The sequence below is a fragment of the Triticum urartu genome, chromosome 3A (assembly GCF_056163025.1).
Source record: "Triticum urartu cultivar PI428250 chromosome 3A, HENAU_Tu73, whole genome shotgun sequence".
Lineage (NCBI taxonomy): Eukaryota > Viridiplantae > Streptophyta > Magnoliopsida > Poales > Poaceae > Triticum > Triticum urartu.
In genome coordinates this window covers 77,131,830-77,200,312 of record NC_141875.1, presented here as the reverse complement: position 1 = coordinate 77,200,312, position 68,483 = coordinate 77,131,830, and the positions used below count along the sequence as shown (strand labels likewise).

Sequence of the window (68,483 nt, the reverse complement as noted above, 5' to 3'; positions counted from 1 at the left end):
AATTGCAAACAAAGACATGGATGGATAGAGCATAACATGATTAACAAAACTACTCTACTGATCATCCTCAAAAGAGGCACGGATCACTAGGAAACAAGCTGAACATATGGCATCATGAACTAAATAATCCCAGACTTAGTGAAAACTACTAAGTCCCTGAAAACAGATTTACCGGGTGCCTCACTTTGCAAGCTTGCACAAGCCACCACACACATCCTAAAAATGCATGGGTTTCACCTCTGGAAAGAAGATAAAATCCTTAACAAAACATATGAAGGACTCATAGGCATAGCATGCACACATTAATCATGGCAAAAATGACAAAAGTCTAAGATGAACTAGCAGATCTGACAATTTACTCACGAAGCCTCCTAACAGCATTTTGGGCATCAAGATGAGCTCAAATGAAAATGATGCAATGGAATGAAATGATGTACTCGTAGAGGCAAACATTTTGATATACTATATGTCCAAATCGGAGCTACGGATGCAAAGTTACGGGGCCTCGAACAAGAGCATATGAAGTGAAAATTCCTGGGACTTGGCAAAAAAACAACCTCTCGGATTAGATCTAGGGTTTCGCACGGAAACCGAGGCACGGCCGACACTGTTCACCGAAGCTCTCCGGCGAGGAAGCAGGGCTCCGGCGAGGAGGGAGTCGGCGCCGGCGAGGGCTGCCGGACGACGGGGTCGGCGGCGGCCGGAGCAGGGCCTGCCGGCGACGGGCTTGGCGGCGGGGCGGCGAGCTTGGCGAGGCGGGGTCCGGCGCGTGGCGGCGAGGCGGCCGGCGAGTCGGCGGCGAGAGGAGGCGGTGTCGGCGCCAGAGAAGAAGGGCGGCGCGGGCGGCGGAGGATGACCCGGGCGGCGGCGTGGCTACGGGCCTCGGGGGCCCGACTCGGGCCTCCCGGGCCGCGGCCGCGGCGGAGTGGCGAGGGCCACGTGGCAACGCCCGGTTGGGCGCGGGCGGCGGCAGGCGCTGTCCGTCCGGGGGCGGACACGTCCGTCGGTGCGGGGATCTATTTTTTTTAGACTAGGGTTTCGGGGAGGAAGAAAAGATCCGAAAACGGGGGGCTATTTATAGGCATAAGTGGAGCTAGGAGAGTCCAAATGAGGTGCGGTTTTCGGCCACGCGATCGTGATCGAACGCTCTAGGACATGTAGCAGAGTTTGGTGGGTTTTGGGCCAAATTGGAGGGGTGTTGGGCTGTAACACACACGAGGCCTTTTCGGTCCCTCGGTTAACCGTTGGAGTATCAAACGAAGTCCAAATGATACGAAACTTGACAGGCGGTCTACCGGTGGTAAACCAAGGCCGCTTGGCAAGTCTCGGTCCAATCCGGAAATGTTTAATCCCCACACACGAAATAAAGCTAGAAATGACCACCGGAGGAGAACGAAGCGCCGGAATGCAAAACGGACAACGGGGAAAATGCTCGAATGCATGAGATGAACACGTATGCAAATGCAATGCACATGATGACATGATATGAGATGCATGACAACGAAAAAAACACACAAAGACAAAGACCCGAACCCGAGGAATAAATATAACTTAACGCCGGAAATGGCAAGAGTTGGAGTACAAATAGGGAAAGTTACATCCGGGGTGTTACATGCCGCCTTGGTCACATTGGTGTCAAACGCATGAAGAAGCTCCATACATATGGACTTTTAGAGTCTCTTGATTTCGAATCATTTGACACGTGCGAACCATGCCTCATGGGTAAAATGACCAAGACTCCATTCTCCGGAACAATGGAGCGAGCAACCAACTTATTGGAAATTATACATACTGATGTGTGTGGTCCAATGAGCGTTGAGGCTCGCGGTGGCTATCGTTATGTTCTCACTCTCACTGATGACTTAAGTAGATATGGGTATGTCTATTTGATGAAACACAAGTCTGAGACCTTTGAAAAGTTCAAGGAATTTCAGAATGAGGTAGAGAATCAACGTGACCGAAAGATAAAATTCTTACGATCAGATCGTGGGGGAGAATAGTTAAGTCACGAATTTGGTACGCACTTAAGGAAATGTGGAATCGTTTCACAACTCACGCCGCCTGGAACACCTCAGCATAACGGTGTGTCCAAACATCGTAATCGCACTCTATTGGATATGGTGCGATCTATGATGTCACTCACTGATTTACCACTATCATTTTGAGGATACGCTCTAGAGACAACTACATTCACTTTAAATAGGGCACCGTCTAAATCCGTTGAGATGACACCGTATGAATTATGGTTTGGGAAGAAACCTAAGCTGTCGTTTCTAAAAGTTTGGGGATGCGATGCTTATGTCAAGAAATTTAACCTGAAAAGCTCGAACCCAAGTCGGAAAAATGCGTCTTCATAGGATACCCTAAGGAAACCATTGGGTATACCTTCTACCTCAGATCCGAAGGCAAGATCTTTGTTGCCAAGAACGGGTCCTTTCTGGAGAAAGAGTTTCTCTCAAGAGAAGTAAGTGGGAGGAAAGTAGAACTCGATGAAGTACTTGATTATACTTTGCCCTTTCGTTGGTGTTAGAAATATGCCCTAGAGGCAATAATAAAATGGTTATTATTATATTTCCTTGTTCATGGTAATTGTCTATTGTTCATGCTATAATTGTGTTATCCGGAAATCGTAATACATGTGTGAATACATAGACCACAACATGTCCCTAGTGAGCCTCTAGTTAACTAGCTCGTTGATCAATAGATAGTCATGGTTTCCTGACTATGGACATTGGATGTCATTGATAACGGGATCACATCATTAGGAGAATGATGTGATGGACAAGACCCAATCCTAAGCATGGCACAAGATCGTGTAGTTCGTTTGCTAGAGCTTTTCCAATGTCAAGTATCATTTCCTTAGACCATGAGATCGTGTAACTCCCGGATGCCGTAGGAGTGCTTTGGGTGTACCAAACGTCACAGCGTAACTGGGTGACTATAAAGGTATACTACAGGTATCCCCGAAAGTATCTGTTGGGTTGACACGGATCGAGACTGGGATTTGTCACTCCGTATGACGGAGAGGTATCTCTGGGCCCACTCGGCAATGCATCATCATAATGAGCTCAATGTGACCAAGTGTTTGTGTTGGGTTTCGTAGTAATTTCAAAAAATTTCCTACGCACACGCAAGATCATGGTGATGCATAGCAACAAGGGGAGAGTGTGATCTACGTACCCTTTGTAGATTGAAAACGGAAGCGTTTGGTTGATGTAGTCGTACGTCTTCACGATCCGACCGATCCAAGCACCGTTACTCCGGCACCTCCGAGTTCTTGGCACACGTTCAGCTCGATGACGATCCCTGGGCTCCGATCCAGCAAAGCGTCGGGGAGGAGTTCCGTCAGCACGACGGCGTGGTGATGATCTTGATGTTCTATCGTCGCAGGGCTTCGCCTAAGCACTGCTACAATATGACCGAGGTGGAATATGGTGGAGGGGGGCACCGCACACGGCTAAGGAACGATCACGAAGATCAACTTGTGTGTCTATGGGGTGCCCCCTGCCCCCGTATATAAAGGAGTGGAGGAGGGGAGGGCCGGCCCTCTCTATGGCGCGCCCTAGGGGAGTCCTACTCCCACCGGGAGTAGGATTCCCCCTTTCCTACTCCAACTAGGAGTCCTTCCATGTATTAGGAGTAGGAGTCAAGGGAAGGGAAAAGAGGAGAGAAGGAAGGAGGGGGCGCAGCCCTTCCCCCTAGTCCAATTCGGACTAGGCCTTGGGGGGGCGCCCAACCTCTCCTATCTCTTTCCCCTAAAGCCCAATAAGGCCCATATACTCCCCGGCGAATTCCTGTAACTCTCCGGTACTCTGAAAAATACTCGGATCACTCGGAACCTTTCCGATGTCCGAATATAGTCGTCCAATATATCGATTTTTACGTCTCGACCATTTCGAGACTCCTCGTCATGTCCCCGATCTCATCTGGGACTCCGAACTCCTTCGGTACATCAAAACTCATAAACTCATAATATAACTGTCATCGAAACCTTAAGCGTGCGGACCCTACGGTTCGAGAACAATGTAGACATGACCGAGACACGTCTCCGGTCAATAACCAATAGCGGGACCTGGATGCCCATATTGGCTCCTACATATTCTACGAAGATCTTTATCGGTCAGACCGCATAACAACATACGTTGTTCCCTTTGTCATCGGTATGTTACTTGCCCGAGATTCGATCGTCGGTATCCAATACCTAGTTCAATCTCGTTACCGGAAAGTCTCTTTACTCGTTCCGTAATACATCATTTCGCAACTAACTCATTAGTTGCAATGCTTGCAAGGCTTATGTGATGTGCATTACCGAGAGGGCCCAGAGATACCTCTCCGACAATCGGAGTGACAAATCCTAATCTCGAAATACGCCAACCCAACATCTACCTTTGGAGACACCTGTAATGCTCCTTTATAATCACCCAGTTACGTTGTGACGTTTGGTAGCACCCAAAGTGTTCCTCCGGCAAACGGGAGTTGCATAATCTCATAGTCATAGGAACATGTATAAGTCATGAAGAAAGCAATAGCAACATACTAAACGATCGGGTGCTAAGCTAATGGAATGGGTCATGTCAATCAGATCATTCAACTAATGATGTGACCTCGTTAATCAAATAACAACTCTTTGTCTATGGTTAGGAAACATAACCATCTTTGATTAACGAGCTAGTCAAGTAGAGGCATACTAGTGACACTCTGTTTGTCTATGTATTCACACATGTATTATGTTTCCAGTTAATACAATTCTAGCATGAATAATAAACATTTATCATGAAATAAGGAAATAAATAATAACTTTATTATTGCCTCTAGGGCATATTTCCTTCAGTTTGGTCACGGGATCATGCATTACGGTACGAGTAAAGTGACTTGCCGGTAACGAGATTGAACGAGGTATTGGGATACCGACGATCGAATCTCGGGCAAGTAACGTACCGATTGACAAAGGGAATTGAATATAGGATTGATTGAATCCTCGACATCGTGGTTCATCCGATGAGATCATCGTGGAACATGTGGGAGCCAACATGGGTATCCAGATCCCGCTGTTGGTTATTGACCGGAGAGTCATCTCGGTCATGTCTGCATGTCTCCCGAACCCGTAGGGTCTACACACTTAAGGTTCGGTGATGCTAGGGTTGTAGAGATATTAGTATGCGGTAACCCAAAAGTTGTTCGGAGTCCTGGATGAGATCCCGGACATCACGAGGAGTTCTAGAATGGTCCGGAGGTGAAGATTTATATATAGGAAGTCCAGTTTCGGCCATCGGGAAAGTTTCGGGGGTAATCGGTATTGTACCGGGACCACCGGAAGGGTCCCGGGGGTCCACCGGGTGAGGCCACCTATCCCGGAGGGCCCCATGGGCTGAAGTGGGAGGGGAACCAGCCCCTGATGGGCTGGTGCGCCCCCCATGGGCCTCCCCCCGCGCCTAGGATTGGAAACCCTAGGGGTGGGGGCGCCCCACTTGGCTTGGGGGGCAAGTCCCCTTGGCCACCGCCCCCCTTGGAGATCCCATCTCCTAGGGCCGGCGCCCCCCTAGGGGCCCTATATATAGTGGGGGGAGGGAGGGCAGCCGTACCCAAGTCCCTGGTGCCTCCCTCTCCCCTCGTAACACCTCTCTCTCTCGTTGGAGCTTGGCGAAGCCCTGCCGAGATCACCGCTGCTTCCACCACCACGCCGTCGTGCTGCTGGATCTCCATCAACCTCTCCTTCCCCTTGCTGGATCAAGAAGGAGGAGACGTCTTCCCAACCGTACGTGTGTTGAACGCGGAGGTGCCGTCCGTTCGGCGCTCGGTCATCGGTGATTTGGATCACGACGAGTACGACTCCATCTACCCCGTTCTCTTGAACGCTTCCGCTCGCGATCTACAAGGGTATGTAGATGCACTCCCCTCTCCCTCGTTGCTAGATGACTCCATAGATTGATCTTGGTGATGCGTAGAAAATTTTAAAATTCTGCTACGTTCCCCAACAGTTGGGCCCACAAGAATGAACAAGACTATTGGAGTGGGGAAAGGGATCGCTGATTTGCTACTATGGCTGAAGACAGCTCATCGAAAATGCACTCTACCATTTGTGAAGTCCAGAGACCAATCATAAGTTGCAACACACCAGTTCTCGATTCCAAGGAAACAAAGTTCATGCCTCACAGGTACTCACCGTGGGCATGGTGAACATGGTGGCAACAGTCAGGATGACGGTGAGCCGAGAATCTGGAGGGGGATTCGCCGGTCCAGGTTGGATTAGCGCCGAGTTAAAGGGATCTCGCGTATGGGGAGTAGGGAAGCGGGGAAGGACGAGATGGGATTCAGGCAGGGTTTATGGACTGGCGATGGAAGAGGCACATAAGAGCAAGTCCAGCAGTTCTCCTAATTTTTCTCCCCTATATCTCAAAATAGGGGATTTCCTTAAAAAGATACCCCCTAAAAATTGCTCAGCTCTAGCAGTTCCCCTAACTTCTCCCTTATTCTATACTTTAAGAATATTTCATAACTACCAACAACTAGTTTTTAAAGAGGCGAAGGCGTTGTGGCGGGAAGGAGCTTTTCAGAGGCAGCGGTTGCATCGGCCACCGAGTCGGGGAGGGGATCGGGGAGGTCGTCGTTCCTTAGATAGAGAGGAGAGAGAGGGCGATGTCAGGGAGGCCAAAAAAACGGGGAGAGGATCGGGGAACTGCTGGAAGCAGTTTTTTTTGCTCTTTTCCCCTAAAATAGCGTTGAGGGATGGTTTGGGCGTGCTGCTGGACTTACTCTAAGACAAGAGCAAGCAGAGTTTCTACCTAGAGTGACTGCAGCGTGTTTTAATTTTGGCTGATTATTAATGTGAGCTTACATTTCACGCTTTCAAAATTTGTCGTCTACGCTTTCACGTGGTTTACTCTCTCCGTATCAAATTGCTTAAATTTTTGCAAAGTTAACTACATAGGTAGTGCTCCTCCAGCACCGGGAGTACTACTGTACTAGTGTAGAGTAGCCATAGACACTGTAGCATCACCAGTTCACTGCGCACCGACGCCAAACCAAGCACCGGGATCCGAGGCAGACGCCCATGGCCGACGACGAGGTGGTCGCCGCGTCCGCGGAGGAGTCGCTGACCACTCCGCTACTCGAGCCAGCCGCGAGCCCCGGCGACCCGTCGGTGGAGGTGAGTCTGTACCGGCGGGGCGCCGGCCCGCCCAAGGTCTTCCGGTCGGGCCTGAGGGGTCCTCGCCGCGACCGCCTCGACGTGCGCGGCATCCAGGCAGAGCACGGGCTCCGCGCCCTCTTCGCCTTCAAGCCCGGGGTCTCCCGCCGCGGCCTCCGGATCCGGCCAGACCCGGCGACCGGCGACTCCGCCGTGCCCTTCCGCGACGGCGCCGCCATCGCCCTCGACGGCGAGCCCAAGGTAAAGGAGCTGATCCCTGCCCGTTTTGCGTTTCGCACCCCGCGGTGTGGGGATTTCGCAGAAGGGCTTGACGGACTGGATTTTCCTCGTCGCGCAGGTGCAGGTGTCGTGGACCAAGCCTGTGTTGATGATCGCCACCGGCCTGCTGGTGCCGGCGGTGATGGCGGTGGTGGCTTTCAACGGGGTGCCTGAGTCGCTACTGTCGTCGAGCGTAGTCAACGCCCTCTTCTCGCCGTGGATCCTCGCCAGCGCGGTCATCGTCTTCGTCCGTCTCAGGATGCGGCCACAAGCTCCTCCTCCATGGAGCCGAGCTACTGTAATGTAATAGCCCTCCTTTGTACTCCTATCAAGAAGAAGCTCCTGTTATCTCTTTTCTCTTCAGAAATTATGTGCAATGGAGACAAAATTCCAGAATAAATGTGTGCGCAGTTTGCTTCAACGCAAATAATCATCTCCGCTGAAGAAATTTTCCATTTGAGTATGCAAGTTCCATATTCCATAATCATCTCTCAGAACCAGAACACAAAGATACATTACCACCACGTGTATCACATAAGTTACTGAAACAAAGTTTATACAGAACCTCCTCAAAACAGCTTTCAGATTTTTCACACACAGACAACCAAATAAGATCAGGAAAGCCAAGACTATCCGTGGATCCAAATGTTATCACTGAACCAAACCAAAACTAGCAGAAAGGAGTAAGTTTTAGTCGCTATCATCTTCGCCTTCTCGCGTTTCAAGCTCGGAGACAACCTTTTCTATGAACTTCCTGCGAACGCCTTCCATGACATTGTTACCACCTTGCCCATCATTCAGTACTGGGTCTGAGTGGCAAAGCGCCAATGCAACAGCTGAAATAAACAGAATGAAAGTTTAGCATAAAGAGTGGAAGACCGTCTGTGACACTTAAAGATTCCGTGTGCTCACATCGGTCGGTGCAATTTAAATGATGAAGAAAAATCCTTTGTCGTTTCTTATTCACACGACACACTCAGTTTAGTGGTAACAGCAGCATAACTGTGAACTAGGTATGTCACTGTGTTAGGCACTCATCTAAAAATTTGTTCCCTCATTTTTTTTCTCTCTTTTGCCATACATTAGGACCATATATCCACTGTAGACATGCCTGTCGTAATGAACATGTTTTCCTCTTAGTACGAAAAGAAAAAGACCTCATCCTAAGGTCAAAGATTATATGTTAAGGCATCTAGATTGTAATATCCACAGAACTTGTGTATTGTATCCTGCGACTGGCTAATTGCAACTTTAAGCAGCCATACACACAAACTGTTCACTAGTGTATACTAACAATGTTTTTGTCCAACCAACTAAATAAAGAAGAGTAACTTGAACTAACCTCACAAAAAGAGAACTTGAACTAAGATAATGAAAACTGATTGTGTGGTATTTCTTACATTCAGGTGTGCATTTCTTTCCACCGAACTTCTGTAGACCAACATAAGTCCCTTTGACAGCACTGTTGTTGTACACCAGTATTGTAGGAACATTCCTGTCTGGGTAGTTGGGAATACAGTCCGTGGAAATAATTTTAACAAACTTGGTTTCTGCATATTTTGTCGCCAGTTCCTCCAGGCAAGTCTCAAGCAGCCCACATTCTGGTATCCTGCAATAAGATCCATAGAAGTCTCAGACAATGAACAGCTCGAGATAGAATTTCTTCCTAAAGTCATTTATGTATTATGAGCACCTTTAGGAAGCAGTTAAACAGTATATAAAACAGAAGCACTGCAAATGTTTTATAGAAGCACAGGGCATAATGGCCTAAAATCCTACAATTTCCAGTCAAAATGAGTATAAATCAAAATATGAGTAAAGGAATTATGAAAAGTGGAGAGCATGTGGAGTAAATCGAAGTAGAAAAGAAGTGGAAAAATATCGTGGTGTGGTGTGGTGTGGTATGGTTTGCTAAGCTAAGTTATCTTGTTTATCTGGTTTGACATGGTAGTGGATTTTTTTGTGTGCCAGAACACTGTTTCAACACAATTGAATCTCTGGATAAAAAGATTCCAAGAACCATAGTGGACAGTACTCATTTTCAAGCTGCCATAGTTATTTTTCCTACTTCTAATCAACACGACCAAATATGTATAGTTAGATAGTTAGTCACGAATAAAGTTCTACACGCCCATAAAAAAATTAGCTGTTTCTTGGTGTAGTTTCTGACACAAGAAGATCATCATATTGTAAACTGGATGGATTTCGCCTTACGCATCCTTGTAGAGGAAGACCACAACCCAGACGTCCGGTGGAGCCTGCGAAACCTCACGCACAAAATCAGAGCCTGTGATGGGCTGTATTGTGCCGAATCTCGCAGTTTTTGCTGCCTCCTTGAGCTCTGCAAGCCTCATCCTCCTGTAAGCACACCACAACATCAAAAAATTCGTGGACATGTATTTTTGGCTGCATGGATCAGAATGAGACTTCTCCCAAGTGGATCAAAAATAACTGAAACAGACCAGACTTCTACGGAAATCACACGAATTACCCCCATCCTACTGTGCAATTCGGGTCAAATCAATCACGAAAAGCACTAGTGGGACACATCTCATGGATCGCCAGACGCGCGGGAGACCAGATCGAGGCCGAGGGGAACAGAGAGCGGGCGTTACCTGTACTGCTCGAGGAAGCGGTCGTCGTCGAGGTCGTCCTCGAGCTCCTCGAGCTCGTCGGGGTCGCGCGCGTCGAGCCACTCCTTGGACCTGGGCTGCTCGTCGGCGTCGGCCCTGGGGGCGAAGGGCGCCGGCTTGAAGGGCGCCGGCTTCTCGGGCAGGTTCCCGAGCTTGCGCTGGATGTCGTCCCACTGCGTCGTCGCCCCCTCCACGTCCTTGTACACGAAGTGGTAGTCCGCCATGGCCGAGCCTCGAAGGAGCGAGCGAGCGAGAGAGAGATCGGGACAGGAGGAGAAGCGGAAGGGGAACGGGGAGAATGGGAGGGCTCGGCTGACAGGTGGGCCCCACGCACTCGCGATGGACGCCGTCGCGCGTGGGATCGGAGCGGACGGACCCGCGTGTCCCGGGCAGGCTGGGCCCGCTGGTCATTCAGACAGAGGCTTTTCGCTGGACGAGACATATCGAGTGTCACTGCGGCGCGGCCGGCTCTCTGATCGCGAAACCAAAACCGAGGAGGAGCGGCGAGATCGTCTTCGGGGCGGCGGAGATGACGGTCGGCCATCTCGCCAACGACGCCACGACGGCACGGTGAGCTCCTCCTCCTCCGATTTGCTCGATGCAATGTGTGACGTGTCAATGTGTGTGGGGTTGGAGGTTAGGGTTCTTCGCGGTGCGGCTGCCGCAGCGGACGGACTGGGAGGAAATGTAGTGGGGTAGTGTTTGGTTGTGGAGAAAAAGTGTGACACTAACTGTATATAACTGTTAGGAAATACACCATGACTGTAATCAATGGAACGAGTAAAGACTGATTTTCTATGGTTCATCAAGGTAATATAAGACATTTTTGCAGTTCAAATTAAACTGCAAAAACGTCTTATATTTAGTTACAGAGAGAGTATATGATATGCGCGCTTGTGCGTATTCTAGAAAAATATTCTGACTAAAAGATGGCTTGCACATGATTGTTCAAGATCAGATTGGATGGAATATTGAGAATGAATTTTTTAGAGTAACGGATCTAGCAAAGCCGCGCCATCGCCTGTTGCCACCTCCTCCCAGCCCTGAGCCGGCCGCCCCGACCATGGAAGGAGGGGATGTTGTACGCAGGTACTCCTCCCTTTGCGTTCTGGTTGTGGCGGACAGGGAGTAATAGCAATTCTCCTGGACAAATTCGGAAGGGGAATAAAGTTGAACAGTCATTAGAGACTGATATATTGACTAGACCAAACTACTCTGACAGTGCCAACAAGCATGATAGTAATAACAATACTACTGTAAGTCTGTAACTACTCTGAGAGGGTCACCTCGGAACAACATTAAACATTCTTGTCATCTTCATGGCTAAGGTAGTTATCCGTTTGTTGGAGATGAGATTCTCTCTTCAGCCCAGGTGACATGCCATGAAACATGCAGCGCATTGAATTTATTCTAACTACGGTGATGTCTTCTAAATTTTTATTTTCCCTTTTTGTAGTGGGAGACAATATTGAAATATTCTTCTGAAGCCGCAGTTGACACCTATGAAGAAATAGCTATTATCATACCAAGGTTGGAAATATGGACCATTCATGTTATACCATCTTCTTTTTGTTTACCTCTCCCCCCAAAGTTAACAAGTCTTTGGCTATGCAGAGGACGACGTACTGTTGAGCTTCATCTTTCATTTCTGCGACTCCATGGACAAGCTGATGATATTAAAATCCAATATAGCAGCATCATTCGCCTTTTTGTTTTACCAAAGGTTATGTGTGTACTGTAATTATTGTGATATTGTATTGGTTGATCCTAGATATGTAAATAATTCGATTGCATGGTTGTGCTTTCCAGCCAAACAGTCCCCATACCTTTGCGGTTGTCACTCTTGATCCGCCAATCCGTAAAGGCAGAACATTGTACCCTCACATTGTCATTCAGGTTATGTGCGGCAAAATTTGCTCGTAATGTTTAGGTGTTATATGTAATTTTTGATTTGGCAACTTGGTTACAGTGTTTGTTTTGCTGGACAATATAGCAATTGTTTAACTCTTTCCCTTATTCTTTGACAGTTTATGACAGAGGTAATAGTCGAAACAGATTTGAATTTAAGCAGAGATCTTCTGGCCGGAAAATACAAAGATAAGTTGGAGGAATCTTATATGGTGAACATTTTGCTTGTTAGTACTTATGTTGATGTGCTCAAAATGGAACCGAATATCATGTTGAAATCATAAAATATATTCCCTCTGTTATCTATTATATGATGTTTTAGATATTTCAATAAGGACTGCATACGGGCTGAGATGCGTGAACAAACACACTAAAATGCGTCTATATACATCTGAATCAGAAAAAAGTTAGAACATCTTATAATTTGGAACCGAGGGAATACATGGCAATGTGCAGAGACAAGTTTGTTAGTACAGAAAACTCCACCAGGAGTGTTCTGTATGGTCGAGATACAAAGAGATTCTTCGAGCCACCAATGACTTTTTTCTGTTAGAAAATTGAATCCCCCTTTTGTGGTTTGTTAATAATCACATTCAACCTTTTATCAAACTTGAATTGGATTTGAACAAGAAGCTTAAGTTAGGCCAAACAATTTCATTCGTTTTCAAAAGAACACCACATGGTTTTTGAGATGGATAATACTCATTTATTCCCAAATACTCCCTCCTTTCCTATATAGAAGGCCTACGTGTTCCCAAGATCGACAATTCAAGCACTGTAATTTAAATTGTTTGTCACAAAAGTTATACCATTAGAAAATATAACATTTGAAGTTTCTAATGGTGAAATTTTTGTGATCTATAACCCATCTTACGTTGGTGAGATTATCTATCTAGGCATACACGTGGGCCTTTTAAACCGGAAAGGAGGTAGTATGCCTCTACCGACTACCCCATTACAGGAAAGGGTAAATTTGGTGGATATTTATGGGAAGGCTTATAACCAAATAATTCTGTTACTCTCAAGTCTGAACCTGTACACTGTACGAGGTTCTGTTATAAAACTGGCGCTTGCCCTTTTGAACTAGTTTGTAATTCTTACTTAACTTATTCCTCTCTACTGACAGTTCCTTGGGTCTGGTAAATCCTATTGTGTTAAATCAACTAACTTACACAAGGGTTCGATTCATCCTTAGGGTCCAATACATGAGGTATTCACCAAAGTCCTTTGTGGCCTATCTGGTGCCAAAGTCACAAGGCCGGGTTCTTACAGAACTTGCCAAGGTGAATATGCAGTTAAAACATCTCTGAAATCTGAACATGGACTGCTGTATCCACTTGAAAAAGGTTTCTTCTTTCTGCCAGAGCCCCCTATGCTCATCCTTTATGAAGAGGTATTAGTTTTTCCTTATGCTAGAAATTGATACCGTCCCTCCGTGCATTGCTGAAATGATATATCATTTACTACTATTTGATGTAGGTTGAGTTTGTTGGGTTTGGAAGTTACCGCCGTGAGGGCGCCGGTAAATCAGATTGCTAGTTGGACCTCCTTGTCAAGCGAAAAAATGGCCAAGAGCATATCTTCAGAAATATTCAAAGGAATGAATACTTTAACCTTTTCAACTTCATCAAGTATGTGCCCGTCTGTTGGCTTCAACATCCTTCTTTCTATATATATACTTAAGCGCTATGAGTATCTTCATTTTTATATGGGAAATTTGCAGTGGAAAGCAGTTGAAAACAATGAACCTTGGGGACGAGCAAAGTGATGAGGTAGATTGCCTCGTGTTGGCATGTTTGCTTGATGCTGACATTTTAATCTTGTTATTAAGTCCCTCCATATACTTGTGTTGTTCATTGCTTCACGCCAGGATGAAGATTTTGGTTCCTTTATGGGTGGCGGAGGATCTTCTACTGATGATGATTCTAGCGGGGACGAATCAGAATCTAGTGAAAGTGGGGGTGAAAAGGAGGTAATTATATTTATTGCTTGCTCTCGTAAGCCTTAAATGTTAAGCTACTATGCCAATGATCTCTTGCTCATTGTTTCTCTTTTCCTTTCTATAAATCACCCGAGAAGGGAGCCAGTAGTGGCGACGGAGGTTCGAAGAAAAGGAAGTGGAAGAAGAAACACGCGACGTACCGTTGGCACAGGATGAGCTGGCGAGGGTTCCGCGTCCGATGACGAGTCACACTAGGCTCTTGTCCTCTGGGCACGATGGAGGTATATGTCTGTTGGTCACTGACGCAGAGTTTGGCCTTTGAAATCATGCATCCCAGCTTGCACTGGAGCTGATCATTGATTTTCCGATATGTTTTTTTGTAACCAAGAGCAGATGAGAGGGGGGGATTCAGTATCATGCTCGAAACTAAACAGTAGGCGGAACAATTACAACAAAGCACCTTTCAGATTTTATTTACTTTCACAATGAAACATAAGATTGTTAGTTGTCATATAAGTATGGTATATCTGAGTGAGATTGGATTATGGCATATGCCATTCCCATTTCAGCTATGGAACAGAACATCATTATTATTGTACAACAGCACTACAGGAAAGGAGTTTCGTGAAATCAAAGTATTGGCCATATGACTGAAAATTTGTCCACCAGCTCGAAGAATACTAATAAAACTATGATTGTTTGGGAGTTTATTTAGACGCGCTGTTGCACTATGTGCCCGTGCGCGGCGACTGGGAGCAACCGAGCAACTCGTGGCCACGGCCATGGCCAGCGCTGAGCAGGGCGGCAAGCTGGAGTGCTGGGCGTCCTCGTCAAGGAGTCGACAATGTCGAGCAGAGCTTCTTCAGACGCCCCCCAGCTCGCGCACGACGGCAAGGTGGTGAACGCCTCACCTGTACCTGGTGTTCGGTGTACTCGGCGACCAAGGCGGCCGTGAACCAGCTCGCCTGTAACTGTAATTAACCTCGCAGTCGAGTTACCAAGCAGAAGCAGCAGTATACAAGCGAGACAATTAATCTCCCCGGTGGTGTTGGCTCGTTTCATCCGTGGCCGGTGATATATAATGTAACCTTCTCGCCGGCCCGATGGGACGTACAGTGCGTACGTAGAAATCGCTACGGTTAGGAACGAGCCGTGGACCCGTTTTTCTTAGAGGTACAGCTTCGCTGGCTTCATATGCGCGGCCGTGGCCTACGGCGCTGGAAAGGAGCCGTCGTTTCTTATCTTCCAAACGATGCACCGCGATCTCTTTCCTTCTTTGCAACGGGGACGTACGTAGACGGTTGCTTCAGTGATTTCATGCGTGGCCTACGACTAGGGGTCGAAACGGATCGGATGCGGATTAGATAGTGTTTCTTACCACTTCCATTTTCATATTTCAAAATGGATACGGATCTGAATACGGATGTTCTCAAATACGGATGCGGCTTGGATATTATTTGAATACGGATACACATCAGATATTTTCTTGATTCGGAACGGATACGAATAATATCAACATATTGCTTAAGTAAATTAGTCGATAGCTATGTGACCTAAAATAATCAATTTGTGACATACAATAAGTCAATGATAAATAGGTTTATGAATAAATACTATTGTAATGCATAATAATTTATAAGTTTAATCATATAAAGAGTAAAATTTGACCATTTATTTGGCTTTTATGTTGGATAATTGGAATATTGGGGCTAGAATTTTAAAAAATACCTCCCATAATCTTATTCGGATACGGATATATCCACTTCCATATCCATATTTGTGTCAAAATCTCCTACCATATTTTATTTTGTATTTGTTTAATAAATTCGGATACGGACAATTTTCATTTTCATTTTGGTTCGGATACGGATGTTTCGGATACGAATAGGCATTTTCTCGAATATGAATATTGGACATTTCGAATTATCCGCTACCACTTTCCACCCCTACCTACGACTCAAAGGAGCAGTCCTTTCGTATCTCTCCCACGGTGCATCGCGATCTCTTTCCTTCCTTGAGAGACCGCTACGGTCACGCTTGATCGCCATGGTTTCGTACCTACGGCTGCAAATACTCATCATTTCCCCCTGTGTCCAGTGAGACCAATGATTGAACCGCCTGTATATACGTGCCCCGTCCCACTCGCATTTTCATCTCACCATCCCCATTCCTGAACTGCAAAGCAAGAAGGCAGAGCTCTGGGAGTCTGGGTATAGTCATGGCTGCCACAGTGGTCGTGGCGTGCCACGCTTCGAGGAGCGGCGGTGTGGCCAGGTGCTTTCGTCGGAGCACTGGCTTCCGGTCAGAGTGGCCGAGCAGCTGCGCCTGCACGGTACTCTCCACCAAAGGCGGCCTCGCTTCTCTTCCACTCTACCAGCAGCCACGCCTCGCCCACGACCATGGCGTGGTCGTTGGTAGAGTAGGAGACGAGCATGGCCACCTGTTCGACGCCCGGCAATCAAGGCGTGCCAGCGTACTGCCAGAAGGCCTACCCGGCGGGCTGTCCAGCTCCACGCCGTGCTCCTCATGAGAGTTAATTGCAAAAAATCACCATATTTGAGGCATTGATTGCAGAAAACCATCTAGTCCTTAATTTTATACAAAAATCATCGCGTTTCTAGTAAACTTTTTGTAAATTGCACTGATCAGATGATTTAGCCTGATTGATCACTTTCTGACAAATGGGACCGGATTGCAAGGAGATGATTTGATAAAAGATTGACATACACCTCCCTGGATTTCACAAAGACACCCTTATTCAAAAAATGAAAAAGCAATCAGCCCCCTCCCACCCCCGTCGCCTTCCTCCTCTGGGGTGGTGGCTGGCCACAGCGAGGCGGCCTCCGGCGGGACGGCCTCCCTCCTCCCTGGCCTTGCTCGTGGGCGGGGTGGCCTCCCTCCTCCCTGGTTGTGTCGCGGGAGCTTCGACGCTCGGCGAGTGATCCGCCCCGCGCGCTGCTGTGTGCTACTGCTCGGCACCGCAGCTCCCCGCCGGTGCTGCTCCGGGCTGCCGTGCAGCAGGACGCCGTGAACGAGGCCGCGTGCTGCTCCGGGCGGCCGCGGACGAGGGCGTCGTGCTGCTCCAAGAAGTCGTGGATAAGGCCGCCGTGCGCTGGACACCGCGGACGAGGCCGCTGTGCTGCACCAGGATACCACGGACGAGGCCGTCGTGTTTCTCTAGGCCGCCGCCGACGAGGCCGTCGTGCTGCACCAGGACGCCGCGCAGCGGGACGTCGAGGACGAGGCCGCCGTGCCTGTGGGCAGCAGCAACACCACTGCGGGGACCTGCGACCCGGACGGACTGCTCAACAGCTTCGAACTCCGGCGAGGACGAGCTCCTGCGCGCCGTGACCCTTCCGCTCCGGCGAGGCGCGGCGCAGAGATGAGGAGAGGCGGGGCCGACGGTGGGCTTCCGGCGGTTGCGACGTGAGCCGGTCGGGCTGGCGTGGTTGGCTATCGTTCCGGCTCGAAGCGTGGTGGGCGGCGGCAGCAGGGAAAGCCTACGGCCATGGCGGGGCGGAAGGCGTTGCCCTCACCGGCACCTCGTCCGGCCCTCCGCCCGAGCCGCTGCCGTCCACCACCGGTCAAGCCAAGAAGGACCGGCACCACGTCCACCAGGGGCTGTGCAGTGAGGATGGATAGGTGGGACGGAGTAGGGAGGCCATGGCCGCGATGGTTTGTGACCGTCCACTTGCGCGGCGAGCACCGGCCGTGGTCAACGCGAGGTCGGGGATGAGAGACCACGGGATTGGATCGGGGCAGGAGTTGATTGCTTTTTATTTTTAGATCAAGGGGGGTGTGTGTAAAAAAATTACTCTTATAATTTGGCCCCACTTGTCAGAAAGTGGTTAAATGAGACAAATCATCTGATCAGTGCAATTTGCAAAAAGTTTACTAGAAACGCGGTGATTTTTGCACAAAATTAAGGACTAGGTGGTTTTCTGCAATCGATGCCCCAAATATCATGGTTTTTTGCAATTAACTCTCCTCATGGAGAAGCTTGTCCTGTGGTACGATCCACATCCACATGAACTACGACATGGCCGCCCTGTCTTAGTTTATCGATCAGGTAGAGTGTCTGTGGTATGGTGCCGTGTGTGCGTGGCCCGTACAGGAGTGGCCATATATGAGTGCGTGTGTAATAACTCTCCGAATAATGGAGTGAGAAGTGATTTGAACCTCCCCCTGTTCTCTCTGCTCTCGCCTAACCTCTCCTCCTCTCCCCTCTGAATCCCTACCAAACTCTCGTCTCCTGCGCCGATCCCAAAATTTTTTGCTGCCCGTATTCTCATGTCCTCATGACGATCCGTAACATCCAGTGGTTAGGGTGCAAATTTGCCTTGGTGAATTCGCACGAAATCCCGTTGCTCAGCTGGATCCTTTCCGAGCGAGTTTTTTTTTTTTGAGAGTGCAACATGGTGCAAATATGATTGCGCGCTCAGGTCTTCTATAATGCAAGATGCTTAGGGAGATGATTAGATAAATGAACCGGGTATTTTTAAAGCGGCGGTGCCTATTTCTAAAGAAGAGACGACTAATTAAGCATCTACCCTATACAAATAAGCACAGGCACTTAGAAAAAGCCTGGTTTATTTTTCTAAGCACCTTGCATTGTACAAGGCCTCATACTCGCCCTCTGTCTCGGTCTAGCATACGAAGCGAAGCAACCTAACATTCAGGCTGAAATACGCGAGAAATATTGCTGTAGAAAATATTTGGGTCGGGTTAGAAAATATGTTTGATATTTCTATCCATAATTTTGAGTCTGTTGCGAAGCTATGGCTTTGTGAAAAAAGATTCCTGCATTTGAGTGTGATTACATCTGCAATTTTATGGGGGTCTGGAACTTAGGAATTCGGTGGTGTTTAATAGATGTACCTGGATTTCTTTGGTGCTAGGCCTAATCTCGTGTTATCTGAGAGATTGAACAATACAGTTCAAGGATCTTCAGGGGGTAAAGTGTTGAATATTCAGAACCTGCTGTGGAAGAGACCGAAAGACCCTTTTGCCTCAGAGGCAGACTAATTGAACGCGAGAGATGGTTTGACTCTGTTTCCTGTGGAGCTACACTTGGCGAAAATGATGTACCTGGAGGAGTCAATTGATCATTTGCCCCACATTTTGCTCTGCCTCGGCCAATATGCCCCATCTACATTGCAATTGCTAAAATGCCCCATTTTTGCTATGGCACTTGACAAAAATAACCCACACTGCAAGTAAACACATATTTTTAGTTAACTACTTAGTGTCATTTTCATCAATTTTTCACCATTAATTACATGCCTAACTAACAACTAAGAAAAAATAACTAAGTAATCCTAGCTCATAGTTAAGTGTTTAAATATGCCATCTTAGTTAGATCAATGCATAGATCATTACTTTGTCGTATTCATGCATGTTTGCATCGACTAAAATGGTATGGCTTACACCTTAGTTAACCTTTCTTTTGTTATGGAATAATTGGAAATGTCTATATGATGTTGAGTAAATAGGCAATTTTTGATTAGTTTAATCAAAGAATAAATCAATAGCATGGCATTGACAGAAATAAACACATGCTGATATTCGATCGTGCAAGTACACACTACACTAATCGGTTGGTCAAAAGCAATTAAATTTCCCTGAATGATAGTCATATTAGTTTTTATTTTTGAGATTTTTAAACAATTTTGGCCAAAATTTAACTAAAAATTAAAAAATCTATAAATCTCTACTCCAAATTTGATGACAATTTACGAGATTACTAGAAACAATACGGTTGCCGTTGTGTAAAAAATCATAAATTTCTGGACACTTTTTTTGGGTCAATTTTTTTGGCTAAAAATGAAAAATCGGCTTTAGATTGAGAGGATTGAGAGATTCATCGATTTTTCATTTTCAACCAAAATTTGGAACCAAACAAAAGTGTAGAAAAAAAATGAAAAATCTCTCTAAAATGAACACCAATATGATGATCAGTCTGGGAAAGTTTCACTTTTTTTGACAACCCAACTAAAAATTACAACAAAAATACAAATTCAACCCCTACTTGGCATGCCCAGTCAGCGCCCAGCTAGCATTGACTCTAATCAAATCCAGTTTACTTGGTCCAAACCGAGACCTGGGTTGTGTTTTTGAAAACCTTGTGGTAAGCCGAGGGTGTATTTTATCCGGTTTCGAAGTTGAAGATTGTATCTGAACCAAGTGATCAGTTTGAGGTTGAAATGTGCACTTTTATCTTTCTTTTAGAGCGATGGGTTGCTGAGCCTTAGCAAAATGGATTAGCTCTCCCATCCAACAAAAATACTCATGTTCCACGCTCAACGCCCGGAAAAAGCGAGGTAACATACACGTTGTTAATACATAAAGCCCGATAAGCAAGTCATGGGTTGATACACAAACAAGATCCCAATAGCGGGAGATTAGAGATTCATACGAGAAAACATAAGTAAACGGCCTTCTGCCAGAGCTTCCAAGATAAAGATAGATGAACAACCATTTGATCTCCATCAAAGTCTGCATTGAAACCCTTACTCACTAATGGGTGTAAAGAAATTGTACACCCCTCTACTAAAGTGGGTTGAAGGATCTGTATGCTTAATCTATGCAGCATAGGTGCTCTATTTAACTGAACAAGATGTCCCCGCATCATTTCTTGAATTATTTCCCGTACAATGGCCCACTACTAGTTTGGGTGTAAAAAAGAAAAGAAAATATCCACACGAATCTCAACATAAGATCAATGATATGGACTTAGATGTGCAATACTTATGGCACATCTAGATGTGCTTTAGCAAAACTGAATTTTATATTAAACCACACGCAGTAGGCAATTCCTATTTCGCGTTTCAGTATAAACTGCAAACGGGCGCACAACCCCTGCTTCGCTCTCGGCTGTCCCATTTTTGTTATATTATTTTTCCCGTTTAAACTCCCAAAAAGGTGCTGGCTGGCGATGGGATCGAACTACCGATCACATCGTTCGAAGGGAAGTGCAGCAACCACAAGGCCACTCACCCTCTTACGAACATGTACTTTGTTTTTTTCTTCAGTTTGGTTTGTTCTTTTTCTTTTTTTCTTGTCCTTTTTTTGTTTACTTTAATAATGCATGTTCTTTTTTAAATTACTGTTTTTTCTTCAAAATTGATGATTTTTAAAATTAGATGATCTTTTTTTCAAAATGCATGTTTTTTAAAAAATTTATGAAACCTATCAATATGGGATCTAGTTTTGAAGATCTCGACGCGAGGAATCTAACGGTAAAAGCGGTTCGAGATTTGGACGCACGATTTAATAGATAAAACGTTTTAAATAAATGAATCGATGAAAAAAGGGAAAATTCTCAGGTTGCGACAAGTGGCGGCTGTATATGCGCCACTTATCGCAACCAAGGAAATTGGAGTGTTCTTTGCAACGAATACACCTCAATTACTGATTTCTGGATCAAACAGCTTGAGCGAGCGACCAGACGAGGCGAACGGTGAAGCGATCGAGCCCTTGCCACATGGGCCGGCCCACAAGCAGGCGGCTGCAAGCGTCATGGGAGTTATTTCCTGCTTCCGTCTCACCCTAGGAGCAATTCGGGTTCCGCGGGAGCCGTTTTCTTCCGTTTTCTTTTATTCTTTTATTATGCGTGTTTCCTGTCTTGGTTTTTTTATTTTTTTTCTTGCCAATTTTTTTTTGTGTTTCTTTATAGTTTTCTTCGTTTTATCCTTTTATTTTTATTTTTTAGTTTTCCTTTTTATTTTCATCTTTTTCAACATATGTCTATTTTTCAGTACACGTTGTACAATTTTCTTAAACACATGTAGCATTTTTTATACACGTTAAACTTTTCTCAAAGACATGCTTTAGATTTTTTTATGAATACAAGTTATTTTTTTCAAATCTACATTGAACTTTTATTAATGTCACACAACATTTTTTTAATCAACATGAACTTTTTTGTACATTGTATTAACATTTTAGAAAAATTCACAAACTCTTTTTTGGGAACGGGTGAAGATTTTTTTAAATATCATGTTAATTTTTCTGAATGTTAGGATATTTTTTTGAATTACTTCAGCATTTTATTTACATTGTGTAACATGTTTCGAAAATTCCACAACTTTTTTTCTTTAAATATCATACATTTTTTAATTATACTGTTTTTACATCGTATAATTTTTTTTCAAAGATGCCACATACATTTTCTTGAACTCGTGAACATCTTTCAATTGTCATGAGCAGTTTTTTTAATGCAATCAACATTTTTTTGACAATTACGCAATATTTTTAAGAATATGTCCAAATTTATGGTGGAAATTTTAATTTTTTTAATTCAATCAGGTTTTGGGAATATATAAAATAAATAAAAAATGAACGAAAACTAGTGCAGGTGCCTATGTCCATGCCTATGTGAGCATGTGTGATCATGGACTAACCCATTTTGATTTTTTTCTGAATTACAAAATATTTCCAAATTTAAAATAATTTCTTAAATATTAAAAACAGCATATTTTTCAAATGCATGATTAAAAAAACGAATTAAAACATATTTACTCAAATATTGTAGGCGGTTATAAACGCGGAAGCCAAAATTTGAAAACAAGCTTCTCTGCAACAACCACAATGCATGTGGGGAGAGGATGCGAGGGAGGCGTGTAATGCGCAGTGAAGCACATTTCGATGGTTTGGATGCAGCGCATCATACGGCTGGCGAGCCGACCGAATCTTCCCCCAACTCGCTCGATTACAAAAAAAGATGTTTTCATCTAAAAAAGTACGTAATTGGAAACCGTTAACGGATGTGCTTTTTTCTCCCTCGGTGATAATCATCAACTCATCAATCTTGCGACTGCCTCAAAAAAAAAAAAACCCAATCTAGCGAGTAAGCTCAATTTTAGTCTTTATTATGCTCATTTTCGGCAGACGGATGCACGGCACAACTGCACTGACATCCAGGGCCCGCAGGCCGATTGTGAGCGATGATCTCCCAATAGAGCGAGTGCCACTGCGCCGCGGCCGCGCGCTTAAGATCAATCACCTCTCCGTCCGTAGAGCCGATCGAAGCAAGCGAGCGAGGCACCCGTGTTCGCTTCGCCGAGGAAGGGCGGAGCGGGAGAGGCGGGCGGGCCGGAGGGGCGCGCGCGCGGCGGCGGGGGCGGAGATGGCGGACGGCCACCTCTTCAACAACATTCTCCTCGGGGGCCGCACCGGCACGGTGAGCGCCTCCCTCCGTTCCCCCTTCCCTCTTCCTCCCGCGCGCCCCTGCTTCAATGCCCTAGGGTTTCGCGAGATTCCGTCGCCGCTGGCAGAGTTCTGAGGAGCCGGAGGTCGCGGCCGAGCGGATGGCCTTGTAGCTTGCTGCGGTGATTGATCGCGGGCGCGCATTGTGCGGATTCTAGGGTTTTCGTGTCGTACGGGGATGCATTTGCGCTCTGTTTTGTTGCGCTGCTAAGTTGGGTTGTTGAGGCGAGTGCTTGGTAGGAGACGCCTTCTCCTCTGAATTGCTTGGTTTCCTGATCCTGCCCGATCTCTGTCGAGGGTTTTAGGGAAATCTCAGGTTTCTGTCGGCGCTGCTGCTGCTGCAGCGAATTGGGACTTTTAGTACCATCGGGAGTTGGCAGGATTGCTCCCAAACCTGAGACCCTGTTGTGGGATTTGTCGAATTAGGCATGAGCTTCTGATCTGCAAATGATTTAGCATGTCGTGTACTTACTGCAAATTAGAAAGTGTGTTTCACTTTTTTCATGCTTCAGACTTTCAGAGTCGATGTTTGCCATGGCTGCAAATGTTTCTTCTGATGTACAGCGTACTTATCTGAACTATGTACACTTAAGTTTTCTCTGACCCTTGACTTTCAATGCTTGCACCAGTCATCACTCTTCAATGCGTCTTTGATAATCTTCATGTAGAGTTATGTCGTACCACCTTTAGTACTTAATGACTTTGAGGCTGCAAGTTATGACTTCCTTCTTTTACTCTTTGAAGATGTTCACTGGTGTTTATGACTATTATTTGATTAATTATTGTTTCAGTACATCGAGAATCTTGTCATGTTTCATTACTCTTGCTCCTGTACAGAATCTTGGTCAGTTTAAAGTGCACTCTGGAGGGCTCGCATGGAAGAGACAAGGTGGAGGAAAGACAATTGAGATCGATAAAGCTGATTTAACTTCTGTGACATGGATGAAAGTCCCCAGGGCATATCAGCTTGGAGTCAGAATCAAAGATGGCCTGTCCTACACATTTATTGGCTTCCGCGAACAGGTTATTAATTGCCGTATCACTCTTTCCCCCTTTTTTAATAACTGAGTAATGACATGCTAGATCTGATGTGAAGAGGCTGCTTGAAACGTGATAAATGTTGCGGTATGATCTATGACTATCTGAGCACAATATTAGGAATTGTTTTAGCAGAATTTTGGATCCTGATGCTCACTACTTTGCTAAACCTACAAGATTAAAAGTAGAACTAACATTTGTAGCACCATCAACACTCATGAAGACATGGATTTTCCCTTCTTGATTTGCTGTATTGCAGTCATGTTATTGTAACATACATTGTATATGTTTGTATGGCTGAAAATTATGTTCATGATGAACATGTTGGTTTTCCCAAACCAGGTATATGTAACATTAGTAATCTATATTCTGCTATTTGATATGTTTATTGTATGAACTCGCCATATGTTTCTTACCAGACCTGCGGTTGAGACATCCTAGTCTGTATCATGTGATCTGTATTTGAATCAGGATGAAGTTGCAAACTGGTTGCTATGTTCCTTTGTATCATATATGGTGTAACTGAATTTGTCTCGCAGAATTGATTATCTTCTGTGTGAAGGATACATTATGTGTATGTGAACCTTCAGGAAATATTGAAGGAACAGTTTACGCAATAGCACTTGTGTAATCTATGCAAGACGCTGTCTTAATCATGCTATCACCATGAAAAGTGTCTGGATACTCTATTGAGATGTATCTCACTCGAGCCTTCCAGTTTTTCACTACTATTCTATAGTGGATTCGCACGTTGTTATTGTTCTCTGGTGGAATTACCATAAGATGCGTCTCAACATTAGACTAACCATCCAGTTTGCCTTAGACAAGCGGGATTTTCCCCCCAGAATATTGGCAGTCAACTCTATGAGTATGAACTTGCTAGCAACAATGAGTGCTGAGGTCAGTGTATTCTGCTGATGCAATGTTCATCATGAACTTCCTTTCATAGGATGTAAGCAGCCTGATCAATTTCATGCAAAAGAATTTGGGCATCTCACCAGATGAAAAGCAGTTATCTGTTGGTGGTCACAACTGGGGAGGGATTGGCATAGTTGGTAAGCTCCTTGACCTTTAATTTCTGTAAATAATATTCAGTTTTAATTATATTTTGAGCCACACTTTCTATTATAGGAAGCATGCTTACCTTTATGGTTGAATCGAAGCAAGCATTTGAAGTTTCTCTAGCAGACGTCTCACAGACCCAGATACAAGGCAAAACAGATGTTCTCTTGGAGTTCCATGTTGATGATACTACTGGTGCTAATGAGGTTTGTAGCGTATCCACTCACTCTTTCTATCATGTGTTGTTTATGGTATTAGTTAGCACTTATTCCTCATGCACAAGTTGGAATTTGATTTTGAATTATAATCTCCTGTGGTTGTAGAAAGACTCGCTCATGGATATGAGTTTTCATGTACCCACGTCAAATACTCAATTTCCTGGAAACGAGAATCGTACTTCGGCTCAGGTGACGCGATATGCAACATGAAGCACGTTGAAATGTGAAATGCTGACTATTGTGGAATCTTCTTATTTTGATTTTCCTTTTTGTAGGTACTGTGGGAGGCAATACTTGCTAGGGCTGATAATGGTTCCGGCTCTTCTGGAGAGGCAGTTGTCACCTTTGAAGGAATAGCTATTCTTACACCAAGGTGGGATATATGGATAATTGATCGTATTGGAAACTCAAGCTGACCTCTTTATGATTATCTTCTCTATGTTTACCTCCCAAAACTAACAGATCTTTGGCAATGCAGAGGACGATACGCCGTTGAGCTTCATCTTCCATTTCTGCGCCTTCAAGGACAAGCTAATGATTTTAAAATCCAATATAGCAGCATTCTTCGCCTCTTTGTTTTGCCAAAGGTTATGTTTGTTCTCTATTTTATGGCGTGCACAGCTTTGATGTTGTTCATATTGTTGATGCTAGACATGAAAATAGTTGTCTCGTGCGATTGTGATTTGCAGTCAAACAACCCTCATACAATTGTGGTTGTCACTCTTGATCCGCCAATCCGTAAAGGACAAACGCTATATCCTCACATTGTCATTCAGGTGATGTGCTGCAAATTTTGTTTGTGATGTTTGGATGTTATGCTATGTTATGTTTTGGCTACTTGATTGTTTGACTGTTTCTCTTATTCTCTGACAGTTTGAGACGGATACAGTAGTTCAAAAAAACATGAAATTAAGCAGAGAGTTGCTTGATGAAAAATACAAGGATAGGCTAGTGGAATCTTATCAGGTGAAAGTTTTGTTACTTTGATAAAATATACTCTTTTGCTTTTGTTTGTTCAGTTAAAATGGAATCGCTAATCTGTCTTCTAAGATGAAATCATAAACTATGCATGAGAACTGCTCATGGCAAGTATGTTGTTTTAGTACTAAAAACTCCACCTAGATGTATGCTGAGATAGAAAGAGCTGCTTCAATAATCCGACCTTGAATTGAAGCTGAGGCTTAAATTAGTCCAAGCAGGCAACTCTTTTGTTTCGAAAAGAATGTCATTTGAGTAACAAATTATATACTCCCTCCGCCCGGAAATACTTGTCATCAAGATGAATAAAAGGGGATGTATCTAGACATATTTTAGTTCTAGATACATCCCTTTTTATCCATTTTGATGACAAGTATTTTCGGACGGAGGGAGTATAAAATTAACACTACATGGTTTTCGGACAGATCATATGGTCATATCTTCCTAATGGTGCTCCCACCAACTACCAAGTTAGATGTAGAGACAAATTTGGTGGGCATGGATGTCACACAATATTAGGTCTCAGTGGGAGGGTTATTTGCACATAATTGCATTACTTTCAATTCAACCTGTACATTTTATAGAAGGTTCTGTTATAGAGTGATGTTTGATTTTCAAAACTAATTTGCAGTTCTTACTTCACGTATTCTCCTTTATTAGCAGTTATGACATATTCTCCTTTATTAGTAGTTATGCTGTTCTGTTAATTACCTGTCATGACAAATTAACTTACACGGAGTGTTCAATCTATCCATAGGGTCTAGTACATGAGGTATTCGTCAAAGTCCTCCGCGGTCTTTCTGGTGCTAAAGTCACAAGGCTGGGTTCTTTCAGAAATTACAAAAATGGATATGCAGTTAAATCATCACTCAAAGCTGAAGATGGACTGTTGTATCCACTTGAAAAGGGTTTCTTCTTTCTGCCAAAGCCCCCTACACTCATTTTAGATGAAGAGGTGTTACTTTTTCCATAGACTATAAACTAATTTTCATCCGTTCATGCATTACTGAAACAGTGTATCATAGTCTAACCGTTGGAATTTTAATCACAATGCCCATTTACTACTATACTATTTATTGTAGATTGAGTTTGTTGAATTTGAACGGCATGGTGCTGGTGGCGCCAGTATGTCATCTCAGTATTTTGACCTCCTGGTCAAGCTAAAAAATGACCAAGAGCATCTCTTCAGAAATATTCAGAGGAGTGAATACCGTAACCTCTTCAACTTTATCAAGTACGTGCCTTTCTGTTGGCTTCATCACCCCTCTTGCTAAATTTATACATAAGACTTATGGGTGTTTTTCACTTTCTTCTGGTAAATTTCAAGTGGAAAGGGCTTGAAACTAATGAACCTTGGAGATGGTCAAGGTACAAGTGGTGTCACAGATGTTCTACAGGACACTGATGATGTTGCTCCTGATCCACACCTAGAGAGAATAAAAAATCAGGCCGCGAGTAGTGAGGACAGTGATGAAGAGGTACGTTGCCTTTTGTTGGCTTGTTCCTTGGTGCTGACTTGTGAATCTTATTACTAAGCCATTGTATATACTTGTCCTTTACCATTTCATGCCAGGATGAAGATTTTGTTCTGCATAAGGATGATGGCGGATCTCCTACTGATGATTCTGGTGGTGAGGAATCAGATGCTAGTGAAAGTGGTGGCGGAAAACAGGTTGTTAGATTTCTTATTTTCTGTAGCAAGTCTGAAGTGTGAAGTCAACTCTGCTAATGATCTCTTGGTGTTTATTTATTTTTCCTAATCTCCAGAAGTCATCCAAAATGGAAGCCCGTAGTTCAAAGCCACCTGTGAAAAGGAAGCCTAAGGGCAAGGATGGCGAAGGTTCAGGGAAAAGGAAGCCTAAGGGCATGGATGGCGAAGGTTCAGAGAAGAGGAAACCAAAGAAGAAGAAAGATCCTAACGCCCCCAAAAGACCAATAATGCCATTCATGTATTTCTCAATGGCTGAGCGGGCAGTAAGTTACTATGACCAGTTATCCGAAACATAGCTGCTAACTAGCTACTCTAGCACTACCTCCGTCCCATAATATAAGAAAACTTTTCAAGCTATGTTTAGCTTGAAAAACGTTCTTATATTATGGGACGGAGGGAGTAATTCATAAGTTAATAAGTATACCTGAATAAATCTAGAGTTATTTCGCGTAAAGAATCCTGAACTTCTCGGGATCGGAGATTTTTTTGTAGTACTCCCTCTGTAAAGAAATATTAGAGTGTTTATAGATAACTAAAGTAGTGATCTAAACGCTCTTATATTTCTTTACGGAGGGAGTAATTCGGTAGCACAAAAGACTATTTAGTAAAGAAACGCATATCATTGGTCATGAATTTTCGAAGTATTGAAGAAAAGAGGTTGTCCTTCAGTGACATAGAAGAACTAAAGCTTATTGTCACAATAAATTATGGCACTAGGGAGGGGACGACAAATGAACCATGTACACAAAGAGTTTAATGTTTAACCGCACTTTCTCAGTTATGAGGCAGTATATATAGCTTCCTCCTTTTTGGTTAAGCATTATTCCTTGATGGGTAACTGAATTCTTTCTGGAGCATATATACCTGCTAGTATGAGATCTTGAACAAAGGCTTATCTGCTGTTTCCTTGGCTCAGGGTGTGAAGGGCAGCAATCCAGATTTGGCTCCAACCGATATTGCAAAGAAGCTTGGCGAGATTTGGCAAAAGATGTCAAGTACTCCCTCCGTTCCTAAATACTTGTCTTTCTAGGCATTTCAACAAGTGACTACATACGAAGCAAAATGAGTGAATCTACACTCTAAAATATGTCTACATACATCCGTATGTAGTAGTCATTTGAAATGTCTAGAAAGACAAGTATTTAGGAACGGAGGGAGTAATATTCTAAACTACAGTATATATTACTCCGTTATGTGCCCTAATGCATTTTCCTCCCGCACGTGTAACATATATCAGTTGCGTTCACAAACACAAGAAAATCCTCGTGCTCATGATTTCCTTGCTCTCCCTGTCATGACCAGCCGAAGACAAGCAACCTTACATTCTGCAGTCTCAAGCCGACAAGAAGCGGTACGAGAAGGAATCTGCTGCCTACCGCGCTGCTGCCCCAGTGGACGTGGACGCCGGGTCCGGCAATGGCTCTGACTAGAAGAATCTCACACTTGTGCACTCAGCAGTCGACACGATCGATGAATCTGTAAATCACCGTAGGGCAGTTTGAACAAGATGACCGAGCATCTGTAGATCGCCACAGTGCAGTTTGAACAAGAACACACATGCTAACATGAACCTGCATACCGTGAGGGGGCTACTTATGGGTCTTTTCTTTTGAGAGGTAAAGGGAGGCTGTACTTATGGGTCTTTGTGTACGCGTTCGTTTTTTTTTTTTGGAGACAAGTGAACGCGTTCGGTGATAACCTACCTTTGGTCATGGGCTCGGGGATCTTGTCCACTCGTTGGGTAAACCTTGGGCCAAGTATTATACTAGAATGAAATGAAATAAAACAAATATCCCAAAAACATATGCAACTGCCAAAAAGTGAAAAAACACTACCCAAATGTTATCTATCTCACGTTCGCTAGGCCCGTTTTCGGTGCGACGCTCTCCAGACAGTCGAATGACGGGCATGAATCATGACGAGACGTAGGAAACCGTTTGCTCCCTATACGAACCACATGAACATGTCTCTAATACCCACCACCCCTCACCCTGATCGTTTCCTCTCGTTCCCCTATCCATTCCCCGAGAGAGAGAGCAGTGAGAATCAGAGACAATCATGGCAGTAATATTGTCACATCCCTAGAATATTTGTTTGTAAATAGTTGCATTTAGAAGCCCTTAAAAATGCATCATGTTTAAATTTCAATTAAATTTGAAATTGGGATGATCAAACCCTAGCAGATAATTAATTCAACTGGGTTCAAGTCAAATCTTTTCAATGAACCCAAAATGCCTTTAAAAATGTTCATGATTTATTAAACAAGGTGAAAACATCTATGAAAAATGGTGCACATTTTTCCAGGACATAATTGGGCTATAAATCAACCCACTAAGTATTTCAATTGGAGCTATAAATGACTACAAATATTTTTATAATTTCAATAATTTTGAATCATATGTGGCACTGATTTAATCCATTGAGCTCACATAATAATTTTCAGAAGCAACTAAATTGATTTGGTTTGAAAACCAAATTCAAAACAGATTGCAAAATTAGAAAACAGACGAAAAAAATAGAAAACACACACACACACACAGAGATAGAGAGATAGAGACTTACCTAGGAGCCCAATAGCCGGCCCAACCCACCACGAGCAAGGGAGTCTTCGACCTCGTGCTAGAAGGCACGAAGGCGTGTGTCCTTCCCTAAAAAAATGAGGGTGTGTGCCCGACACACGCACGCACGCGCTTGACACCCCTGCTTCCTCAGAGGCGCCTCAACCCCTCTCTTCTCACCAGCACGACGCCCAGAACCCCCCGGATTCCCTACCCCCTCTCAGCGCACTCCCTTTCCTCCTTTGAGCTCGTCCGAGAGAGCCGGAGAGCGCCGCTCGCCACACTGCAGCCACCGCCCCCCTCGCCGCGCCGATTTGTCGAAGAGCCCCATATAAACGTCGCGAACCTCTATGTCGAAGATCATGAGCCTGGGAGCACCACAATTCAACCTCGGTGCCTGGAGCTCCTCATCGCCGATTCGCTGCAACCAGACCGTCCCCGAGCCTCCCGTGCCGCTCTTCAGAACCAATATGAGCCGCCGAGCTTTCCCCCCTCTTTGCCATCGTCGATTGCATGCCCTAGCTAGCGTCGCCACCATACCCGAGAGCTTCCGCCGCACGAGCTCGTCGTCAGCCACGCTCCAGTGACCATTTGGTCACGCCGGAGTGTACAACAGTCTCGAGCGGACCCGTAGTTCCCTTCTAGCGCGCTAACTCTCTCGCATTCATGCTCTAAGGCCACTGCCGCACCAGCTCGAGCTCAAGCCGCCGCCGAAGACCTTGCTTGGGTGAGACAAATTTATCCTACGCCAACGGATATTAGAGAAAAAAATGCACAGAAGGGGAGGAAGTGGGATTCAAACCGGGGTCTTCAGTGTGGGGAGGCGAGGCTCAAGCCACTGTGCTGTTTGGATGCTTGTGATATTGGGGAACATAGCAATTTCAAAAATTTCCTACGCACACGCAAGATCATGGTGATGCATAGCAACGAGAGAGGAGAGTGTTTGTCTACATACCCTCGTAGACCGGCAACGGAAGCGTTGACACAACGTAGAGGAAGTAGTCGTACGTCTTTCCGATCCGACCGATCCAAGTACTGAACGTACGGCACCTCCGAGTTCTGCACACGTTCAGCTCGACGACGTCCCGCGAACTCCGATCCAGCACAGCTTCACGGGAGAGTTCCGTCAGCACGACGGCGTGATGATGGTGATGATGTTGCTACCGACGCAGGGCTTTGCCTAAGCACCGCTACGATATGACCGAGATGAAATATGGTGGAGGGGGGCACCGCACACGGCTGGGAGAGATCAACTTGTCTGTCTAGAGGTGCCCCCCTGCCCCCATATATAAAGGATCAAGGGGGGAGGCCGGCCGGCCCTCTATGGGCGCGCCAGGAGGAGGAGTCCTCCTCCTAGTAGGAGTAGGACTCCCCTTTCCTACTCCTACTAGGAGGAGGAGAAGGAGAAGGAAGGAGAGGGAGGAAAAGGAGGCAAGGGGGGCCGACCCCCTAGTTCAATTCGGTTTGGGCTAGGGGGGCCGCGCGCCCTATCTCCTCTCTTCCACCAATTGGCCCATGAGGCCCATTACTTCTTCCTCGTATTCCCGTAACTCCCCAGTACCCTCGAAAATACCCGAATCACTCGGAACCTTTCTGATGTCCGAATATAGTCGTCCAATATATCGATCTTTACGTCTCAACCATTTCGAGACTCCTCGTCATGTCCCTGATCTCATCCGGGACTCCGAACTACCTTCGGTACATCAAATCACATAAATTAATAATACAATCGTCACCGAAACTTTAAGCGTGCGGACCCTACGGGTTCGAGAACTATGTAGACATGACCGAGACACGTCTCCGGCCAATAACCAATAGCGGAACCTGGATGCTCATATTGGCTCCCACATATTCTACGAAGATCTTTATCGGTCAAACCGCATAACAACATACGTTGTTCCCTTTGTCATCGGTATGTTACTTGCCCGAGATTCGATCGTCGGTATCTCAATACCTAGTTCAATCTCGTTACCGACAAGTCTCTTTACTCGTTCCGTAATACATCATCCCGCAACTAACTCATTAGTTGCAATGCTTGCAAGTCTTATAGTGATGTGCATTACCGAGTGGGCCCAGAGATACCTCTCCGACAATCGGAGTGACAAATCCTAATCTCGAAATACGCCAACCCAACAAGTACCTTCGGAGACACCTGTAGAGCACCTTTATAATCACTCAGTTACGTTGTGACGTTTGGTAGCACATAAAGTGTTCCTCTGGTAAACGGGAGTTGCATAAGCTCATAGTCATAGGAACATGTATAAGTCATGAAGAAAGCAATAGCAACAAACTAAACGATCAAGTGCTATGCTAACAGAATGGGTCAAGTCAATCACATCATTCTCCTAATGATGTGACCCCGTTAATCAAATGGCAACTCATGTCTATGGTTAGGAAACATAACCATCTTTGATAACGAGCTAGTCAAGTAGAGGCATACTAGTGACACTCTGTTTGTCTATGTATTCACACATGTATTATGTTTCCGGTTAATACAATTATAGCATGAATAATAAACATTTATCATGATATAAGGAAATAAATAATAATTTTATTATTGCCTCTAGGGCATATTTCCTTCATGTGACACACAAAGGGCTCGCTTTAAATAATGTAAAGCCAACAGTGACTTGTGAAGGGAAAACGAATCATTTTCCTACTTACCGGTGGCATGGGGGTAATTATTGGCAACTTCGGGGCAATCTTATGACGGACGACGAGAAGCAATAGTCCTTTATTATAAGGTATAGACTTCAAAAAAGTAATGACAGACTACTAGAAGCAATCCCGACGTATGCGATGCCGTGCTTCGATCTCACAAAGCAGCTTTGTGAAAAGATCAGTGCACTCATTGCGTGTTGCCGGTGGAGTCAATGGAATAAAACGAATAAATGTCCCTGGATTAGCGGGTACAATATGACAAGATCGAAGAAGAATGGTGGACTTGGGTTCTAAGACCTTTATATTTTTAACCTTGCCATGTTGTCACAGCAGGGATGGTGACCAATCGAAGCGCTGGATACCTTGTGTGTCCAAGCCCTTAAGGCACATTATTACCCCAATTGCTCAATTCTAGAGGCCACTGAAAAAGATGGGATTTCTTATACATGGAGGAGTGTCGGGGGTTGGGTGCGACATATGCCAAAGGATGGCTTATCATGATGGGGGCGAGTAGATCGTCGCCGATGCCTGGAAACGGGATAAGGCGAAGGCATGCACGCCGGCGAATCTTACCCAGCTTCGGGGCTCTTCGTGGAGATAATACCCCTACTACTGCTCTGCGGGGTCTCCGCATGATCACTATGGCAAAGTGTGTACACGGTTGCTCCTTGAGCTATTTCCTGGAGGTAGGAGAAGGCAAGGCTAGCTCTCTCCTTCCTATATGATCTGGTCTAGTGCTAATGGATTCCAACCCTTTGCATGGGTGCCCGGGGGGGGGGGGTTATATAGGCCTACCCCCCAGGGGTACAATGGTAATCCGGCTGGACGCGGGCCCAGCCGTCAGTCTCTCTGGCCGCCGTCTTATCCGCCGACTCTTGGGGCCCGCCGACTGGTGGGCCCCGCCGACTGGCTCGGTACGGAGCCGACAGGCCGCGTCCGCCGCGGGTGGGTCTTGCCGGCTGTAGATTACTGTAGCCATGCCTCTAATGACGCGGGCTCGGTCATGGGGTCGTGGCGACAGCTCCGCCGGTGGCGGGCGATCATTGTGGCCACTCCCTGTCGCGTCTGGTTAATGGCGCGTGGGGCCCGTGGGAGGATCCGACCGACACCTGGGGGCCGACTCCCAACTGGGCCGACTGGTGGCGCTCTCGCCGCCTTCTGTACGCCCGCCGACTGGTGGGACCCGTCGTCCCTGGGTCGTACCGGCAGGCTGTTGTGGGCACAGGACTCCGCCCTCTGGGGCTGACGTCAGGGCCGGCATGGCAACAGTGTCGCGCCGGGCGGAGATCTCCGCGGGTATGGCGTACTGTGGCCACTCCCCGTCCCGTCCCTCTTTATGAGGGCATGGGGGTTGTTGACGTCGCGGGCCGACTCCCCATGGCCGGCTTCTTTGGAAGTCGCCAGTCAGGAGTCGGCTCATCCTGAAGTCGTCCTCGGGACTCGGCGGCGAGTGGGCAGTCGGCTGCCTCGCAGCCGACTCTCAGAAGGCGGCTCTTCGTCCTGGGGTCTTGAGGGGTGCAGCCTGCCCCGATGTCTTGAAAGGTTCTGGGCCTGGGTTGGCCTACCCGTGGCCCATTACTCCGACAGTAGTCCCCGAAGCTGGTGAGGCACCGAGGGCGATATGTCGAGGAGCCTCAACAGTTTCTTCTTTCCTGCGGTCGGATCTGGGCCTCGCTGGCCGTCTTCTGTCAAGCCGACTAGTTGGAGCCGGACTTGCTTAAGGCCGACTTGCCCCTAAAAAAGTTTGAACGTCGCGGCGGATTCCAGGCGGCGTGCCTGATAAGCCTCCGGGTTGCCGCCCGTTGTGGACCCGTCGCGAGGCGCCACGTGGCTGAGCTAGTCTGCCCACCCACACGCGCGACGGGACAGGCCTATAGGTGGGGCCCGCCACTACCGCGCCTCGGCGTGTGAACGGATCCGTTGTGGCCGTGCGGACGGTTGGGGTTCCCGCGCGGTTATTGCACGCAGTAACTTCGTGTGGTAAATCGTGGGGGTCATGGGGTCCTGGGCGCAGTTAATCCCATGACCGCCCCTCGGCTTCTCAGCCCACGAGCCTACAAGTAGGCGGGGGGAGGGGGGCGGCGACGCACGCGCGCCCATCCTCCCTACTCCCTTTCGCTCCCTCTTGCTTCTTCTTCCTCTCGCCGCTGCTGCTCCGAACCACGCCGCGCCCGCAGCGATGAGCTCTTCCTATGCCGCCGCGCCTCCTGCTGTGCGCTCCGGAGTGTGGGACGGCTCCGAGGTCGATGACGACGATGTCAAGATCCTCCGCAAGACACGGCGGCTGCCCGACAGGGGCTTAGTGCGGGTCTGCCTCGCGCCGGAGGGGGAAATATCGCCGGCGCCGAAGGAGGGCGAGCGGGTCATATTCCGCTCGCACCTTACGCGTGGCCTGGGGCTGCCGGCGAGCGGCTTCTTCCGCTCCTTCTTGGAGTTCCACGGGCTCCAGCCGCACCACCTTACTCCGAACACGGTGGTGCTGCTGGCTGCCTTCGCCACCCTGTGCGAAGGCTTCCTCGGCGTTCTCCCCACCATCGAGTTCTGGGGTGAGTTCTTCCAGTCCAAGCTCGGCACACACGTCGCTGGCGTGCCGGCCCAGTGCGGTGCATTCATCGCGATGCGGAGATCAATGGCCGACAATTCGTTTCCCACCATCGCACTGATTAAGTCAGTGAAGATGTGGCAGCGGTCCTATTTTTATGTGAAGAACGTCGCCCCAGAAGGCGACTGGGTCAACCTGCCGGCTTACGAAGCCGGCGCGCCGGCTGGAAGGCTCCCCAGCTGGTCACATTGAGCCAGGACGTTGTCTCCTGCTGGCGCTGCCGCCGTCACGCGACTCCGAGTCCTGACGCAGTCAGAGGGCTTGACCAGGGCCGACTTGCTGGCCGCCTTCGTGGCGCGCCGAGTCCTCCCACTCCAAGGCCGACCTCACCTGATCTGCCAGATGAGCGGTCATCGGGATCCGAGTCAGATGTGCTCCAAGGACATGCCTCACGCGGAGGTGGCGAACACGGTGAACTACATCGCGAACTGCGGTCTCTCGGTGGATTGGTGGTTCGGCAAGGAGCCGTACTCACGTGCCAACCCCCCGCCTATTGTAAGTCGTCTTCCTTCTTCTTCTGTTTCTTTTGTTGCCGAGTCCGACTTGTCCAGTCTGACCGTTTTTGTTTTGAATCAGAACCCTCTCGTCCCTCCTTCGGCCGGCACCACGGGGCCGGCTTGTCAGTTTGTCGCCGATCAGGCGGAGAGTGACGTCGACGATCCTGACTTGGGGGCGGCGGCTATGGAGGCCGACACCGAGGGAGGAGGAGGAGAAGCAGGCGGCTCCAGGCCTACGACCACTTTTGCCGACTGGCCTGATGACGATGCTGAGGGGGAAGTCGCCCCGCGTCACCAGCCAAAGGCTGGCCAGCCAAGCGCGAGTTCCTCCGCCGTCTTGGACGCTCAAGGCGGCGCGAAGAAGCGCCGGGCCGAGCCGAGTACACTTGGTGGCCGGTCGAAGAAGTTTAAGGGAGCAGCCGCCGCGACCAAGTGGGAAGAGGCGACCGCGAAAGCCAACCGCTTCCGCAAGGAAGTGAAGAAGCCGCCGCTGGTCTCTGCGTAAGCGCCTCCGTCCCTTATCTTTATTTTCTCTTTGTTGATTTTGTCTGAGTCTTTCATATGCTTCCCTCGCTTCAGGGCTCTCCTCACTCTTGAGAGGGTTGCCGCCGCCTTCGTTATGGGGTCGGCGGAGACGTCTGCCACTACTCGGCGGATTGACCCCGCCGCCGACCTCCGGGAGGCGACGGAGCGGAACGCGTAGGAGAAGCGCGAGGAGGAAGAGGCCGCCCGCCTGGAGAAAGCGGAGGCCGAGAAGGCGGAGGCCTCCACCCTGAAAAAGCTGGAGGAGGCTGAGGTCGCCGTCGCGGCAAGGCGGCAGGCTAAGGAAGTCACGCACTGCGCGATCGGCGGTGTTCGTCACCCCTCTAAACTCTGCGCCGCCGCCCCCGGAGTTCACAGGGCAGTCAGGGGAAGCCGACGGCGAGTTCCCGATCATGGAGAGGGGCGGCGGCGACGCCTCCATGCCGGACGCGGTCGTGCCGCCCCCGCCGCCCCCGCCGCCGTCTAGAAGCGCGCAAGGCAAACAGCCGGCAGACCCGCCCTTGCCGCTGACTGAAGGCGAGGCCGTGGCAAGGCTACTCCTTCAAGTCGGCTCACCAACGCGCCACCGTCTTCAGAAGGCGACTTCGGCGCCACGCCCCTTGGAGACCGGCACCGCCAGCTCGACGATCCCAGACGCCGAAGCGACGAGCGCCGCGCCCATTGGGTGGGTGCGAGGAGGCGGCACGGGCCCGCTGAACCAGGCGCTTCTGGATGTCCAGACAAAGTTGCGAGCTGAGAGCGACGCTATCCAAAACTGCACCAAGGCGCACCTGGCGTCGTGGGCAGCCATCCGGGTATGCTTTCTCCTTTGTCTTTGTTTTCTTATTCCTATCTGTGGGGGCGCGCCAGCGCACCCACTGGGTGTAGTCCCCGAGTTTCGGGCCGGCTGCTGAGTAGGCGGCCCGGAACTCCAGTTGGCGAGTTCCAGGTACTAACTTTTGTCTGAATAACTTGTCGCAGGACTATCACAACCTCCGTGTCACCGCCTTCAACCGCAACGTTGAAGAGCTGGGCAAGCGGACCGCCGACTTGTCGGAGAGCCGGAGTGAGTCCTTTTTCTTCTTTGCGGGGGCGCGCTGGCGCACCCGCGGGCTGTAGTCCCCGAGATTCGGGCCGATTGCTGAGCAGTCGGCCTGGATCTCCCCGGCGACCTTCTTTCTTGATGACTTAACGCCCTGCTTCTTTCTCTTCAGAGGCCAATGCCACTCTTCAACAGCAGCTGAGCGAAGCCCATACCACATTGCGCGCCAAGGGGGAGGAGTGCAGCAAGCTCGCCGCAGAGCGCGATCTACTGGCCACACAATTGGCAGAGCTGAAGGAGCTGCTTAAGAAGACGCAGAAGGAGGCGGAAGAGGAGGAGGCCGCCCTCCTGGACGAGTTCGCGAGCGAGTGCTCCTCCTGGACTGACAAGGAGGCAATGCTGGCCTCCGGCTTCCACAAGATCGAGGACCTCGTTGACGGTGAGCTTCTTTGCTTTTCTTCTTCGAGCCGCCGACTATAGGTCGAGCCGACTCCTGGTTTTTTGACTTGTTCTTCATTCTTTCCGTCTTGGCAGACTTCTTCCCCGGCCACTCGCAGGCCGCCATTCAAGCTATCGAGGCTGATCGCGAGGAGCGGAGGGCGGATGGCGCGGAGATCGCCGCCGATGCCCCCCGGACCCTTGACGAGCATATTCTGAGCATTGGGGCTCGTCTGTGGCCGGCCCACCGGATGCTGCGCCGGCTTCAACGTGTCGGCGCCCAAACGATCGCTGCCCTGTGGCCAGACATGCAGGCTCCGCGCACCCCCAATCGGACTGTCGACTGGCTGGAGGTCGCGGCTGGCCGTCTTGAAGCCTGTAAGGGTTCCTCGGCCCGGGCTGGAGCGCGCCGAGCCTTGGAATTCGTCAAGGCGTGGTATCCGGGGCTGGACCTAGACCGGCTGGCCACACTCCGGTCAGAGGCACAGCCGGAGCTGGCAGCCGCGGAAGACGCCCTTGTCAAGCGTGCGGCGGCGATCGCCGAGTACACCGACACCAGCATCTTTGTCCCCGAGCGGGCTGAAGATGGCGGGGGGGTACCGCCGGAGTGGTTTGGGATGAACCCAGACTACGGCGAGGACTCGGCGGAGGTGATCGGCTCCAGCGTCGAGGAGGAAGACGAGGCGGAGGATGGAAGCGAGACGGAGGCACCGGAAGACGGAGCGGACGGCCAGCCTCAGCTCGACCGCGCCTCCAGCAACGAGCCGTGCCCGCCCGAGCCGACTGCCGCCGGAGGTGATCAAGCCGAGACCGCCCAGCCGGCCGCCCCAACATCCAACACCGCCGTCTCCTCTGATCCTCCGAACCCGTCTGCCGCCTCCTAGGCTGCCACCTTATCTTTGTTTTACCTATTTTAATAGTCTTTGAAGAACTTGTTAATTCGCACAAATCCACCCGCGGGGTGTATTTTGAACTTCTGCTCGAAGGTTCGGCCAAGGGCCTTTGTTATGTAAATATTCATCCGACTTCTATCTTTTCTTACTCATTGCTCTTTTGGCTTTTTCCTTTGCCGCCTTCCCTCAGTTGCCGTCTTTGTCAGTCGGATAGCCGCTCTGCGGACTGCTGCTGGATCAAATTCTTGGTCACTTCGAGAAGGCAGGTACTTAGCCGTTTTAGAGTTTTTTGGCAAGTCGGATAGAAGGCGGCGAGCCGACCGTTCAAGAGTCGGTTTGCGAAAAAAGGCTGGAAGCCGGCTTCAAGCTATGTTTATGCTTTGAGTCCTCAGCCATTTTTCATGTGGACGCCCATTCTTCCTTACTCCTGCCCACCAGACAGTCGCTCTGTGAGCTGCGGCTTCTGACCGGAGACGGCTTAGGCGCCACACACTACTTGTCCGGCTGCAGGAAGCATTTCATAGCGCAGGGCGGCAAGTCCCCGGGCCGACCAGTTGAACCCGGTGCCAAGCGGCATAACAAAGAGTAATATACTCGAAGGCATAATTCTTATCATATAGATAAAAGAGGGCAGTCCCCGAGCTCTTCTCGGGGGGGGGGGGGCGAAGTCTTGGTACTTTTAATACAAAAGGTAGCGTGATACATACTGCGTTTAACTGTAAAATTTTCGGAGGAGATTTGCATTCCATGGTCGCTCTGTCTCTTTGCCGGAGTTGTCTCTCTTGCGTGCTTGGGGCTTCTGAGCGTCGATCAGGTAGTAGGAGTCGTTACCCAGCACTTTGCTGATGATGAAGGGGCCTTCCCAAGGCGCCGACAGCTTGTGCTGGCCGGCTGTTCGCTGGATCAGTCGGAGCACAAGGTCGCCCTCTTGGAAAGATCTCGGCCTGACCTTCCTATTGTAGTATCTGCGTAGGCTCTGCTGGTAGATGCTGGACCGGCTGAGTGCCAACAGCCGGCCCTCTTCCAGCAGATCGACGTCATCTTGACGTGCTTCTTCTGCTTCTTCCTCGGTGTACATGGTGACTCGCGGGGAATCGAACTCTATGTCCGTTGGGATGACGGCTTCAGCAACGTAGACGAGAAAGAAAGGCGTGAAGCCGGTTGACCTGTTTGGAGTCGTGCGCAGACTCCAGAGGACGGCTGTCAACTCATCGAGCCAGCAGCCAGCCGAGCACTCCAGAGGCTCGACCAGTCGGGGCTTGATGCCGGACAGGATGAGGCCGTTTGCTCGCTCCACCTGGCCGTTTGACTGTGGATGGGCGACGGATGCTAGGTCCAGTCAGATGCCCTGTGTCGCGCAGAAACGGGCCAAGGCGCCTTTGGCAAAATTCGTGTCGTTGTCGGTGATGATGTTGTGTGGTACGCCGTACCGAATTATGATGTCGAAGATGAAAGTCACGGTAGTCGGACCATTCAGTTTCTTGATTGGCTTCGCTTCTATCCACTTGGTGAACTTGTCCACCGCGACAAGTAAGTGAGTCAGGCCACCTCGTGCCATCTTGAATGGTCCCACCATGTCTAGGCCCCAAACTGCGAAGGGCCAGGCAATGGGGATGGTCTTGAGTGCAGAAGCCGGCTGATGCGGCTTGGAGCGGAACTTCTGGCACCCTTTGCATTTTTTGACCAATTCCTTGGCCTCTTCTAAGGCCGTTGGCCAAAAGAAACCGTGTCGTAAGGCTTTGGCGACGAGTGCTCTTGAAGCCGCATGGTGGCCGCACTCGCCTTGATAGATGTCTTTGAGAATTGCTTGGCCTTGCTCTGGTTCTACGTAGCATTGGTAGACACCAGTGACGTTGCGCCTGACCAGCTCTCTGTTGACTATGGTGTAGGCTGCCACTCGACATTGTACTTGCCGAGCTAAGATCTCATCAGTCGGCAGCTCTTTTCTCACCAGATATTTGAGGATGGGTTGGGCCCATGAGGGTGCTGCTATTTCTTCGACTGCCAGAACTGCGACTTGGACGAGGGCGTCTGGGCTGGGAGGCGGCGGGCTGGAGTCAGCAACCGCTTGCTGGATTAATGAAGTCCCCGGGCCGACTGGTGCAGCCCTCGGGCCGAGTTCTGGAGTCTTCGGGCTGGCCTCCGCAGTCCCCGGGCCGGGTTTTGCAGTCCCTAGGCCGGCTTCGACTGTGGCGGCTTTGGAGCCATCTGCCAAAACTCTCGTACCGTCTGATGGGGTTCTGGAATCGGATCCGACTTCTTCAGGGGGAGCCGACACAAAGATGGAGTCTGATTCTGGTGAAGGCTTGACAGACGGCTTGAGGAGGCGCTGAAGGGCGACACCGGATGGTATTGCTTGGCGGGTAGAGCCGATTCGTGCCAGGGCGTCTGCTTGGTCGTTGTCGTTTCTTGGCACATGGAGGAACTCTCACCCCTCAAAATATCCACTGAGTTGTTGCACAAGGAAATGGTAACTCGCCATGTTTGCATCTTTGGCGTCCCAGTCGCCAGACGACTGCTGGACCACTAAGTCCGAGTCGCCATAACACAGGATCCGGCGAATGCCAAGTTCTTTGGCAAGCCAGAGCCCGTGAATGAGCGCCTCGTATTCGACGATGTTGTTGGAGGCGGCAAAGTGGATTTGCAGTGCGTATTTGAGCTTGTCGCCTTTAGGAGAAGTGAGGACAACTCCGGCTCCCAAGCTGGTGCGCATCTTGGAGCCGTCGAAATGCATCCGCTAATGGGTGGAGTTAGGCGCTGGTGGTAGGTACTGGGTCTCGGCCCAGTCGACGAGGAAGTCGGCCAGTGCTTGTGACTTGATGGCGGTGCGGGGCTGGTAGTAGATGGTGTAGGGAGCCAGCTCTATGGCCCATTTGGCCACTCGGCCAGAAGCATCTCGGCTTCCGATGATCTCGGCAAGTGGGGCCGTGCAGACCACAGTGATTGGATGCTCTTGAAAGTAAGGCTTCAACTTCTTGGCGGCAAAGTGCACGCCATAGCACATCTTCTGGTAGTGGGGGTAGTTCTGCTTGGAGGCCGACAACACTTCGCTTAGGTAATATATCGGTCTCTGGACAGGTAGTGCCTTGCCTTCCTCCTTGCATTCCACTACAATGACTGTGCTGACTACCCGGCTGGTGGCGGCGATGTACAGGAGCATGGGCTCCTTAGGAGTCGGAGCCGCCAGAACGGGTGGAGTAGTCAACATGTTCTTCAACTGGAGAAAGGCTTTGTCCGCCTTGTGGTTCCACTCGAAAAAGGTGGTCTTCTTCATGAGCTGGTATAAGGGGAGAGCTTTCTCGCCCAGCCGACTGATGAATCGGCTGACGGACGCCAAGCAACCAGTGAATTTTTGCACGTCCAGCAGTCGGCCGGGTACCTCCATCCTCTCAATGGCCTTGATCTTTACAGGTTTGCACTCTATGCCACGTTCAGAGACCAGGAAACTAAGGAGTTGGTCGGCTGGTACTCCGAAAACGCACTTCTCAGGGTTGAGCTTGATCTGGAATCGGCGCAGGTTCTCAAAGGTCTCCTTGAGGTCTTCCAGCAGTGTTCCATGCTTCTCCATCTTCACCACCACATCGTCCATGTAGACATGGGCGTTTCTGCCGAGTTGCTTGAGGAGGCACTTCTGCATGCAACGCTGAAAGGTGGCGCCGGCATTCCTCAAGCCGAACGTCATGGTTAGGTAGCAGAAGGCTCCAAACGGTGTGATGAAGGTGGTCTTCAGTCTGTCAGCCGGGTTCAGCTTGATCTGGTGATATCCTGAATATGCATCCAAGAAGCTCAACAGCTCGCATCCGGCTGTGGAGTCTATCACCTGATCAATTCTTGGCAAAGCAAACGGGTCCTTGGGGCAAGCCTTGTTGAGGCTTGTGTAGTCAATACACATTCGCCACTGCTTGTTCTTCTTCAGCACCAGGACCGGGTTGGCTAGCCACTCTGGAAAGAATACTTCCATAATGAAGCCGGCTGCTAGGAGTCGGGCTATCTCTTCTCCGACAACTCTTCTCTTTTCTTCTGATAGGCGGCGCAAGGGCTGCCTGACTGGCTTCGCATCAGATCAGACATGTAACTTGTGCTCGGCGAATTCCGTAGGTACACCTGGCATGTCTTTGGGGGACCATGCGAAGATGTACCGATTCTCATGGAGGAAATCGACGAGCTCGCCTTCCTATTTGCTGTCGAGGTTTGCGCCTACGGCAGCGTACCTCTCTGGGTGCTCCGGATCCAAGGGTATCTTCTTTGTCTCTTTGGCCGACTTGAACGAACCCTCAGCCTCCAACTCCTTGGGTTTAGGCGACACCTCTAGCTGCTTGCCGGCCATCGCCACAACCCGGTCAAGGAGCCGCTTCTCGGCCGCGATCTACTTTCAGCCGCACAGGCAGACGACTTCCGGTAGTCGCCGGCTACGGTCAGAATCCCCTTGGAACTAGGCATCTTCATCTTGAGGTAGGCGTAGTGGGGGACCGCCATGAACTTGGCCAGGCGGGTCGACCAAGTAATGCATGATATGGGCTCTCGAGATCCACCACCTCAAACCAAACTGACTCTCGGCGGAAGTGATCTTTGTCTCCAAAGAGGACGTCTATCAGGATCTTGCCGATTGGTGAGCAGGAAAGGCCAGGAACAATGCCGTGGAATACAGTCCGGCTGCTCTGAAGCTGTCTTTACTTGATTCCTAACTTCTCCATGGTGTCCTTGTACAGGATGTTGATGTTGCTACCTCTGTCTATCAGAACTCGCGAGAAACGAGCAGCTCGCCTATCTGTGGCAAAGGTGGCATCCAAGACCAAGGCATAGGAGCCCGGGCTCGGCATCACCTCTGGGTGATCAGCTCTGCTCCAGCTGATAGGCTTCTCGGACCAGTGCATGAATTCTGGTGTCTCTGATGCTACTGCATTCACCTCTTGCTGCTGCAGCCGCCTGCTGCGTGGATCATCAGCCACACTAGTAAATACCACATAGGCTCCGTGCTCTTCGGGGTACTCGTCTTGTACTGCGCCGACTGGCCTGACAGCCGGCTGCTGGGGCGGAGGCGGAGGCTGTTGCCCAGCAGGCGGGGGAGGCAGGAGGCCGTCTCCTTTGGCGATCCTGGTGAGCCAGTGGCACTTTCCGGGTGGTGTGATTCGACGGCTTCGCGCCGCTGTGGAACTTGCAAGGACCATCCAGAGTCTGCTCGTATGAGAAAGCCGGCAACTAGTTGGGCTTGCCGCCTTTCTGTCGCTTGGGTGGAGGCTGCCCTTCCGGCTGCTGGTCTTCGACTGTCACCACCTGCCGGCTGTTGGAAGCCGGCTGTGGGGCCTTGCGCTTGTGGTCGCCCTACTGTTGTCGCCGACTGGCGTCTCCAGCCGGAGTTCTAGGAGCCTGAGGGGCCACTTTGCCAGTCGCACTAACTTGAATCTCCGCCTTCATGGAGGAGTCGGCCGTGGCATACTTGTCTGCTATGATCAGCAGCTCGTCGAGGGTTTCTGACTCGTCGTAGAGGAGCTTGTACTTGAGGAGGGTGCCTTCTCTGCACCCGGTGGTGAAGTACTCGATAGCCTGCACCTCGTGCATGCCCTCACAAGAGTTTCGGAGCTCGGCCCAATGCGTGGGGTAGTCGCGAGTCGACTCGTTTGGGCCTTGCAAGCACAAGGAAAGCTGGCGAGGTTTGGGAGGACGCTTGTACGTGCTTGTGAAGTTGCGGACGAATGCATCGATGAAGTCGACCCAGCTGTTGATGCTGCGGGGCTTCAAGCTGTTCAGCCATGTCCGGGCCGTGCCCTGGAGCATGAGCGGAACGTATTTTACGGCAACGCGCTTGTTGCCGTTCGCTATGTTGACGGCCGTGGAGTAGTCAACCAGCCAGTCCTCCGGCTTCACGGAGCCGGTGTACTTGGGCGTGTCTCTTGGGAGCGTGAACCCTTTGGGAAAGGGCTCGTCTCGAATGCGGGGCCCGAAACAAGGCGGACCTAACTCGTCTTCTTCTTGCAGCGCCAGGGATAGGTGAAGTCGGTCGATCCGGTGGCGGGCGTCGTTTTCCCCGACTCCCTCTCGGCGGCCAAGGCAGTCACCGAGAGTCGGATGGTCAACATGCGGCGGGGAGACTCGCCTTTCCTTGCGAGGAGGAGGAGGCGCACAGTCGTCTCGTCATTCTACTGCTCTTGGGCGGCCGTCTTGGTCGCGCTCTATGGTAATGCAAGTCCGACTGCGGCTGACAGCCGGATCCTTGTCTTTCCTTCCTCGGGCGCCGCCAGTCGGCGTCCGAGACGTCGCGCCTTGGTCTCGGCGTGGAGGCGGGTCGTCGTTTTGTTGCTGCGGCGCCTCTGTGCGGCAACCGGCCTCGTTCTGCGCGGCAGCCGCGTCGAGGAGCCACTGGACTCACTCCGTCATCAGGCGGCGCTCTTCGCCCTCGAAGTTGTCCAGCTCGTCCGCCGCCGCCTGAGCGGCTCGAATATTCTCCACAGGCGTGGCGTACACAGGGCGATTTGCCCCGAATAGGTTGGCGATGGCCACGCCGCACTATTGTACCGCGCCTAGGCGGCTGGGACCAGTTGGGGCTAGCGAGCCACCTACAGCGCGATCCATCTCACGCTGGTAGGCTTCTGACAAGCGTCTCATGCTAGCCAGCTTCTTCGCGCCTTCGACAAGCTGAAGGCGGCGCGCCTCCAACGTCTCCGCGTCAGCGTCTTCCGGAATGGGCGCGGTGAGGTCTTGCAGTGCCGCGCCAAGTGGGTCATGCGCTCATCCGCCGGGATGCTCGTCATGACTGATGGCGAGCACCTCTGTGACGGTGCTTCCGTCGCTCTCCGCGTGAGGGAGCGACTCGTCGTAGACCACCACATTGGTGGGGAACGCGTCGAGTGACGCGGTGTCGGAGTCGACCAGCATCGGGTCGGTGGAGCCTACAGACTCCAAGTCCACGGCAGGCTTGCCGGCGACGTGGAGTTGGTCAAGGAGGCCCGCGAGGAGGCTCTCGGGGCCGCCCGTGCCTGCGTCGGATGCAGGCTCGTCGGAGAGGCGAACCTCGCCGACAAGATCGGCGAGGCAGCTGGCTGCGCAGGCGATCTCAGCGCCGTGCAGTGCGTCGGCGCAAACTCCGTCTGGCGTGCCGGGCTGGCTGCGCTCGCCAGGGAGAAAAAGAGTTCCCGTCCAGAGCAGGTCTCCGGACGACGGTGCACCAGGCCCCACGGTGGGCGCCAAATGTCGGGGGTTGGGTGCGACATATGCCAAAGGATGGCTTATCATGGTGGGGGTGAGTAGAACGTCGCCGGTGCCTGGAAACGGGATAAGGCGAAGGCATGCACGCTGGTGAATCTTACCCAGCTTCGTGGCTCTCCGTGGAGATAATACCCCTACTGCTGCTCTGCGGGGTCTTCGCATGATCACTATGGCAAAGTGTGTACATGGTTGCTCCTTGAGCTGTTTCCTGGAGGTAGGAGAAGGCAAGGCTAGCTCTCTCCTTCCTATATGATCTGGTCTAGTGCTAATGGATTCCAACCCTTTGCATGGATGCCCGGGGGGTTTATATAGGCCTACTCCCAGGGGTACAACGGTAATCCGGCTGGACACGGGCCCAGCCGTTAGTCTCTCTGGCCGCCGTCTTATCCGCCGACTCCTGGGGCCCGTCGACTGGTGGGCCCCGCCGACTGGCTCGGTACGGAGCCGACAGGCCGCGTCCGTCGCGGGCGGGTCTTGCCGGCTGTAGATTACTGTAGCCGTGCCTCTAATGACGCGGGCTCGGTCATGGGGTCGTGGTGACAGCTCCGCCGATGGCAGGCGATCACTGTGGCCACTCCCTGTCGCGTCTGGTTAATGGCGCGTGGGGCCCGTGGGAGGGGCCGGCTGACTGGTGGCGCTCTCGCCGCCTTCCGTACGTCCGTCGACTGGTGGGACCCGTTGTCCCTGGGTCGTACCGGCAGGCCGTCGTGGGCACAGGACTCCGCCCTCTGGGGCTGACGTCAGGGCTGGCATGGCAACAGTGTCGCGCCGGGCGGAGATCTCCACGGGTATGGCGTACTGTGGCCACGCCTGCCCTTGGAAAAGGGTGGGAGTGGGCCTTACTGTGGCCACTCCCCGTCCCGTCCCTCTTTATGAGGGCATGGGGGTTGTTGGTGTCGTGGGCCGACTCCCCATGGCCGGCTTCTCTGGAAGTCGCCAGTCAGGAGTCGGCTCATCCTGAAGTCGTCCTCGGGACTCGGCCGCGAGTGGGCAGTCGGCTGCCTCGCAGCCGACTCTCAGAAGGCGGCTCTTCGTTCTGGGGTCTTAAGGAATGCAGCCTGCCCTGATGTCTTGAAAGGTTCTGGGCCTGGGTTGGCCTACCCGTGACCCATTACTCCGACAAGGAGCATTTTGAAACGCATTGCATTGCTGGAAGAGGGAATTAGTTGGCATGTGGGTTCAGGTGAACACATAAATATTTAGGAAGATCCGTGGATCCCAAGAGGAACAACACGACGGCCAATTTCGCAGTGAGGAAATGCAGTGATCACCCGTGTGTCTGATCTGATCGACCCGGTAACTGAGAGTTGGGACGAGGAACTGTTACGTGACCTGTTTTGTGAAGTGGATGTGAAGGACGACGGTGCACCAGGCCCCACGGTGGGCGCCAAATGTCGGGGGTTGGGTGTGACATATGCCAAAGGATGGCTTATCATGGTGGGGGCGAGTAGAACGTCGCCGGTGGCTGGAAACGGGATAAGGCGAAGGCATGCACGCCGACGAATCTTACCCAGCTTCGAGGCTCTCCGTGGAGATAATACCCCTACTGCTGCTCTGCGGGGTCTTCGCATGATCACTATGGCAAAGTGTGTACATGGTTGCTCCTTGAGCTGTTTCCTGGAGGTAGGAGAAGGCAAGGCTAGCTCTCTCCTTTCTATATGATCTGGTCTAGTGCTAATGGATTCCAACCCTTTGCATGGATGCCCTGGGGGGTTTATATAGGCCTACCCCCCAGGGGTACAATGGTAATCCGGCTGGACGCGGGCCCAGCCGTCAGTCTCTCTGGCCGCCGTCTTATCCGCCGACTCCTGGGGCCCGTCGACTAGTGGGCCCCGCCGACTGCCTCGGTACGGAGCCGACATGCCGCGTCCGCCGCGGGCGGGTCTTGCCGGCTGTAGATTACTGTAGCCGTGCCTCTAATGACGCGGGCTCGGTCGTGGGGTCGTGGCGACAGCTCCGCCGGTGGCGGGCTATCACTGTGTCCACTCCCTGTCGCGTCTGGTTAATGGCGCGTGGGGCCCGTGGGAGGGGCCGGCCGACTCCTGAGGGCCGACTCCCAACTGGGCCGACTGGTGGCGCTCTCGCCGCCTTCTGTACGTCCGCCGACTGGTAGGACCCGTCGTCCCTGGGTCATACCGGCAGGCCGTCGTGGGCACAGGACTCCGCCCTCTGAGGCTGACGTCAGGGCCGGCATGGCAACAGTGTCGCGCCGGGCGGAGATCTCCGCGGGTACGGCGTACTGTGGCCACGCCTGCCCTTGGAAAAGGGTGGGAGTGGACCTTACTGTGGCCACTCCCCGTCCCGTCCCTCTTTATGAGGCATGGGGGTTGTTAGCGTCGCGGGCCGACTCCCCATGGCCGGCTTCTCTGGAAGTCGCCAGTCAGGAGTCGGCTCATCCTGAAGTCGTCCTCGGGACTCGGCCGCGAGTGGGCAGTCGGCTGCCTCGCAGCCGACTCTCAGAAGGCGGCTCTTCGTTCTGGGGTCTTAAGGAATGCAGCCTGCCCTGATGTCTTGAAAGGTTCTGGGCCTGGGTTGGCCTACCCGTGACCCATTACTCCGACAAGGAGCATTTTGAAACGCATTGCATTGCTGGAAGAGGGAATTAGTTGGCATGTGGGTTCAGGTGAACACATAAATATTTAGGAAGATCCGTGGATCCCAAGAGGAACAACACGACGGCCAATTTCGCAGTGAGGAAATGCAGTGATCACCCGTGTGTCTGATCTGATCGACCTGGTAACTGAGAGTTGGGACGAGGAACTGTTACGTGACCTGTTTTGTGAAGTGGATGTGAAGGACGACGGTGCACCAGGCCCCACGGTGGGCGCCAAATGTCGGGGGTTGGGTGTGACATATGCCAAAGGATGGCTTATCATGGTGGGGGCGAGTAGAACGTCGCCGGTGGCTGGAAACGGGATAAGGCGAAGGCATGCACGCCGACGAATCTTACCCAGCTTCGAGGCTCTCCGTGGAGATAATACCCCTACTGCTGCTCTGCGGGGTCTTCGCATGATCACTATGGCAAAGTGTGTACATGGTTGCTCCTTGAGCTGTTTCCTGGAGGTAGGAGAAGGCAAGGCTAGCTCTCTCCTTTCTATATGATCTGGTCTAGTGCTAATGGATTCCAACCCTTTGCATGGATGCCCTGGGGGGTTTATATAGGCCTACCCCCCAGGGGTACAATGGTAATCCGGCTGGACGCGGGCCCAGCCGTCAGTCTCTCTGGCCGCCGTCTTATCCGCCGACTCCTGGGGCCCGTCGACTAGTGGGCCCCGCCGACTGCCTCGGTACGGAGCCGACATGCCGCGTCCGCCGCGGGCGGGTCTTGCCGGCTGTAGATTACTGTAGCCGTGCCTCTAATGACGCGGGCTCGGTCGTGGGGTCGTGGCGACAGCTCCGCCGGTGGCGGGCTATCACTGTGTCCACTCCCTGTCGCGTCTGGTTAATGGCGCGTGGGGCCCGTGGGAGGGGCCGGCCGACTCCTGAGGGCCGACTCCCAACTGGGCCGACTGGTGGCGCTCTCGCCGCCTTCTGTACGTCCGCCGACTGGTAGGACCCGTCGTCCCTGGGTCATACCGGCAGGCCGTCGTGGGCACAGGACTCCGCCCTCTGAGGCTGACGTCAGGGCCGGCATGGCAACAGTGTCGCGCCGGGCGGAGATCTCCGCGGGTACGGCGTACTGTGGCCACGCCTGCCCTTGGAAAAGGGTGGGAGTGGACCTTACTGTGGCCACTCCCCGTCCCGTCCCTCTTTATGAGGCATGGGGGTTGTTAGCGTCGCGGGCCGACTCCCCATGGCCGGCTTCTCTGGAAGTCGCCAGTCAGGAGTCGGCTCATCCTGAAGTCGTCCTCGGGACTCGGCCGCGAGTGGGCAGTCGGCTGCCTCGCAGCCGACTCTCAGAAGGCGGCTCTTCGTTCTGGGGTCTTAAGGAATGCAGCCTGCCCTGATGTCTTGAAAGGTTCTGGGCCTGGGTTGGCCTACCCGTGACCCATTACTCCGACAAGGAGCATTTTGAAACGCATTGCATTGCTGGAAGAGGGAATTAGTTGGCATGTGGGTTCAGGTGAACACATAAATATTTAGGAAGATCCGTGGATCCCAAGAGGAACAACACGACGGCCAATTTCGCAGTGAGGAAATGCAGTGATCACCCGTGTGTCTGATCTGATCGACCTGGTAACTGAGAGTTGGGACGAGGAACTGTTACGTGACCTGTTTTGTGAAGTGGATGTGAAGGACGACGGTGCACCAGGCCCCACGGTGGGCGCCAAATGTCGGGGGTTGGGTGTGACATATGCCAAAGGATGGCTTATCATGGTGGGGGCGAGTAGAACGTCGCCGGTGGCTGGAAACGGGATAAGGCGAAGGCATGCACGCCGACGAATCTTACCCAGCTTCGAGGCTCTCCGTGGAGATAATACCCCTACTGCTGCTCTGCGGGGTCTTCGCATGATCACTATGGCAAAGTGTGTACATGGTTGCTCCTTGAGCTGTTTCCTGGAGGTAGGAGAAGGCAAGGCTAGCTCTCTCCTTTCTATATGATCTGGTCTAGTGCTAATGGATTCCAACCCTTTGCATGGATGCCCTGGGGGGTTTATATAGGCCTACCCCCCAGGGGTACAATGGTAATCCGGCTGGACGCGGGCCCAGCCGTCAGTCTCTCTGGCCGCCGTCTTATCCGCCGACTCCTGGGGCCCGTCGACTAGTGGGCCCCGCCGACTGCCTCGGTACGGAGCCGACAGGCCGCGTCCGCCGCGGGCGGGTCTTGCCGGCTGTAGATTACTGTAGCCGTGCCTCTAATGACGCGGGCTCGGTCGTGGGGTCGTGGCGACAGCTCCGCCGGTGGCGGGCTATCACTGTGGCCACTCCCTGTCGCGTCTGGTTAATGGCGCGTGGGGCCCGTGGGAGGGGCCGGCCGACTCCTGAGGGCCGACTCCCAACTGGGCCGACTGGTGGCGCTCTCGCCGCCTTCTGTACGTCCGCCGACTGGTAGGACCCGTCGTCCCTGGGTCATACCGGCAGGCCGTCGTGGGCACAGGACTCCGCCCTCTGAGGCTGACGTCAGGGCCGGCATGGCAACAGTGTCGCGCCGGGCGGAGATCTCCGCGGGTACGGCGTACTGTGGCCACGCCTGCCCTTGGAAAAGGGTGGGAGTGGACCTTACTGTGGCCACTCCCCGTCCCGTCCCTCTTTATGAGGCATGGGGGTTGTTAGCGTCGCGGGCCGACTCCCCATGGCCGGCTTCTCTGGAAGTCGCCAGTCAGGAGTCGGCTCATCCTGAAGTCGTCCTCGGGACTCGGCCGCGAGTGGGCAGTCGGCTGCCTCGCAGCCAACTCTCAGAAGGCGGCTCTTCGTCCTGGGGTCTTGAGAGGTGCAATCTGCCCTGATGTCTTGAAAGGTTCTGGGCCTGGGTTGGCCTACCCGTGGCCCATTACTCCGACAAGGAGCATTTTGAAACGCATTACATTGCTGGAAGAGGGAATTAGTTGGCATATGGGTTCAGGTGAACACATAAATATTTAGGAAGATCCGTGGATCCCAAGAGGAACAACAAGACGACCAATTTCGCAGTGAGGAAATGCAGTGATCACCCGTGTGTCTGATCTGATCGACCCGGTAACTGAGAGTTGGGACGAGGAACTGTTACGTGACCTGTTTTGTGAAGTGGATGTGAAGGACGCTCTGTCCATTCTTGTGAGAGCAGAGATGGAGGACCAAATTTCCTGGTACTTTGATCCAAAAGGCAAGTTTTCAGTTAAAGCTGCATATCATAGAGGTGTGGAGTTGCGTGATGAAAGGATGGGACGAGATGCTAGCTCTTCTAATGTCAATGAACAAAGTAACGGGCACCGGAACAAGTTGTGGAACATATCTATGCCTGAGAAGGTCTACATCTTCCTATGACGTTTTGTTCACAATAGTCTCCCGCTACGCATCAACATCAAGAGGAAGAGAGTCGAGCTTGATATGCGTTGCCCAGTTTGCAACCGACTCAACGAGGACGGCGGCCATTTGTTTTTCAAATGTCATGTAAATACGTGAAGCACGTGTGGAGGACCCTGGACCTGGAAGAGACCAGACTGGTTCTGTCAGAGTGTCCGAGTCTTTGGAGTCTTGAGAATGCTAACAGGGATGTGGCACTAGTCTTGTTGTGGGAGTGGTGGTCGAATAGAAATACGATCAATGCTGGTGGCCGGCCCAGGACTGCTGATGATATTAGTTTCACAGTTCCTCAACACGTCCGGGAGTTTTCTGGTGTTCCTAAAGAGCAGACGGGGATGGCAGTGAACACTGGGAAGATGAGATGGCAGAAACCTTCTGTGGATGTTGTGAAGATTAACTTTGATGCGACTTATTTTGAGAATATTGGCTCGAGAGCATGTGATGGGTTGTCCATTCGGATCAAGGCGAGTTTGTGGCAGCCAGTGCAGGGAAGTTGGATCACTTGACAGGACCACTACATGAGAAGGCTATGGCGTGCATCGAGAATGTCGAGGCTAATGCTGAAATGGGGTTTCACAGGGTGCAGTTCGAGTCCGATTCTCAGGTACCGGTGAAGCGCTTAAGTCGGGTGACCACGACCGATCGCTAATTGGGTTCCTCCTTCGGGAGACCCGTAGTTTATGCTTCGCAATTTTCGACTCTTTTGACTTCAGTTTTTGTAAGTGTGACTGTAATAAGGTTTCTCATAAACTAGCCGATTTTAGCTTCAGAGCATCTTTAATAGATGGTCCAAATATAAAAATAATTAACTTTTAAATCGTCTGAGGCCAAAAATACAGCTTCAACATACGGTCCATATGTAAAAAAAAATTGGACCGCGACCTTCTCGTGATCTAAAATACAACACCTCGTGATGCAAATATACATCACGAGATGCATCTGGTCCAAAACCAGCCGCCGCCCGCCCGCGCGCGACCTCCCGCCCGTCCACCGTCGCCCCACCGCCGCCTCCACACCCCGTCCGCCGCCTGCATCAGATCCGGCGTCGCCCCGTCACCCGTCAATGTTTCCACGCCGCCCCGCCGCCCGCCCGCCGCGGATCCGGCCCCGCCGCCCACCGCTGTTTCCACGCCGCCCCGTCGCCCGCCCGCCCGCTGTAGCTCCGTCCGCCACCCAGCAGCTCCGCCCCGCCCGGCTCTGTCCGCCACCGCCCCGCCGCCGCCGCCCCGCAGCTTTGCCCCACCCGGCTCTGTTCGCCACCGCCCCGCACGCCGCCGCCGCCCCGCAGGTCCGCCCCGCCCGGCTCCGTCCGCCACCGCCCCAGCCGCACGCCGCCGCCGCTCCACCGCTCTCCGATGGCGCCGAAGGGCAAGTCGGGCTTCTTCGGCGTGAGGCAGAAGCCCTCCGGTAACTGGGGTGTGGAGTTCTCCGACGCCGGAAGGCCTTGGTGGATCGGCACGTACCCCTCCGCCCACGAGGCCGCGCGCCTACGACGTGGCGGTGTGGCGTGCCGAGAGGCCTCGGTCGCACCTCAACTTCCCAGAGATCAAGACTCGGGCGGAAGCGGAGATGCTTGTGCCGCAAGGCATCAACATGAAGGAGATCACGACGACGAAGAAGAAGACGAAGAAGCCGTCGGTTGTCGTTAGTGCTGGCGAGACCGACGAGGAGGCGATGGCGAGGTTTGCTCAGGAGCATCCGGAGTATGTCCAGGCCGAGCTGGAGTACTACTGGAAGCGTGATGCGGAGCAGAAAAAGAAGGGGCCAAAGAAGGAGGACGAGGCCGGTCCCTCGACGGTGATCCCCATGGAGTCCTCTTCCGAGGAGGACTGGGCAGACTTCTCGGACGAGGAGGAGGAGGAGGGGTGCGACGACCCGACGAAGGAGGAGTTCTGGGCGTAGTTCCGCAGCTCCGACGATGAGGAGTAGTTTATCTAGTAGTTTGAATAAGTAGTAGTTGAAGTTCATGTATGAAACTGTGTTGAATTTGATGTTTGAACTATGTTGAATGGACTAGCAGTATGCCGTTTTAAGAAATTTACATCTTCATTTTGGACCATCTATTGGAGTTGCTCTTTTGGACCATATGTTGAAGTTGAGCTTTTTTCGAAGCTCCAAAACACATTTTTTGGCGGTCCAAATTTTACATCTTCAGTTTTGGACCGCCAAATTTTGGACCATTTATTGGAGATGCTCTCAGGGCGGGTGTTCCTGTCTCGTTATGGATGGAGCTGGTCCCAGACTTCTTTTAGGCTATGGTCGCCAGTGATCCTGCTATGCAGGTTTAGTAAGAGCATCTTCAATAGATGGTCCAAATTATGACGGTTCAAAACCGGAGATGTAAATTTTGGACCGTCAAAAAGTGTGTTTTGGAGCTCCGAGAAAAGGCCAACTCCAACGGATGGTCCAAATTCATGGTCTAAAAGAGCAACTCCAATAGATGGTCCAAATTCATGGTCCAAAACCGGCCAGCAGCCGCCCGGCTGCTGTTCAGCCACTGTACAGCTGCAAATATTTGAAAATAACATTAAAAAAATTCATGTCCACAATATCAAATTATTACATAGTTCTTCAGATCCAGGAGATGCAACACAACACAAATACAACATAGTTTTGCACGAATACAACATAGTTTTGAACAAACAAATAATGAATCTATGCGGATCTTTCGCCATGCTATTTTCAATGCTCTTCCATCAAATCTTCCTGTAGTTGGTCATGCACATCGCTGTCTCTAATCTCATTGTACACCTTCATGAAACGTCTGATGCGCTGTTCTTTTCGCATGGGGTTAATAGGAATGCCCATCAAGTGATAGAAGTTGTAATCTAAATGTTTTCCACGCTCGTTCTCAATGATCATGTTATGCATGATCACGCAAGCGGTCATGATGTACCAAAGGATATTTTGATCCCAAAATCTAGATGGTCCTTGCACAATAGCAAATTGGGATTGCAAAATCCCAAATGCCCTCTCAACATCTTTTCTAGCCGCCGCTTGTGCATTATGAAAGACAAGTTCTTTCTTACCTTCAGGTTTTGCAATCGGCTTGACGATGTACTCCACCTCGGGTAGATCCCATCTGCAAGATAGTACCCATAGTTGTAGGTGCGGCCATTTGCTTCGAAGGTCACCGGTGGTGCTTCTCCATTTGCTAAGTTGGCAAAGAGAGGTGACCGGTCGAGCACGTTGATGTCGTTGCAAGAACCGGGCATACCAAAATATGCATGCCAAATCCATGTTTCATAATCAGCAACTGCCTCAAGAATGATAGTGGCATACTTCCCACGACCCTTGAATTGTCCATGCCATGCTTTTGGACAATTCTTTCATTTCCAATGCATGCAATCCACAGACCCAAGCATACCTGGAAAAACCTCGAGCTTTGTTCATCTCCAAAAGCCTTTGAGTGTCCTGAGCATTGGGTGCTCTCAAATACTGTGGACTGAACACTTCTACCGTAGTTATTGCAAATTGCTTGACATAGAAGATAGAAGTGCTCTCTGCCATCGCCAAGTTGTCATTAATGTAATCTGCCGGAACACCATATGCCATAATGCGCAAAGCGGCAGTGACCTTCTGCTCAATGCTATGGCCAAGCAACCCAGCACGGTTCCTTCTCTGCTCGAAAACTGGGTTATGCTGCTTCGCTTCATTGCAAATGCGAAAGAACAAGTCTTTCGACATTCTAAAACGGAGTCGAAAGTAATTCTCTGAAAAAACAGGTGATGATGCAAAGTAGTTGCGCACCAACTGTTTGTGCGCATCAATCCGTTCTCTCCGAATGAACGCACGACCATAAACGGAACCACCGTGCTTCGGTTTTTCCTCTTGTGCATGGCCACTAGCATAGCAATCTCCTCTTCTTCATGCAAATCAAATTCCTCGTCCGACGATGAATCATCCACGAAAGAGGAGTCAACCGAGCTCATCTATAATGCACACAACCACCGTCAAACATACTATCCAATCCCAAGTTAAATCATCAAGTTTTGTCATCTTCTTACCTTGGGGAATTCCGTCGAACACCTTGTGCGCGCGGTGGAAGAAGATGGCCGCCGGTTGGATTGGCTGCTGCTGACGGCTGCGGACGGCAGCGATGATAAGAAATGAGGTTGGAGGCCGTCCAAGAGGAGCTCGGCGGGCGGCGAAGACTAGTTCGGCAGCCGGGCGGAGGGCCGCGGGGAGGCGGTCGTGCGGCCGGCGCAACGGCCGTGGACAGGATCACGGCCGACGGGAGGAGGTCGGCGGCAGCCTAAAAGACCCGCGCGGAGGCCTACCGCGGCAGCCGGACCGCCGGAGGGGCCGAATCCCGCGCCGGCTACCACTCGATTCGGCGGCGGACGGGCGGCGGCGGGGATGTGGGGTGGTGGCGGCGCCGACGGCGAGGTTTTGGGCGGTCCCGGCGGCGGATTTCGGCCGGCTGTGTCACGGGCGGGCGAACGGGCGCGGGTGGGAATGGAAGTGAAGTGGCGGTTGGTCGTTCGCGGGGGGCGGCTAGTTTTGAACCAGATGCATCTCGTGGTGTATATTTGCATCGCGAGGTGTTGCATTTTATATTACGAGGAGGCCGCGGTCCAAATTTTTTGCATATGGACCGTCTGTTGGAGCATCGTTTTTTGCCCCAGACGGTCCAAAAGTTAGTTATTTTTACATTTGGATCATCTATTGGATATGCTCTAATGAAATGAATTGGTTCTGGATAAGAAAAAACACACACAAAAAATGATTAGTTATTTTTACATTTGGACCATCTATTGGATATGCTTTAATGAAATGAATTGGTTCTGGATAAGAAAAAACACACACAAAAAATGATTGGACCGTAACCTGAGTCAGGCGGCCAAACGACGCGCCCCCTACATAAACGAACCGACCCGCTTTGGACAACCGTTTCCTCTCCTCCAAGCCAAACTCCCGGACGCTCTCCCCTCCCCAGCCTCGTCGCCCGCACCGCGAAGCAATGGCGACGGCGTCGGTGCACCTCGGACGCTACGTCCTCCTCGCGGGCGTCGGTGCATACCCTTCTGCCTTGTCTTATTTTCATCTCGATCGCGAGCTCAGCTTCCCGTGCTTGTTTTTGCTGACGGATCTGTCGATCGCGCGCGCAGGTTTCGCCGCCCCCATTGTCCTCGGCAACGGCCGCGCCGCCCGCTTCTCCGACATCCTCAAGGACTTCCAGGTGCGTGCGCGCGCGCGAGATCGATCGATCGATCACTGGCTTAATTTATTCATCGCTACCTCGCTTCGACCGGTCACATCGACTCGCGGTGTCGACCGGCCGGCGGCGAGAGTGCGCGCTTGTCTAATTCCTATTCTGACTTTATGTGCTGCGGCCGGCCGGCGGCGGTTTTTCCACTTCCACAGGAGTTTCTGCGCGAGAAAGGAGTAGACGGCAGCGCCGCCGAAGAAAATGCCGCGCTCAGCCTTCAGGTGTGTGCTCTCTGTATTATAATGCCGTTGTGGTGACTGTAACCGGATGCACTGAAAATAAATTAGCGTACAGAGTATGTTTATATCAGTGGATTAATCATGTTTTCTACCAATTTTAGCTGCAAATGCTTGCTAGGGAGGTCCGACATTTGTCAATGGCTCAGACTATTGTTCATATCGACCCTGGCAACAAAGGTGCGTTCATCTGCTGCCCTGAAATTTCCCTGTTGTGACTATCCAACCATGTCTTGGTTAACATTACTTGGCATATCCTCGTTCCCATACTGCTGCTAACATTAAGGGTCTACTAGTAATGTCTTCCAAAATAGAAGTGGAGTGCAGTTGACTTATGCTGCATTCCAGAGTCCAGACACATCTTTTCTCAGATTGTACAAATATATATTTGATGTTCATGACAGTTTGATTGCAGAAATAAAAACATTACAGGGGACAAGCAGTCTAAAAAACTGCAATTGAGAAGTGTGTAGAATACCTATGTTTCATTGATGCCTAAAGTCTGGCTGTTGTATTTTGTTCATTCTTTTTTTAGTTCGTGTTTTGGTCATTTTACATCTACATGGTTTATAACCCCTTGTTTTTCATCTGTTTGCAGTTCTGTCAGCTTTCATAGCACCTGCTGCAGCTGCTGGGGCGGCAGGCTATGCCTATATGTGGTGGAAAGTACGTGTTATCTACTTTATGTTAGCCTTCAATCTTCAACAATATTTCCGACAACTCGAGAAACACTAGCAACCGTCATGTGCAATGCACAATTTTCCTTAACAAATCCTGCATGGAAAATACATCGTATATGTGAAAACTAAAATTTGAACTATAATTTTAGTCGTCATTTAATTTATGCATCTCAAATCGCTCGAAGGAAAAGGATGGACATTGAATATCTTTAAATCTTGAGCAAGTCTACAGTGAAGAGATAATTAGTAGGGCTTGATTAGGGTACTAGTTGTGCCATAACTCCGCAATTACAAGGTAAATTCCAAGTACACCACACCAACTCATAGTTCTATAACTATTCATTGTCATTTAGTTCTTTTAGTAAAAACTAAAAGTGGTGGTTCTGCCGCATTGTTCCCAATTATCCAAAATCGTGCCTGGAGTTCTTCATTGTCTTATTAATAAATTTTATATGGTTTTAACTTCTAAACCTTGTTGGTATCACATTGTCTAGCTAATTATGCCTGTACAACTCGTAACACCGCTTGTTGGTTGCAATGGCCACGCCCCTTTGTTCATGATCTTGTATTAGCAGATTGTAACCTTGTTACTATAGAATAAACTCCCTTTTACCCTGCAAAGAAAAACTTCTAAACCTTGTTACCCTTCTCAATCAGCACACATATGCATAAAAAGCGTCATTTTCTTGTTTATACATTTGATATTTTTTTTGTCTTGTGCTGTCCTGGTTATCTGCCTAGTAGTGCTTGGTTTGATTCAAGCTTTTACGTCCTGATCAAATCATCATTACATTGATTTATTTATCATATATATTTACTTGTATCTGCACGCTTTCAGGGCATCTCATTTTCTAGCATAATGTACGTCACGAAGCAAAATATGGCTAATGCAGTTTCAAGCATGACAAAGCATTTGGAACAAGTGCAGAACTCTCTTGCGGTAAGTATAAAATACTTTTCCCAGTTATATTTGATTGGAAAAACGGTCACCATCTTCTTTATTCCTATATTAGTCCTCTGTGCTTCGAAGTGCTTCTATGTAATGATACCTTCTTTGTATTGTGCAAATTTGTTATGTTGTAATCTTCTTGGCTTAATACATTCGTGAGGCAGAGCACTACCATTTATCTTGTGCCTCGAAAGCATATTGCATCACTCGTGCTTGTTATAACTATGGATGTGATACCAGTTTTGGTGCTCACCATACATACATTTGACTTAGAAGTCACTAGTCATTGTTGTGCTACTGCTGACCTGTTTCCAACAGAAAAGAAGTCCGCAAGGGCAAAGAGCTTGAAAGAAGTGTTTTCTTACAAAGAAAATTGCCATAATATGTTTGTTGGATTTAACTTGGAGCTTGAGCTTGTATTTCCTCAAACTATGTGACTATTATTTATAGTAAGATTTGTTTTGTTCAAATCAAATGCATTGGTAATCTGGGTTGCAAACTGGTTGATATGATTCTAAAAAGGCTAATCAATTTAAATGTGTACCTAATTTGCCTCTCTTTTCATGCGAGAAATGTGGAATATCGATTTTTTTATTGTTCCCTTTTTATTTTAAGCAGGCTGTTTAATTCTCAAGTACTGACATTTTTCTTTCAATCTGAAGGCTGCTAAAAGGCACTTGACACAGCGTATACAAAGGTTGGATGATAAATTGGATAAGCAAAAGGAGATGTCTGGACAAATAAGAGAGGAGGTACTTCCTAAATTTCTGTTGTAATGGTAACTGCACATGGCACAGCTTAATTTGAATAGTGGACTTGGTCATCCATGCAGTGTTAAGTACTTTTTTCAATTGTTCCTTTATTTTAGTAATGGTTGACTTGTAACAAAGTAAACAGTTTAAGTTACTTGGTGCATAAAAAGACCTCGGTGTGTTGTGTATAATCGCAAATATCACATTTTCTTCTTCCAGGTTGCCGGCGCACGAATGAAACTCAAGGACATTGGTGCGGAAATGGAAAATCTCAAAAAGTTGGCTTTTAATATGGTAAGCTTCTATTAGATCAATCATTTGGACAGTATTGATTGCCAGTCTTTCAGCTGAGCTAACGTAAACTACTGCGTTGCTTCTGCAGGATGGAAAGTTAGATTCAATTCAAGACAAGCAGGTAGGCTCCTCCACATATAAATGTTCACTTCATTGCATCGATCTTCTTAACCGTGGGAAATTTGCTCTACACTGCTATCACTTGTCACTGAAAAAGGAAAAAACTACATGCTGTGATTTCTAGCAAAGGGATTCCCTTACGAAGTTCTTGATATCAGGAGTGAGTCCAGCATATAACATTTCTCTCTGTGGTGACTAACGATATTGTATCAACAGGATTGCCAATTGGCTGGCGTGTCGTATCTCCTCCAATTCATAGAACCAAATGTTGCGATGCTGCCGAACCGCCTGGTAAGAACCTAACGAGAAATTACCACCCTTGCTACCACAGGGCCTCTCAATAACTTGTTACAGCATCTCACTTGTTTAGAAAAACCTCTGAATCATCATGGGAGTAGATTTTTGGGTAGCTGAATTGTACCACATAGCCTTCGTCTGCAAAAAGATCACTCTGATCTAACATCGTCATGTTCATTTGCTGCAGGAAGGCTTGCAGCGGCCGGTGGTTACGAGATCCATGAAGCAAGGAGAGCTCCCGGTTAGTTCCCATCTCCCATACACAACTTTTTCCATGGTTAGGCACTGTTATTAGTATATCTTTGTCTGATCGGAACCTCTTTCCTTCAGGGGCTGGAGTTCGGGCTGCGGCTGCTGGCGCTGGAACAATCTGCGAAAGGACCAGGGCTGGCCCTGCCGCCCGTCAAATCTACGTGCTGATACTTCTACTTCTACTTACGTTGTCAGTCGTGGTGGAGGCCCCGACGAGTTTATAAATCCCAGGTTGTACAGACAGGGAATTCGTAACGTCTGGGAGTTACGCTGAAGAAATACACGACATGTGGGTAGGGTAGTGTTTTTACTGGTCATTTTAGACGAACTAGGCCGTGTTATATTACTGGTTAACAATAGTTTCGGGGAGTCCTAACCTTTACAGTTGCTATTTGTTTCCTTGGTTCGGGCTTGGTGAACTATGTGGAAGCTTTGCTCGGTGCTCTCACAGTTTTACGCGTCAATTGACAAAATTGTTTGCTTTTTTTAGGGTTGACAAATTGTTTGCTTACTATGCGTTTTATCTGCCTTTCCAATGGGATTAGGATGGGGTAGCCTAGTACAGGCTGCCAGCCGGCAAGCTCTTTGGAAGATCCTGCTATTTCTTTCCAATCCTCTCTTAGTTGGACTGAGGAGCCTCCGGGGTGCCTCGTCTCGACACTTGTGGATGATGTAATGCCTTTGTTAAATCAATATAAAGCTAGCCATGATGGCCTTCCTTAAAAAAACACACCAATGATATCAACGTTGTATTGGCGGTTGTCACGCTGCCATTTTTTTAAATGTCTGTTGTTAATCGCCCATAGTTGTGATATTTTTTTGGGTATCGATCCTCAACCACATCCAATGACTCGGAGGAACCCTAGCTGCCACCATCACAACCCTCTCCTCCCTCACTCATGTCTCGCCACTACCAGAGGTCATTGCCGGCGTACCTAAACCGGTGGCTCACTTTTTCCAAGTAATGGGAAAGATACTGCCACTAAAAGACTATTGACACAAAAAGATGGGCTATCAAAAAGGTAGAGGGGATATGATATGATTGATAGTTGGAAAGGTAGAGGAGATAGGATATGGTCGATAGTTGAAGTCGGCAGCTCTCCTACGCTTTCCTCGTCCGGGATCTCAGGGGAAGACGATCAACTTCAACCTGCATTGTAGCAAAAGGAAAATCCAGACTAACCCCATTTGTCTCCATGTCTCCATCCCATAGGAACTAGGAGATAACCCCAAGGACGCCTTCAACAGCCAGGGGTCACGAACCGATCATAGACAGGGGCGGAGCCCAGTGGGCTGACCCTGTGGCACAGGCTACAGGGTCCGATTTTCTTTTTAGTGCTAAATATCGCGTATTTAGCCCGGTGCATCAAGGTGGGTCAGGAAGAGTGCTACATGGCACATTGAACCAGCCGCACCAGGCTCCCTTTGATCCGCTTCCTGCAGCAGGTCTCTCACGTATACACGCTCGCCAGTTAAAAAACCATATACACGCTCGCAACACATAGGACGCGTTTGGTAGCCTGCATTAGGTCGGGTCAGGCCCGCGCGGGATGAAAATAGGCTGTTTGGATGCCTGTGTTTACTGTTTGGCCTGCATAGCATGAATCTCAAAGCACCCCTCAGCCAGGCTCACTAGAAACGGCCGAATCGGCCGTTTCCAACGAGCCAAGCTCGAGCGATGCAGGGGAGGGGAACGCCACGCCGCGCCGCGTACGGGAGGGAGATGTCGGGAGCGATGGCGCATCTCCGAAAAGGCGGCAGGACGAATTTGAGTCACCGCCCGCCGATTCGGTCGCCCTATATATCGAGGGTGACCGTCGCGACAAAACTCCTGCCATCATTTCCCCCCTCTCGAGCTTTCCCTCCGGCACGGATCCACTTCAACGACGAGGTAAGCCGCGCAACTACTCCGGCCACCGGTTGACTACGGCGGCAGGTCGACTCCTCCTCCTCTCCGACGTGCCAGGCACCTCCTCCGTGGTCGTTTTGATGGCGTCTGTAAGTTCAATCACCACCTCCTCTCTACTAGTTCTAGCTAGAGATGTCCATGTGCTAGGGTTAGGTCGTCCGATCTGTTTGACTATGATGTTGTAGTAGCTAGTTGTGATGGATTTGGTGCGTGCTAGGGGTTGTTTCCATGTGGGCAAGTGTTTGTAGCTAGTGGTCATGGTTGGATCGGTGGTATGTTAGTGTGCAAGTGTTGAACAAGACCATCCATGTGTCCATGATTAGTGCTCTGTTATCCATGATTAGTGCTCTGTTATGCAGTGTTGAGCTGTGGTATGCTTGTCTATCTTCAACTAGATCAGCCACGTGTGCATGTGTTACTGCTAGTTTGATCTGTCCATGATGTACTGCTAGTTCCTACTATCCATGTGTAGTGTCTTGTGGTGTTGATGACACTTACGTTTGTAGGACATGACCACGCAAACACAAGAGTTTAGTCAGGCCCTCGTGCTGTCTGAGATCCACTTCCCATCATCGTACGTCGAGGACTCCCAACCTCCTATGGAACAGATGCCTCTTGATTCAGAGGTTTTCTAGGTGCCGCCTATGGTTCCTCCATTTGTGCTGGCTCAGCCCAATGTTGTTGCTCATGCTGCTGCTCAAAAAGCAGATGCAAAGGAGAAGAAGGATGGCAGGGGAACAACATGAAATGGCAGACGTTCCTCTCCACTTTTGTGCTTAACAAGATGTCTGAGATCATAGCTAGTGGGGTGAGGACTGACAAGGGCTTCAAGGAGGTGCACTTGAACCTTGTTGCAAAGCAGGTCGACTTCTGTGGATAGAAGGTCACCTCGACCCAGGTGTACAACCATATGAGGAAGTGGAGAGCGAGGTGTATCACCGGGTCCAAGCTTAGAGACCTCAGCGATGCTTCATGGGATGAGGACACCCGCTCAATCCTTTTGGAGGTAGAGCACTACCAAGGCCACGTCGCGGTTAGCTCACAAACCATGCCATTCTAACAAACCAGCAGTTCAAGCCTATGAACGATTGCCATATTAACTAACCTCTCTGCCCTATTTCTTCTTAGGCTCACCCCAAGGACGCAGAGTCCCTCAACACCCCTATCCAGAACTACCACCAGATGCAGCAGATCTTCTCCTTCAGGCTGGCAACCAGCAAGCATGCCATGGGCTCTGGTCAGCCGCTGGGCTCGCCGATGCTGGAGTATCCAGACATCCAGGAGTCAGACACCATCAACGTTGATGCTCCTGAGAAGGATGGTGAGCACGTTCCTGTGCTTGATAGGAAGAGGAAGCGAGAAGGCTTCATGGAGTAGGAGGAGCTGAGCGTCTTCAGCAGCATGACGGAGGCAGTGAAGGAGGTGGCCACCGCCATCAGGGAGAGAAAGAGTGTGGACGTCCACCCTCAGCTCTACAGCACCATCATGGAGCAGATTGGCTTTAGCCCAGAGGCTCTCATGGTGGCTCTCAGCCACCTGCTGGGCAACAAAGCCCAGGGTGTTGGGTTTGTTGCCATGGGAGCAGCTCACAGGGTGCTCTGGCTGAGGACCTGGCTGGGCAAGCACTACTAGTAGTGCTGCTTCTGCTGGTGGCGACGGCGTGCATGATCCTTGACGGCGATGGCGACAAGGACGACAATGATGATGACGATGACGATGTATATTTTGTGTAGTTAGGGCTTGAAAACAATCTTATGGTCTGTATATTTTGGTGAGGTGGTATATACTAACCTCTCACGGTGATCACGAACTTGCGGTGGTAGGATGACACCCTCTTTTGGATGTGGTGGTAGGATGACACCAAAGTAGTGCTAGGTTGAACTTGCTATGATCATGCATGCTTACTAATGCTCTTCTGCTCCATTGCTTGCTCCTAGAGTTCTTCATTGCTTGATGTTTGTGTGTTCCAATGCTTGTTGCTTGAATTTATTGCTCGTTTGCATTTCCAGGACAAGTGGTATGTGGTGTTCGAAGGTAGGGTTCCAGGGGTTTACAGTTCATGGGAAGCTTGCAACAAACAAGTTTCAGGGTACAACGACAGCAACCACAGTGGAGGGTTTAAGACTAGGAAGAAGGGGAGAAGGTGCTTACTCCTAGTATGTGCGATAGCATTCATGCAACAAGGTTGAGGTTGGTAAGGTGGATCTACCGTAGGGCTGAAGAACTTCATCATCTTCGTCCAGTTCATCAGTCTTGTGGCGTTGGTGTGCTCAGTGTGATCGTGTGTAAGGTGTAGTAGTATTGGTAAGCTCGCCAAGTAGGGTACGAGGTGAGCACAACTCTATGCTCGTATGTAACCAAACAACGTGCATTCGTGTGAGCACATACAATGCGAGCAACCAAACGCGGTGCATAGAGACGTCGCTACGATGCAGGGAAAGGACATGCAGACAACCAATCAACATGCAGATGTTGATTTTTTGCCTGCATATGCTCAACCAAACCCAACTGGGACAAGTATGCAAATGGGGAAAACGATGCAGGTAATCAAACACGCCCTTACCTTCATGCACACACGAAGCATTTTTTCCCACAAAATAGAAAGAGAACGCACGCACGAAGCCGATCCAAACCTTTAAGAAGGGACACATTTGGAGAGTTGGTGATGGTCTCAAGATAAACATATGGGAGGACTGTTGGATTCCTAATAGCCCGTCCAGGAGAGTCATTACAATCCAAGGTAATCAGGTTTTGACATTCGTTAATGACCTCATTGATCCTATATCTGGTACTTGGGATGAACAGTTGCTCCGTGATAATTTTTGGCATATTGATGCCGAACGAGTTCTGTGAATCCCTTTACCGCAGTACGAAATGGACGATTATATTGCATGACAGTTTACAAAGACGGGTAGATTCAGTGTAAGGTCTGCTTATTATGTTGAGTGGGAGGATTAGTATAGAGAAAAAATTGGCTCTAATGGAGGACAGTCAAGTAGCCCGAACCATCCTGTGTGGAAGAAAATCTAGAGCCTTAAGATGCCATGCAAGGTCAAAATATTTATTTGGAGATGCCTTCATAATTCTATTCCTTTCCGGAGCACGTTAGCAAATCGCCACATCCCTATAAATGACGAATGCCCATGGTGTCAAGGTGCAGCCGAAGATGTAAGACATGCTATGTTTACATGCAGCAGAGCGAAGATGATATGGAGGGAACTCAGCCTGAATGAAATAATAGATGAGGCAGCTTTGGGGGACCGATCGGGCGCTGCAGTTCTTGAGTTCCTGCTTTGTGATACTAAATTTCAGAAAACATATGATGGAGTAGTGGATATTCCAGATATTGTTGCGGCTACATGCTGGTATGTATGGTGGCAAAGGAGAGAGATGGTGAGAGGAGAACAAGTTCAGTCTCCACCCTAAACTGCTCCATCTTTGCTGGCTCTAACTCTAAATTTTGTGCGTGCATCTAAACAAACAAGCCAGGTAACTCGCTTGAATGAATGGAGAAAGCCATTGTCAGATTTTCAAGCTTTGAACATGAATGCATCCTTTTCTGTGGAAGATGGCCTAGGAGCTTGTGGAACTGTGCTGAGGGATCACAATGGTGGATTCATTGGAGTTTGTACAACACCGATGGAGCATGTCCCTGATGTGGTCTCCGCAGAGGTTGATGCAATGAGACAAGGTCTACTATTTTTGCAAAGCCTAGGGTGCAGCAAGGTCCTTATACAATCTGATAACGTTATTGTGGTGGACGCACTGAAAAATAATGGTTGTTTCTCCAATTCTTAATGATTGTCGAGTGTTACTGAAAGAATTCGGAAAGGTCTACTTTGATTTCTGTAATATAGAGTTTAATTGTGTTGCTAATGAGCTAGCTAGTTTCGCGAAAGGTAATCCACCGACTGTGTGGTCGGATAATCCTCTAAATTTTCTTTTGAAATTTTTAACGGATGTTGTAAGTGTTATCTAAATTAATAAAGCTAGCCATGAAGGTTTTTTCTAAAAAAACCTATATCCCTCTCTGAGGGAGTCCTGAATTAGGGGGTCTCCGGACAGCCGGACTATATCCTTTGACCGGACTGTTGGACTATGAAGATATAAGATTGAAGACTTCGTCTCGTGTTCGGATGGGACTCTACTTGGCATGGAAGGCAAGCTAGGCAATACGGATATGAATATCTCCTCCTTTGTAACCGACCTTGTGTAGCCCTAACCCTCTCCGGTGTCTATATAAACCGAAGGGTTTTAGTCCGTAGGATAAAATACAATCATACCATAGGCTAGCTTCTAGGGTTTAGCCTCTCTGATCTCGTGGTAGATCTACTCTTGTACTACCCATATCATCAATATCAATCAAGAAGGAGTAGGGTTTTACCTCCATCAAGAGGGCCCGAACCTGGGTAAAACATCGTGTCCCCTGCCTCCTGTTACCATCCGGCCTAGACGCACAGTTCGGGACCCCCTACCTGAGGTCCACCGGTCTTGACACCGACATTGGTGCTTTCATTGAGAGTTCCACTGTGCCGTCGCCACCAGGAAGGATGTCTCATCCCGTCTTTAAAGACGGCACTGTTGCTGAAGGAGCTTTGGCTATCGGCCAAACTCTCCGGCTAGGTGGTTTTCTTATGACCGCCTGTTCGGCCGCTGCGCCGACGATGACTTCTCGGGTCATCGAAAGCAATCTTCATGTCAACTCGGAACTCGCCGAGCAGTTAGATCCAATGGAGCTCTCTTCCTTGAACGAGCTCCTGGATCGCATCGCCGCCCTAGGAGTCGCTACAGACTACGATCAGATTGGGCCTAAACCCGATCTGAGAGAGATCAACTCTCCCCAGGTCACCCATCATGTTGCAGTGGTGGAGGAACAATGCGGCAACCCTTCATCTATCTTAAGGACTAGCTATGTCCGGATTCCCGATCCCTCCAAGCTGGATACCCGCGGAGGGGAGGACCTCACTCAAGGCCTGAACCTAGAGTCAGGCAGCGGGCTAGATTTATCGGAAAACATCCAAGAATCCAAACTTTCGAGTTCGGAAACTCCTTGGCCCCTGAGTCTCAGATTGGGTGAGGATTCGGGCTCAATTCCACCCACCCACCCAAACATAAGCGATCTATCCCAAATTAGGCAAGAGCCCGAAGAAACAGTACACCATTACTGGGCCAGATTCCTCCTGGTCATGAACAGGATAAAGGACTGCCGCGAGGAAGACGCAATTTCATTCTTCTGCAATAATTGCATGGACAAGGGAATCCTCAACGCCATAAGTCGCCGCGAAATTACACGCTTTGACGACTTGGTGTCCATAGTACGA

The 68,483-nt window shown here is 49.8% G+C and overlaps 6 protein-coding genes and 1 pseudogene across 8 annotated transcripts; 5 read left to right on the top strand and 2 right to left on the bottom strand.

Annotated features, from left to right (window-relative positions):
- The first annotated feature begins 6,920 nt into the window (after positions 1–6,920).
- Positions 6,921–7,826, top strand: LOC125542952 (uncharacterized). Its single transcript, XM_048706180.2, has 2 exons — positions 6,921–7,387; positions 7,485–7,826. Exons 1-2 carry the CDS (start codon positions 7,052–7,054, stop codon positions 7,710–7,712), a joined length of 564 nt encoding a protein of 187 aa, XP_048562137.1. The 5' UTR covers positions 6,921–7,051; the 3' UTR covers positions 7,713–7,826.
- A 73-nt stretch (positions 7,827–7,899) lies between these two features.
- Positions 7,900–10,296, bottom strand: LOC125542951 (uncharacterized). Its single transcript, XM_048706179.2, has 4 exons — positions 10,021–10,296; positions 9,620–9,763; positions 8,806–9,014; positions 7,900–8,241 (listed from the first exon to the last, which is right to left on the bottom strand). Exons 1-4 carry the CDS (start codon positions 10,260–10,262, stop codon positions 8,096–8,098), a joined length of 741 nt encoding a protein of 246 aa, XP_048562136.1. The 5' UTR covers positions 10,263–10,296; the 3' UTR covers positions 7,900–8,095.
- LOC125542953 (FACT complex subunit SSRP1-like) lies at positions 10,261–14,536 on the top strand. Of its 3 annotated transcripts, XM_087546438.1 has the most exons (11): positions 10,261–10,608; positions 11,495–11,568; positions 11,653–11,761; positions 11,848–11,934; positions 12,066–12,158; positions 13,142–13,339; positions 13,426–13,577; positions 13,670–13,718; positions 13,817–13,918; positions 14,026–14,169; positions 14,282–14,536. In XM_087546438.1, the coding sequence occupies exons 1-7, from the start codon at positions 10,261–10,263 to the stop codon at positions 13,483–13,485; spliced, it is 969 nt and encodes a 322-aa protein (XP_087402564.1). In that variant the 3' UTR covers positions 13,486–13,577; positions 13,670–13,718; positions 13,817–13,918; positions 14,026–14,169; positions 14,282–14,536. The 3 variants fall into 3 exon arrangements, with proteins under 3 accessions (XP_087402564.1, XP_087402565.1, XP_087402563.1); XM_087546439.1 differs by having other exon boundaries at positions 14,034–14,536; XM_087546437.1 differs by having other exon boundaries at positions 14,026–14,536.
- Positions 14,537–22,804: 8,268 nt separating this feature from the next.
- LOC125542950 (FACT complex subunit SSRP1-A) lies at positions 22,805–29,814 on the top strand. Its single transcript, XM_048706178.2, has 16 exons — positions 22,805–23,069; positions 23,933–24,118; positions 25,083–25,188; positions 25,265–25,401; positions 25,519–25,602; positions 25,689–25,786; positions 25,892–26,000; positions 26,103–26,189; positions 26,287–26,379; positions 27,149–27,346; positions 27,474–27,625; positions 27,719–27,869; positions 27,965–28,063; positions 28,159–28,365; positions 29,019–29,097; positions 29,405–29,814. The coding sequence occupies exons 1-16, from the start codon at positions 23,016–23,018 to the stop codon at positions 29,530–29,532; spliced, it is 1,968 nt and encodes a 655-aa protein (XP_048562135.1). The 5' UTR covers positions 22,805–23,015; the 3' UTR covers positions 29,533–29,814.
- Positions 29,815–53,816: 24,002 nt separating this feature from the next.
- On the top strand, positions 53,817–54,390 carry LOC125546680 (uncharacterized; annotated as a pseudogene).
- A 753-nt stretch (positions 54,391–55,143) lies between these two features.
- On the bottom strand, positions 55,144–55,971 carry LOC147978651 (uncharacterized). The gene is made up of 3 exons (XM_087514840.1): positions 55,829–55,971; positions 55,491–55,543; positions 55,144–55,391 (listed from the first exon to the last, which is right to left on the bottom strand). Exons 1-3 carry the CDS (start codon positions 55,969–55,971, stop codon positions 55,144–55,146), a joined length of 444 nt encoding a protein of 147 aa, XP_087370966.1.
- A 1,402-nt stretch (positions 55,972–57,373) lies between these two features.
- LOC125548010 (uncharacterized) lies at positions 57,374–61,933 on the top strand. The gene is made up of 12 exons (XM_048711723.2): positions 57,374–57,476; positions 57,573–57,643; positions 57,829–57,894; positions 58,014–58,089; positions 58,508–58,575; positions 59,428–59,529; positions 60,201–60,290; positions 60,510–60,584; positions 60,673–60,705; positions 60,921–60,995; positions 61,189–61,242; positions 61,332–61,933. The coding sequence occupies exons 1-12, from the start codon at positions 57,425–57,427 to the stop codon at positions 61,419–61,421; spliced, it is 852 nt and encodes a 283-aa protein (XP_048567680.2). The 5' UTR covers positions 57,374–57,424; the 3' UTR covers positions 61,422–61,933.
- Positions 61,934–68,483: the final 6,550 nt, after the last annotated feature.

Bases quoted from the DNA above. Each gene is read 5' to 3' on its own strand.
- LOC125542952 (XM_048706180.2), top strand. From the start codon at position 7,052: ATGGCCGACGACGAGGTGGTCGCCGCGTCCGCGGAGGAGTCGCTGACC. The intron at 7,388-7,484 runs GTAAAGGAGCTG...CTCGTCGCGCAG, and splicing joins CCCTCGACGGCGAGCCCAAG to GTGCAGGTGTCGTGGACCAA.
- LOC125542953 (XM_087546439.1), top strand. From the start codon at position 10,261: ATGGCCGAGCCTCGAAGGAGCGAGCGAGCGAGAGAGAGATCGGGACAG. The intron at 11,762-11,847 runs GTTATGTGTGTA...TGTGCTTTCCAG, and splicing joins GCCTTTTTGTTTTACCAAAG to CCAAACAGTCCCCATACCTT. The intron at 11,935-12,065 runs GTTATGTGCGGC...ATTCTTTGACAG, and splicing joins ACCCTCACATTGTCATTCAG to TTTATGACAGAGGTAATAGT.
- LOC125542951 (XM_048706179.2), bottom strand. From the start codon at position 10,262: ATGGCGGACTACCACTTCGTGTACAAGGACGTGGAGGGGGCGACGACG. The intron at 9,764-10,020 runs GTAACGCCCGCT...GTGTGCTTACAG, and splicing joins CGCTTCCTCGAGCAGTACAG to GAGGATGAGGCTTGCAGAGC. The intron at 8,242-8,805 runs GTAAGAAATACC...TGTTTATTTCAG, and splicing joins AAAGAAATGCACACCTGAAT to CTGTTGCATTGGCGCTTTGC.
- LOC125542950 (XM_048706178.2), top strand. From the start codon at position 23,016: ATGGCGGACGGCCACCTCTTCAACAACATTCTCCTCGGGGGCCGCACC. The intron at 28,064-28,158 runs GTTGTTAGATTT...CCTAATCTCCAG, and splicing joins AAAGTGGTGGCGGAAAACAG to AAGTCATCCAAAATGGAAGC. The intron at 28,366-29,018 runs GTAAGTTACTAT...TCCTTGGCTCAG, and splicing joins TCTCAATGGCTGAGCGGGCA to GGTGTGAAGGGCAGCAATCC.
- LOC147978651 (XM_087514840.1), bottom strand. From the start codon at position 55,971: ATGGCAGAGAGCACTTCTATCTTCTATGTCAAGCAATTTGCAATAACT. The intron at 55,544-55,828 runs GTATGCTTGGGT...ACTATCTTGCAG, and splicing joins AAAGCTCGAGGTTTTTCCAG to ATGGGATCTACCCGAGGTGG. The intron at 55,392-55,490 runs GTAAGAAAGAAC...CTATTGTGCAAG, and splicing joins GCCGATTGCAAAACCTGAAG to GACCATCTAGATTTTGGGAT.
- LOC125548010 (XM_048711723.2), top strand. From the start codon at position 57,425: ATGGCGACGGCGTCGGTGCACCTCGGACGCTACGTCCTCCTCGCGGGC. The intron at 57,895-58,013 runs GTGTGTGCTCTC...TACCAATTTTAG, and splicing joins ATGCCGCGCTCAGCCTTCAG to CTGCAAATGCTTGCTAGGGA. The intron at 61,243-61,331 runs GTTAGTTCCCAT...TCTTTCCTTCAG, and splicing joins TGAAGCAAGGAGAGCTCCCG to GGGCTGGAGTTCGGGCTGCG.